Source organism: Bos indicus, chromosome 9 (assembly GCF_029378745.1).
Source record: "Bos indicus isolate NIAB-ARS_2022 breed Sahiwal x Tharparkar chromosome 9, NIAB-ARS_B.indTharparkar_mat_pri_1.0, whole genome shotgun sequence".
In the NCBI taxonomy this organism is placed as follows: domain Eukaryota; kingdom Metazoa; phylum Chordata; class Mammalia; order Artiodactyla; family Bovidae; genus Bos; species Bos indicus.
The window spans coordinates 73,147,777-73,208,724 of record NC_091768.1 but is presented as its reverse complement, the minus strand read 5'-3'; the positions used below and the strand labels follow the sequence as shown (position 1 = coordinate 73,208,724).

Genomic DNA, 60,948 nt, shown 5'->3' with positions numbered 1-60,948 from the left:
GAGGGCTCAAGTGAACAATGGTTTCTTCTGGGTTGGGCACTGTCAGAAAGTGGAGAGTAATACTGTAGTTGATCAACTTTCATCTAGGAAGTAGAAGAAAGGAACAAGGTAAAGCAGCAGCAGTCATCCACGTTAGCCACAAGGGGGCGTTAATCTACTCAGGCGTGTCTGCTGCTGCTTCGTCACTTCAGTCGTGTCCGACTCTGTGCGACCCCATAGACGGCAGCCCACCAGGCTCCCCTGTTCCTGGGATTCTCCAGGCAAGAACACTGGAGTGGGTTGCCATTTCCTTCTCCAATGCATGAAAGTGAAAAGTGAAAGTGAAGTCGCTCAGTCGTGTCTGACTCTTAGCGACCCGAGGGACTGCAGCCCACCAGCAGGTGTGTCTAGTGTTGGTTAACTCAATTCATCAGGAGCGCAGAATAAACTTGTCCGATGTCAGAGATTTAAGAATTAGCAGTGTCCAATAGGAGAACACCATGGCCCAGCTGTGAGTGCCAGGTCAGCTTTTAGCTTTCAGAAGATCCCACTTCTCTTATATTGAAACCACTTAAATTAATAGTGAAATAAATAAAATAAATATGGTAACACTATTTACAAAAGCCAAGACATGGAAACAACCTAAATGCCCATCGAGTGATGAATGAATAAAGATGTGGTATGCACACATGATGGAATATCACTCCACCATAGACAAGAGTGAAATAATGCCCTTTGCAGCAATAGGGATGGACCTAGAGATGAGTGAAGTATTAATAAGACAGCAAAAGACAAATATCATATCATATCACTCATGTGAAACCTAAAAAAGTGATACAAATGAATTATTTACAAACAGATCCACAAAACAAACTTTATGATTACCAAAGGGGAAGGGGGGGAGGGATGAATTGGAAATTAACAGATACACACTTCAGTTCAGTTGCTCAGTTGTGCCCAACTCTTTGTGACCCCATGGACTGCAGCACGCCAGGCCTCCCTGTCCATCACCAACTCCCGGAGTTCACTCAAACTCATGTCCATTGAGTCAGTGATGCCATCCAACCATCTCATCCTCTATTGTCCCCTTCTCCTGCCTTCAATCTTTCCCAGCATCAGGGTCTATTCCAATGAGTCAGCTCTTCACATCAGGTGGCCAAAGTACTGGAGCTTCAGCTTCAACATCAGTCCTTACAGTGAATATTCAGGACTGATCTCCTTTAGGATGGACTGGTTGGATCTCCTTGCAGTCCAAGGGACTCTCAAGAGTCTTCAACACCACATTTCAAAAGCATCAATTCTTCAGTGCTCAGCTTTCTTTATAGTCCAACTCTCACATCCATACATAACTAATGGAAAAACCATAGCCTTGACTAGCCAGACCTTTGTTGGCAAAGTAATGTCTCTGCTTTCTAATATGCTATCTAGGTTGGTCATAACTTTCCTTCCAAGGAGTAAGAGCCTTTTAATTTCATGGCTGCAGTCACCATTTGCAATGATTTTGGAGCCCCCCAAAATAAAGTCTGTCACTGGTTCCACTGTTTCTCCATCTATTTGCCATGAAGTGATGGGACCGGATGCCATGATCTTCATTTTCTGAATGTTGAGCTTTAAGCCAACTTTTTCACTCTCCTCTTTCACTTTCATCAAGAGGCTCTTTAGTTCTTCTTCACTTTCTGCCATAAGGGTGGTATCTGAGGTTATTGATATTTCTCCCGGCAATCTTGATTCCAGCTTGTGCTTCTTCCAGCCCAGCGTTTCTCATGATGTACTCTGCATAGAAGTTAAATAAACAGGGTGACAATATACAGCCTTGACGTACTCCTTTTCCTATTTGGAACCAGTCTGTTGTTCCATGTCCAGTTCTAACTGTTGCTTCCTGACCTGCATACAGATTTCTCAAGAGTCAGGTCAGGTGGTCTGGTATTCCCATCTCTTTCAGAATTTTCCAGAGATTGTTGTGATCAAAGGCTTTGGTATAGTCAATAAAGCAGAAATAGATGTTTTTCTGGAACTCTCTTGCTTTTTTGATGATCCAGTGGATGTTGGCAATTTGATCATAATGGGCTTCCCACGTGGCGCTAGTGGTAAAGAACCTGCCTGCCAGTGCAGGAGATGCAAGAGATTCGAGAGACACAGGTTCCATCCCTGGATTGGGAAGATCCCCTGGAGGAGAGCATGGCAACCCATTCCAGTGTTCTTGCCTGGAGAATCCCATATACAAGAGGGGTGGTCCATGGTCCATAGGGTTGCAAAGAGTCAGAAACAACTGAAGCTACTTAGCAGCAAATATAAAATAGATAAGCAGCAAGGTCATGCTGTGTAGCCCAGAGAACTCTATTCAGTATCTTATAATAATCTATAAGGGAAAAGAATCTTAAAGAGTATACATCTGAAACTAACACAATGTTGTAAAACAACTATACTTCAACATAAAAGGAAACTGTTTGGGGGCTTCCCTGGTACTACAATGAATAAGAATCTGCCTGCCAATGCAGGGGACATGGGCTTGATCCCTGGTCGCGGAAGATTCCACATGCCGTGGGGGAACTAAGGTTGAGAGCTGCAACTACTGTAGCACGTGTGCCTAGAGCCTGTGCTCCATGATAGGAGAAGCCACTGATGCCAGAAGCCAATGCACTGCAACTAGAGAAAGCCTGCATGCAGCAACCAAGACCCAGCAACCACAAATCAAATAAATAAATACGAAAAATGTCATATTAAAAAAATAAAGAAGCTGTTCTCCAGGCAGCTTGGCAACATAGCTCCTCTTAGTCTTTCACATTCCCTGCTTAACAGTGATATGTAGCATCTTTTCACACCCTCATTAGCCTACTCTGTTCCCTTTGCTGTGAATTGCTTTTTCCTTTCCTTTGCTTGGGGCTTCTCTGGTGGCTCAGAAGGTAAAGGATCTGCCTGAAATGCAGGAGACCTGGGTTTGATCCCTGGGGCAGGAAGATCCCCTGGAGAAGGAAATGGCAACCCACTCAGCGTTCTTGCCTGGAGAATCCGAGGGATGGGAAGCCTGGTGGGCTGCTGTCTATGGGTCGCACAGAGTTGGACACAACTGAAGCGACTTAGCAGCACTAGCAGCAGCAGCAGAGAGACTAACACTTCCACACTGTCCTTTGCTTATCTTTTCTGTGAGGTTGTTCCTTTCTCTTACCTATTTGCAGAAATTCTTACATCATGGACATGGATCCTGGTTGTTTATACACATCATGCATGGTTTTGGCTGATGTCATCATCTTCATAGCGCCTCTGGGAAGATGTTGCTGCAGCAACCACCCTGGTTTCAGGATGGACAGTGTAGTGACAAGACAGTCAGGGTAGAAGATGGTGGGTGGTGGAAAGACAGAGTCTGCCCTCAACCACCTCTGATGGTGAAGGCAGTGACGGATGCACTGAGGAAAAAGCAGGCAACTTGGAGACGAGATGACTGTTTAGCCTTACCAACTATGCCATTTGGACTTCACTTCTTTGAAGCTGGCTTTTCTACAAAAGAGGGGAAATTTGCTTTCTATAGGTTTTTGTGTGGAACAAATGAGTAAATTCGTGTAAACAGCCTGCCTCAGGGCCTGGCACTATCCGTCTGGCACCCAATAACATGATATAGACAGATGCTTTTTGGCCATTTTGAAGGATCATCAACCCATAGCTGATGCTACTTTAATATATTTTTATTATCCATTTGTCATAATGTCCTGGTCAGCTGTGACGTATTTGGGAACTCTTCATTCAAAGCTTGGAGACTGAAATACTCTCAGACTGTAAGGTCGCCGCCCACTTTCAGTGATTGGCAGATGAGGCCCTGGGGCCGGAAGTGAGGAGGAGACTAAGTCAGGAGTCCTGGAGTCGGGGGCGGTAACTTCATCCAGCAAAGCCAAGGGGAAGGGCAGGTGAATCCTTTACTATGGCTGGAAGAGGAGGTCTTTTGATGCTGGAAAACTTCATAGGTGGAAAATTTTTACCTTGTAGCTCATACCTAGATTCCTATGATCCCTCCACAGGGGAAGTGTACTGCCATGTGCCAAACAGTGGGAAAGAAGAGGTGAGTACATTCAGCTGGAGGAGACTGAAATCTACTTAGCCTGGCAGTGACTTATGGTACTTAATTTTCGAGGAGCAAAGAGGATGGCTAAATGTTAGCCGAAGGAAGATTTTTAGTTCTAAGAAGGTTTATTTTGTAGTTGGGTGTATATGATGTATGGAACAAATCTCAGGTGATCATATGCAGAAATGACTAATAAGCTAGATAACCTCACAGGGAGCCACAACTCTCAGATATTCCTCAGTGGCTGCTAGTAAAAAGTAGTATTTGTAAGAATTATCATATTACTAAGTGTTCCCTTTCTTGATCAAGTTTGCCTGAATTTGCCACTGTATTCATGGATTTCCAGAAAACCTGTTACTTCACTAAAGTAAACAAAAATTTTAAACCCAGGGATTACTTATCCTCTAATAATTCTTCATGTCTTAAAATTATCTAATAAAGTAAAAACCGATCATTTGAACGATGAAATGCAAAATCAAATTCCTACATATTTTTGGATTTAAATTTAACATTACTTTTTCTTACTCAAAGGAAACGCACACACATTAAAACTTTTTTTCAGTGATGTAGAGTTAATATTATTCAAGAGTTTTGTAAGATATTTAAGATATATTTGATTAGTATCTTATTGCACTGAGAAAATAAGTATATTTGAGGTGATAAATGTGGCTGATGAATGTATACTCATCTAAAGCCTAATAGATTTTAATTTACTTTGTAAAGCACAAAGAACTAGATTATTTAAAAGATAAATGTAGTCTTTATATATATATTAGCAAATAAGTAGTATATGCAAGGCATTTTTTTAAAAAGGGTTAAGATATTTTTTTCTCTAAGTTAATAATATTGTAAATCTGTTTTGTATTAAAAAAAAAAAACCTTTAGACTTCTGGATTAAAGTTTGCAAATATTGACTAGTTTGTTGGTTAAACTGTAACCCACAGTTTTATCTGTTTCAAATGACCAGGGATTACATGCGGAAAATCCAGCTTTGTGTTTTCCAGTTCTCCCTGTCTGAGTCCTTTCTGAAATAAAGTTAAAAATGACAAGTACATCAAATTCAGGTGAAATCTTTTCTGCAGCTAATGACTCAGCCTTTTCAGATGAGAGAGAGGGATCAGTACACCTGCCGGTAGAGGAATGTATATTTTGGATTTCCCAGTAATCTAGCTTGCAAACATTGCATCTGATCCCACAAATCTCATGTTTTTCTGGCTTGAAGAATATGGTTGTCATGCAGGTTACAAGCCCAGTGTCCCCCAAAAGTCACTCACAAAAAGTGCTGCGATGCTGCCGATGGGGCTTGTGGTCTTTCAGCATCTGCCTTGTGCTGGGCATTCACTAAGCCATGGAGCAAAAATCATCCCAAATCAGCATTGTAACACCTGTAAATGAGACTCTATCATCATCCTTATTTTACGGGTGACAGCGTGCTTATATCAGTGATCACACGTACACACACGCAGGCACACACTTTCATAGCTTTTGCACTGTAGTGTTGCAGTCATAAGCACAGATTGGGGTTCGACTGCCTGGCTTCAAAGATCGGCAGCACCACTTACTATGTATGGTCTGAACTTAGAGCTGAACCTCCCTGTGCCTCAGTCTCTTTATCTATAAAATGGGGATAATAATAACATCTTCAGTGTTGTTCTGAAGATTAAACAGACTGACATATGTAGAGCCCTTTGTGTCTAGCATCGGTAAAAGCTTTCCAAGTAGCTTTTGCTGTTATTATTGTATATAGTGGATTAATACGTGCTCTATATTAAATAGACATAGGACGTGTGACCGAAGACAACTTAGAAAATATGACTGGACTTGAATTTTCTGCTTTTTAAAAAGATCAGAGTTTTACATGGACAATTGGAGGAAGACCAGATTTGACACTGACTTTCCTCTTGTTGGCTGGCAGTAAGGTGTCCCTGAGGCTACAGCTCCTGGTGGAGATTTGAGATTTGGTTTTTGAGGTGAAACTACCCAATTCCCAGAAATTTATAATTAAGATGAGAATCATTTTTTATACCTTTAGCTTATCTGAAAGTGACCTTGTTTACGTAAAGAAAACAGGAAGGCGTGTAGATCAGATTTGGAGTGAGAGGGCAACTGAATTGTCACATCATGTGATGCAAGAACGGCTTCCCTGGTGGCTCAGTGGTAAAGAAGGGGCCTTCCAATGCAAGAGATGTGGGTTTGGTCTCTGGGTCGGGAAGATACCCTGGAGAAGGAAATGGCAAGAAAGATGCTTGGCTGGAAGACTGTGGGAAAAGATTCTGAGACTGAGATTGGGTCCCATGGTGGAAGAAAATGTGTGATTAAAAGTGCTATGCAGGTGAGAGAGGAGAGGAGTGAGACGCAGCCTCTGGATTTGCCGTCTCTGGAAAGGGCATGGCTTAGATATTGTTTAACACATTATTGACCAGGGATTTTTACAGAACCTAATGCCTATGGCTGTGGGCTTCCCAGGCGACTCAGTGGTTAAGAATTCACCTGGCAATGCAGAAAAGGCAAGAGACACAGGTTCAAACCCTGAGTCAGGAAGATCCCCTGGAGTAGGACATGGCAACCCACTCCAGTATTCTTGCTGGAACACCCCATGGACAGAGGAGCCTGGTGGGATACAGTCCACAGGGTTGCAAAGAGTCGGACACGACTGAGCACATACAGTGCCTGTGGTTGGTGATTTGTTAGGTGAGTGAATGTTGGATCACAGGGATATTTGTCTTTTTCTTGGCCTGATATTTACATCGTCTGAATCAGAACTATATTCTGAAGAACTGTCATCTTCTGAGACAGTCAGACAAAGTAGCTGTATAAAATTCACTAAAAAACTTTTCTTCACTCAGAATTTCATGATGCATCATTTTTGAAAATTTTACAGAAATCAACTTGCGTTTATAACATACACAGGATTGGAACAAAAACCCAGGGAAGCAAAATGTGAATGATAACAACAGTCACAAGTTGTATAATGATCCCTCAATCAGTTTTAAGAGAGGAGAAAGGCAGCAGGGGTTTAGTTGCTTAGTTGTGTCCAACTCGTGTGACCCCATGGACTATGGCCTGCCAGGCACCTCTGTCCATGGAATTCTCCAGGCAAGAATACTGGAGTGGGTTGCCATTTCCTTCTCTAGGGAATCTTCCAGACCCAGGGATCGAACTCAGATCTTTTGCATCACAAATGGTCTCCTGCATTGCAGGTGGACTTTTTACTGACTGAGCCACCAGGGAAGCCCTGAAGGGGCAGAAGATGCCCTGATAATTCATTTCGCCTGCATGAACTGGCCTTGCTCATATCTTCCCATTCATTGTTTGCTTTGGATTTAACTCTAAAACCTGGTCCCCAAGCCATCTGTTCAAATTCTTCTCCAACAGAGGACCCTTCCACTGGGTGGAGCCAGGCAGAGGCAGGGACTGTGGTTATGCCATAGCAGGCCAGCTGTGGTCTTGGAAACTACAAAGACCTGGGTTTACATCCTGATTCTGCCACTTATTAGCTGTGTGACCTCTGGCAAGTTACTTGAGCTCTCTGTGCTTCAGTTTGTTCATCTGTAAAATGGGCTTAACAATACTCATGTTACAGAACTTTAAAGGGGGTTTAATGAAATAATTTGTGCAAAGCATTTAGCACCTTCCTTTATGTATAAAAAATAGTCAATACATAACTAATATGACAAGTCATTCCAAGTCAGAATGACAGTCTGGGATGTGATTTCAAACTTTTAGACTTATCAAGTATGTCAAAACTTCTTTAAGAGTTTAGGGACTCAGTACACCCTTAAGATTCCTCTCTCATATGATATTCAAAAACTTCGGTATTTTGAAATTACTGAAAACGTATACTAGCTATTGAAATAGCTTCTTTCGATTATTACCACATTCTGGATAACTTGATTGAAATGGAGAATTTGGGGTTTTTTTTGTGGTGCCCTGCTTTGCTGGTTAAGTAAACAATGCTTCATGGGCACTCAGCACTGAAGAGTGTCAAATATTTGGAAGTAGGCAGAAAAAAAGTGAGATAAATACAGACCTGGATTCTGGACGTATCTACCCTCGAGTGGTTGTTCAGTTGCTCAGACATGTTTGACTCTTTGTGACCCATGAACTGCACCATGCCAGGCTTCCCTGTCCTTCACTATCTCCTGGAGCTTTCTCAAACTCATGTCCATTGAGTTGGTAATGCCATCCAACCATCTCCTTCTCTGTCATCCCCTTCTCCTCCTGCCCTCAATCTTTCCCAGTATCAGGATCTTTTCCAATGAATCAGCTCTTCGCATCAGGTGGCCAAAGTATTGGAGCTTAAACATCAATCCTTCCAATGAATATTCAGGGTTGATTTCCTTTTGACTGGTTTGATCTCCTTGTTGTCCAGGGGGCTCTTAAGAGTCTTCTCCAGCACCACAATTTGAAAGCATCAATTCTTTGGCACTCAGCCTTCTTTAGGATCCAACTCTCACATCTGTACGTGACTACTAGAAGCTATTAGCTTCTGTTCCACAAGAGCAACAGGGTAAGGTGACCCTTTTCTGTTTGCTCCTGCAAGGTCGAAGCCGCGGTGGAGGCTGCCAGAGCAGCTTTTCCGGGCTGGTCCTCCCGGAGCCCCCAGGAGCGCTCACAGGTGCTGCAGCGGCTGGCGGACTTGCTGGAACAGTCCCTGGAGGAGCTGGCCCAGGCTGAGTCCAAGGACCAAGGTGAGAGGGGTCTGTGTCAGCCTCTTCCCTCTTTCTCCTGCCCCCTCTCTAGTGGAGCCAAGTTTAGTGCCCTGTCCTGTATGGAAATGCGCTTACTCAGATGCTGGCCATTCACACCCTCCTTCCAAGTTGTCAATTGATCTCTTGCCTCTTAATCATATGAATAGAACTCAGGACTCTTCCATCACGTGACCCCTTGTGGGCCCATCAGGCCCGCCCACCCAGTGCTTCTCTTGGCAGCGATAAAGCTTGGAAAGCCCGACCAGCCAAGGCTTCAATTGCAAGCCTCTGAAGGCTGAGGCTTGCAATTGGCCCACTTCTGCCTCATTCTGATGGTCAGAGCAAGTCAAGGCTGAACCCAAGTTCAAGAGGCAGGGAAATAAACACACTGTTGGTAGAAGGAACTACAAAGATGTTATAGCAAAGGGCATGGATTTGGGGAAAGAGGTAGAACAAGAAGGCTGAGAGTGCAGCCCTCCACCAGTTCTAAGTAGAGAGTTTCAAACCAAAAAAAAAATTTTTTGTCTCTTTTTTTTTTACTGCATTATTCATTTGTTTTTTATTATATTTTTTTAAATGGAAATATAGTTGCACTTATAATGGATAACCAACAAGGATAATGGATAACCAACAAGGACCTACTGTGTAGCACAGGGAACTCTGCTCAATGTTATGTTGCAGCCTGGATGAGAGGGGAGTTTGGAGGAGAATGGGTACATGTGTATGTACGGTCTGAATTGCTCTGCTGTGCACCTGAAACTGTCACAGCATCATCACTCGGCTTTACTCCGATGTAAAATAAAAAGCTAAAAGCAAACAAAACAAACAAAAGTTGAAGTGTAGTTGATTTAAAATTTTGTGTTGGTTCCAGGTGTACAGCACAGTGATTCAGTTATATACGTCTATATACACATTCATATAAACGTGTGACTGCTCTTCAAACTGTCTTATGTGTGTGTGTGTGTGTGTTGGTTGCTCAGTCATGTCTGACTCTTTGCAACCCCATGGACTGTTGCCTGCCATGCTCCTCTGTCCATGAAATTCTTCACTCAAGAATACTGGAGTAGGTTGCCATGCCCTCTTCCCGAACCAGGGGATCTTCCTGAACCAGGGATGGAACCCATTGCAGGCAGACTCTACCTTCTGAGCCACCAGGGACGCCTATGTATGTGTGTGTGTGTGTGTGTGTGTGTGTGTATTAGTTGTTCAGCTGCTCAGTCATGTCTGACTCCTTGCGACCCCATGAACTGCAGCATGCCAGACTTCCCTGTCCTTCACCATCTCCCGGAGCTTGCTCAAAACTCATGTCCATTGAGTTGGTGATGCCATCCAACCATCTCCTTCTCTGTGATCCCCTTCTCCTCCTGTATTTAATCTTTCCCGGCATCAGGGTCCTTTCTAAAGAGTCGACTCTTTGCATCATGTGGCAAAAGTACTGGAGCTTCAGCCTCAGCATCCGTCCTTCCAGTGAATATTCAGGACTCATTTCCTTTTGGATTGACTGATTTGATCTCCTTGCAGTCCAAGGGACTCTCAAGAGTCTGTGTGTGTGTGTGTGTGTGTGTGTGTGTGTGTGTGGTGTGTGTGTGTGTGTATATATATATATATATATGTATATATTCTTTTTCAGATTCTTTCCCTTTATAGGTTATTACAAGATATTGAGTATAGTCCCCTGTGCTCTACAGTAGGTCTTTGTTGGTGATCTGTTTTATATATAGTAGTGTGTATATGTTATCCAACCTCCTAATTTATCTCTTTCCCCTCCTTTTCCCTTTGGTAACCCAAGTTTGTTTCCTAAAAGCAAAGATAATTTGAAGGGCACACAGTCAAGTAATGTAGAAAGATTTCCAATGTCAGTCACTGTTCCACTCCCAACACAATTTCCCAATTTTTAAAACTGCTTCCCAGAAGTCATCGTAATGGAGTAAACGTCTGCAAATCTCTGTAAAGATGGTTAGGATATACGTGTATGTATATATATGTATATGTCTGCTCCTGCTGCTGCTAAGTTGCTTCAGTTGTGTTCGACTCTGCAACCCTATAGACCATAGCCCACCAGACTCCTCCGTCCATGGGATTCTCCATGCATGAATACTGGAGTAGGTTGCTGTGCCCTCCTCCAGGGGATCTTCCCAGCCCAGGGATCGAACGTGCGTCTCTTAAAGTCTCCTGCATTGGCAAGCAGGTTCTTTACCACTAGTGCCATCTGAGAAGCCCTGTATGTATGTATGTACATATGTGTATATGCATATGTGTGCTGTAAAGGGGCCTAAAGTTAGAAAGCATCTTGACCCCAAACCTTTAAGTAGAAAATGCTTCCTGACATGGCAGAGTCTCCCAGCATCACTAAAGATAACTTAGGTACAGTTCAGGTAAGTGTGTGTCTAGGAAGTGCGGGGGGCCCGTGACGGTGAGCAAGGCCCACACAGCATCCTCTGCTGGTTCCCATCAGGGTTCTGCCACATGCTCATCTTAATGGCTCCACTGTGTGCTGAGGAGTTAATTAATATCATCACATGTTTTTTGGTGATGTGCAAACACAGCTGTCTTAACACCCATTATTCCATCCCCTCTGCAGCATGTCCAAAGCTTGGTGATTCTGAATTGAAAGAGCTGGTTCGGGTGAAGCGGTAGCATCTGGAATGATGATAGCTATGAATCGTTCATTCTAATAAGCAAAGATTATTTGACTCAATTCTAACCACTTCTACTTCATCTTATAATCTCACATCTAATTATTTCAAAGTCTTATTAAACCATGATCAACACTCTCTGTAATCAAGCAATGCGCATCCCAGGCTGGAAGGAGCAGAAGCTGCTTCAGAGGGAGCTGGGATTAGTGTGCGGTAGCGTCCCCTCGAAGTTCGAGGTGAAGTACGCTGACAGTGCCTTCTGCTGTTGACTTCTTACAGGGAAAACCATAACCCTGGCGAGAACCATGGACATTCCCCGGGCTGTGCACAACTTCCGGTTCTTCGCCTCCTCCATCCTGCACCACACGTCTGAATGCACACAGATGGACCACCTGGGCTGTCTGCACTACACAGTGCGGGCCCCCGTGGGCATCGGTAGGTGCCGTGCAATGACAGCTGGGCCACAGTGGCACGTAGAGATGCTTGGTCAGCCCTGTAGAAGTGATCTAAGGGAACAGACTTTAAACAAAGAAACTTCTGCTTTATCTGAAATTTAATTGACCTTAAAAATCTAAATCTAGTTTATTTTGTTTGTGTCAAATTCCCTACTTATCCCTACATTGTTCTTGAGGAATCACAGGGAAAGGAATGACACTGAGAATAAATTCACAAACCAGGATGTTTTGTTCCTTGTAATTAAGAAAAAAAAAAAAACTTTCAGGAAAGTAGTGTGGTTAAGATCACAGTGGGGTAAACGTCACTTTTGTGTGCTTCAGTATTGTTATCTGGAAATTGGGAGAATAGTTTAATTTTGTCTATATATGTTGTATGTGAATTATATAAATTAACAGATGTAGAGCACTTAGAACAGTGCCTGGTACTGTGATAAATAAGCCTTGACTGTCTTATCTATTGATACTTATTTCTGTGGTTCCTGCATTTCAGAAATATATGCAATGACTAAAGATGTCCACTAGATGTCATTGTTTCCTCTGAGAAAAAACCATTAACTGTTAATACTAGTTCCATTTTATGATAGGATAAAGGAAGATGTTAAAGAAAAGAAAATGGACATTTTGCCACTTTGATTATCTGAACCCTTCAGAAATAACATTTTCAAGGCAGTATAATAAAACTTTAGTCTCCAAGAAGTATACTAACACACTATGCTGCAAAAATATTCTCTTAACTCCCTGAAGAGCAGATTTTTCAGTGGGAAATTTAATAATATATAAAGCATATTTACTTTCATAGCTCAGGTTTGAGGGTAGAGTATAAAATAAAGTGACTCCATTTACTTATTCATAACATGGGTTTTATTTTTATGCGTTTTGTGGTCTGAAATCTGGATGGCTTCTTACATTAAGACACATTCTAAATGTTATAGATGTTACTTAGCCAGCAAACCTATCTGATTAGGATACAGGTGAGAACCTAGAGATAATTTATTTATTAAAAAATTCCCTGGGTTGGCTAAAATGGATTTCACATCTCAGAACCTATTTGCTCTTATTTATTACAAATGTGAACGATTTAAGATCTTATGTCTCAATCCACAGCTAATTAGAAAAACAGGTGGAAAAATTTAGAAGAAACAGTACCTAGACCATTTAAAGATAAAAAAGATTGTTGAGACAGTGCAAAGATCAGTCTACAAACCTCAAAACTGATCACATTCTGAGACTGTTTAGGGAGAGGTGACAGCATTTTAGCCCTGGTACTTATACTGTTCTTGTTCATAAATATAATTGAAAGTCATCAAGAAAAGAGTAAGCTGTATTGACTATAGTTTTAAAGGTATGGCTGCTTGTAATATATTTTAGACTTATTTCTCTGAAATTCTACAGAAATTCTGCAAAAGATTGGAGATTCTTTGTGGAATTTTTTGAAACATTGAATTTCCACAAACGATTGCGATTTTGGAAGAGCAATCTGACATTTGGTGTAGCACGAAGGAGTTTTCATTAGTAAAGCATGTCTGGCCCATCTGCTTTGAAGGGTATGTCATTGCTGGCAATGCTTCTGTTCTCCTCTGTTAGCTGCTCTGATCAGTCCCTGGAATCTGCCCCTCTATCTGCTGACCTGGAAGATCGCGCCAGCGATCGCTGCTGGCAACACAGTGATAGCTAAGCCCAGCGAGCTGACTTCCGTGACCGCGTGGATGATGTGCAGACTCCTGGAGAAAGCAGGTAATCAGTGTTAGGGTGTCAGAGGAGAGGCACATGACTGGCTTTGGAGATGTATGTTTTGTAGGCTTCAGCCACTGTAGGGTCACTGACATTTTTAAAATAATGAAAAAAAATTTTTATTGGAGTATAGTTGCTTTACAATGTTATGTTAGTTTCTACTGTACAGAAAAGTGAATCAGATGTGCATATACATACATGTCCTCTTTTTTAGAGTTTCTTCCCACTTAGGTCACCACAGAGCATTGAGTAGAGCTCCTTGTGCTGAGGTTTTCATTATTATCTGTTTTATACATAGTAGTGTATATACTGGAGAAGGAAATGGCAACACTTTCCAGTTTTTGTACCTGGAGAATCCCCATGGACCGAGGAGCCTGGCAGGCTTCAGTCCACGGGGTCACAAAGAGTCAGACGTGACTGAGTGTATATATGTCAATCCCAATCTCCTAATTTATCCCACCCTCCCTTTCCCCTCTTGGTGTCCATACATTTGTTCTCCATGTCTGGGGCCACTGACATCTGAAAAGTTATTTTGAATAGAAATCTGCTTGGCAGATCCCAGGGACATCTTTGGTTATTTGTCTTCTTTAACCTTTTCTGAGAAATACACTCTTCTGAGCAGATCCACGGGCTTTGCTCCCACTGCTTCCTTTAACCTTGCCCAGAACGCACTGCTGTCGGACAGTCCTCCCTGCGGGGCTCCATGGACAGCAGCCAGAGCAAAGGACAGCGGCACAGAGGCTGGCTACAAGAGCCTGACCAAATCCGACACCAGCCTTCCCCAGACAGTGTCTCCAATCATCAATTTAAATCCTGCATTGGCACCACGAGTGGATCTTGATGAAAAGAAAATATTACTAGATACCACTCTGATTTGCATAGGAACAGAATGCCTGAGACAAATAGCCCATTTTCAAGACAATTGAATAGACACCCCTTAGTTTTTCCTGCACGGGAACCCACTGCCGTGTGGATGATGATGCACTGTGGCTCCTTGTCTTTCTCTTGCTGATGGTTTAATGGCCACGTGTGTTCCTGGCTTCATTCCAGAGTGTTGAGCCGACACCGTGCCAGGGTTGGAAGGTCACAGGCAGGAGGCTTTAGCTTGTAACCCACAAGGAAGCCCCTCACTGTGAGGCCCTGAGCTCATGTCTCTGGGTTGGAATGACCCGCAGGTGGGCTGAGGGAACAGGCTGTCTTTCGGGCCCTGTCAGTCTCTGCTGTGCTCGCTTCCTTCCAGCCCCCAGAGAAGGTGCTTCCCCGCTCATTCACGACCAAAGAGGGGGCGGTTGCTGAAAGCCTGTCTCTCTCTCCTAAACACCTTTTCTCTCAAAGCAAAAACATACATGTTGGCTTCCAGCATAGCTGAGCCAGTTCCTTACTCCAGGGTATAGATGACAAGTTAAGTGGCGCTTGTTTAGGGAAGCACATGGGGCCTTGTGACCCTGGTTTATTTCCCTCGTATCCTATGGAGGAAAGAGGTTACCCAGGCTAGGTCTCGGGGTTGACGTCAATGGCTGCTCTGGACCTCTGGAAACATCCTTACCAAACTGGTAAGGATGAAGCGGACATCCTTACCTTCTTTGCATCCCAGAATGTGTCATCCTTTCCTTACAAAGGTGACCGTGTTCTATCCCTTTCTTTGCAAAACTGAGTCTCTAGTATCTGCAAAGGTCCAAGGGGTTTCTTCCCTGTCTCTTGCCTGCTGGTTCTTTGGTGTGAGACAAAAGGGGGGCCTCTGCTCTGCTTCATCCTGTGTTGGGAGGATGCATGAGAAGGTGGGGAGGGACCACAGGGCCACATCCTAGACACCTCCCTGTCCTAAAATCAGCTACGTCTTGATCTATGAGGATTGTTCTTGTCTAACCACCCTCCCCTTTCAAATAACCCAGAACCCAGTCTGCATGAGAGTTTAATGTTTCCATTTATTTGTGCAGCACTGCACCTTATTCCTATGGGTAAATAAACCTGTTATACCAAGATGGTCCTTCCCTCCCTCCCACTCTGGGCTGGTTTTGCCAAACTCTCCTCCTCTAACAAACACTGAGAGTGTGATGATCCAATCACACCTGATATGAGCCCTCAGTTTCTCCACTGGGATAGGGGTGTCAATCTCATCTACTTATTTCTGTTTAGAGCACTCTAAGAGAAACTTCCAACTGTGTAAGAAAGCTAAAACCACCTGCTAATACAGTCTGGATATTGCAAGATCTAGCTCCTCTAGTCCTGAGTGTTCAAACAGACTTGGAAGATGAACTTCCTTTGAAATAAAAAATCATTTAAGATGTTTTGAAGTACCCCATGAATACCTCTTTGCAAATCTTAGAATATTTGTTTTTGTCTTGGGTGCACCAAATGTTTGCCCTTATTCTTGAAGTGGCCACTGGTGGTAGATTTCTGGCCCTTCCTATTAATTTTTGTTCTGCTCTATTTAAGCTTAAAATTTTCCTTATCACCATCCAGCCATATCCTGGCACTGGCAGGCCTCCCTTCGCTTCGCTGTCTCTTAGCCACCTACACTGAGTTTTAGTGAATTGTTATTTGCCAATTAAACTGTCTTTCCTCTCTTATAACCAGAATCTCTTAAGGGTAAAGGGTGAATGTCTCTAGAAAAATTTCATTAATGTCTGGATCAAATGGCAAAATGGTTTTGAGAAATACAAGCCACTAGATACATAACTCAATTTATTAGCATTGGAGTTCAAGGAAATGTAATCAAAATGTAAATTCCGTTGAGTAGAAGGCACTCTGCCTGCTGAAATGAGCTCATTTTCCTGTAATGATAAATATGTGGTATTTCTGTTTTTTCTCACCCTTTTAAAAAAATGCTAAAATAAGCATTAGAAGTGATTTGAGCCATTTTTTTTTTGCCTTCAGGATTCACAAAGTCCAACAGTCCACATTCTCTGGCTCTCAACTCTCCATCTGAATACCGGGCAAATATCCACAAGCTCGCTAGTGATGGAGATGCAGGACTCATGAGAACGTGAATGACGGGAAACTTTGTCCTTGTTTTCCCCTATCATCAGCTGGCAGGACCTCTCCCTCAAACCTCCTCTTTGGCCCAACCCATGGCCCAGCTGCTCTCATATGGTGTCTGTGAGCCAGGATACACTTGAGCTGGATTTCAAAGAAGTATGCAGGCTGAATGCGGAGGTGGGGCCATTAGAGGGAGACTCTGCCAGATCCCTGTCTCTTTAGGGGCTCATCTGGATAGGGCCTCAAGGTGATATGGTGAAGGCTGTGCTCTGTGGGAAGGGGTTCTTGATGGTCATGGATCATCAGTGAGAACTTATCATGTATACCTTAAGAGCATGTTCTTGAAGAGATGATTTTAATCCAAGAGAGTATGTGTAAGTCGGAGCAAGGGAATGATGATAGGAGCGAGAGAGTAGTTACCTTACAAAAGAGCATTTCTGCATCTCCTGTTGTTCAAACCTGCAAACACAGGGAATATACTCAGCTACCTCCAGGCAAACCCTAAGAGTTTCCTGGACACAATCGAATGCACGTAGATTTTTTTTTCTCAACACTTAAATCTTCCGGAAATCAAGAACATTTTCTGAATTGGATACTGTACACATTCATGCATTCATTGACTTAATAGTTACTTACTAACCAACACCTAGTTTTGCCTTTTATTGGTTGTTATTTAACCCTGGGATTAAACCTGGGTCTCTTACGTCTCCTGCATTGGCAGGTGGGTTCTTTACAACCAGCACCGCTTGGGAAGCTCTTATTTAACCTCACTTTGCCTCAGTAGTCTCATGAGTGATGTGAGGATATTAATATGATGTACCATGCGGAGCTATTGGGAGATCTAAAGGGTGTAACCTACTTATAGTTACAGTTGATTCACAGTGAGCACCCAATAAATGTGAGCATTTACTGGTATTATCTCTTTACATTTTTATTTTTATTATTAGTAAAATTATTTTAATAACATATATAAGTAGCATTATATCTTCTTTTCTCATTGATCTGTTTTAAATGTGATGCATTAAAAATATTTTTCTAGGGATTTCCCTGGCGGTCTGGTGGTTAAGGCCCTGCATTTCAAATGTAGTGGGTGCCAAGTTCGATCCCTGTTTGGGGAGCTAAGATCCCATATACCGACAGCATGGCCAAAAAAAGATTGTTTTTAAATTGAGTATTTATTCTATCTGGCAAAGTAGGCCATGGCACAGGGGATACAACAGAGGGCAAAACGCAGACCCGTGTCTGCTCTTGGCTGGTGCCCCTTCTGGTGGTGGATGCGTAGTGAACAGGTAAATCCATAAAACACAGTGAATACGTGCAGGTATAGGGCAGTAAGTTTTTGTAACAGAAAAGCCTGGAGCACCTACGTGGGGGTGTTCTTGGACACTCAGTCTTAGAGGGTGATGGTGCATCCAGATCACGGGGAACAGGACCTTCATCTCAAAAGTCACCTTCCCCGGGGGACCCTCCGTCTCTCTCCTAGGGAGGTAGCTGCTCTCTTCTCTGGCTTCTGCAGTGTGGATGCTCCCTGAACTTAACCTTTGCTGTCCTCTCTCACAGGGCCTGACCTGCCTGAGGGTATCTCTGCATCCTCAGCCCCTGAGGCTTAGTCAATACTCTGGAATGAATTACATAGGACATTTAACCCTGCATTTCCTAGGGCAAAGCACCCAGAGAAATTCCACCTGGGGCATAATACAGGCAGAGATGATGCTGTTTTGCTATCGTCTCTGTTTTGCTATTGACTAGAGACAACCATTAACGTCCCTTCTCACCCCCATTCAAGCTACAGAAATGAACACAACATTGACAGCAATCATTTTGCCAAAAAAACCCCAAAACACACCCCCCAAACAAACAAACAAACACTGTGAAGGAGAATCTCTGTGTAACCTGAAGCCCTTGACACGCTGAGAAGAATGGCTGTAACCGGTACTGCTTCCCATCCAGGTGTTCCCCCAGGTGTGGTAAATATTGTGTTTGGAACGGGGCCCAGGGTAGGCGAGGCCCTGGTGTCCCACCCAGAGGTGCCCCTCATCTCCTTCACTGGGAGCCAGCCCACTGCCGAGCGCATCACGCAGCTGAGCGCCCCCCACTGCAAGAAGCTCTCGCTGGAGCTGGGGGGCAAGAATCCTGCCGTCATCTTTGAAGATGCCAACCTGGCCGAGTGCATTCCGACAACTGTCAGGTCCAGCTTTGCCAACCAGGTATGTCCTCTGTTTTTCTCCCCCTTTGTTTTTTCGCTTGTTTTTTAACTCAGCAGGCTTGTCAAACAGCATCTGTTGTATCACAATGAAAACCAGGGTGCGTAGGTCAATGCAGGGCTATTTCAGTGAGAGGAGAATGGTTACACTGTGTTACTCTTTTGACTATCTCTTCAATCTTATTGTCACTTGGTGGCATTGTGGCATCACAGCTCCTGTTTAGCAAGCTCTTCTTCTCCAGTTGTTCAGTTGCTCAGTCAGGTCCCACTCTTTGTGACCCCATGGACTTCCCTGTCCTTTACTCTCTCCTGGAGTTTGCTCAAACTCACGTCCATTGAGTAGGTGATGCCCTCCAACCCTCTCATCCTCTGTCACCCTCTTCTCCTCTTGCGCTCAGAACTTTTATGGGGGACCAGCCATGGGCCAAATGATTGCTTTCTAGCTTCTCCATTCCTCTGTTTATACTTTTCCCAGTCTTTTCTTGCTGTCCAAGAGTCCTATCTCTTGGAAAGCTTATTCTCTGCCCTCACCCAAAAGCACCTCAAATGCATTCACACACTTAGAAATAAATATTTGAATCAGTCTCAAGTGAGTTTCTTACCTTAAAATCATGGAGGAGCCTCAAGCAACTTTGTATTTCCTGATCATTGGAAGAATTGTGAAGATCCAATATCAATGTGATGAAAATATATGTTTATGTGTACAGGTGCAATCATATATACACAATGTTGACAAGTCCACAGTGTGGTTTGTAAACTATTACATGTTATGCTCAAATAATAGTAAGGATGGCTTTTCACTCAGAAACCTTTTAGTGCCTCTCCCGGGAGCACCCAGTGTCTCTGTTTGGATGTCCAGTATCATCTGAAACTTCACCTGAACAAAGCAGAACTTATGATTTCCCTCCTTTCCCTGCACCATCTCTGCTCTCCCTGCCTCGTGTTTTCCTTTCTGAAGAAAAGACTACCATCCACTGTGTGCTTGGGCCAAAAATCTGGGACTCATCCTTGTTCTAACCTGCTCTTTTCCTTCCACCTCACTTATCCACCAATAGGTCCTATTGGTTCTATCTTTAAGGTATATCCGGAATCTTCTTGGGAGCACCTTTGCCAGTTTCTTTACCCTTTTGGAGTCCCCTTGCCCCTTTAAGAATCTGTTGACCTCAGTGGATTCCTTTTACGTCTCTCATCTCTGTTCCACCTGGTCCAAGGTACCTCCCCTTACCGGGTGTCTGAAAAGCTCTCCTAACCCACTCTCATTCTCTCCAATTCTATTCTCCACACAGCTGCCAGAATGATCATTTAAAAATGTAAATCCTGACCACATCTTCTTGCTGCTTAAAGCTGTCCATGATCCTTTCATGATACTGGGGATAAAATGCAAGCTCCTTGTGAGCCTGTGAACCTATAAGATTCTGCATGATGTTGCCTCACTCCTCACCTCCTGCCTTTGTCTCTATGTTGCTCTGACCCCCATTCCTGCCTCCACTCCCCCACCCCCTTCAGCCCCATTCACCTTCCTCGCTTTCCTCACACACTCCAAGCTCATTTCTCACTTACTGCTGAGAATTCTGTACCTCTATCCATCTGGCTCCTTCACATCAGTCAAGGGTCAATTCAAACATTTCCTGTTCACTAGTGTCATGCAGGACTCCCTTTAATAAAAGGGAGTAAAAGTTCTCCCTCCCCACGAGTTTCTACTCTTATCCTCAGCTTAGTTTTCTTGTATTGTTTTGGTCATGGCCTGAAGTTGTGTTATTTACTGAGCATTATTGCGTTATTGCCTGTCTTCCCACAAGACAATGTATTCCAGACGGTGGGACTTTGTCTGGTTGACTGCTGTTCCCTATTGTCTAGACCAGTGCTGGATATGTGACAGGCACTCAGAGGTGCGGGGCGATCTGTCCATGCAGTGGAGCCCCCTGTCTTGTCCTTGTCTTCATGAGTCATTCTTGGCAGGGTGAAATCTGCCTCTGTACCAGCAGAATCTTTGTCCAGAGGAGCATCTATAGTGAATTTTTAAAGAGGTTTGTAGAGGCGGCCAGAATGTGGAAAGTTGGTATTCCTTCTGATCCATCGGCTGACATGGGCGCTCTGATCAGTAAAGCTCATCTGGAGAAAGTAAGTAAAACCCTCTGTGTAAGTTTCAGAAAGAATTCTTAAAAAAAATTTTTTTTTTTAAATTTTGTATTGGGGTGTAGTCACTTGACAATGTTGTGACAGTTTCAGGTGAACTGCAAAGTGACTCAGCCATACATATACATGTATCATTCTCCCCCAAATGCATTCCCATCCAGGCTGCCATATGACATTGAGCAGAGTTCCCTGTGCTATACAGAAGGGCCTTGTTAGTTTTCCATTTTAAATATACCCATGTTCCATGTACTATGCGGGGTTTCCCTGGTGGTTCAGATGGTAAGGAATCTGCCTGCAATGTCGGGGGGCCCAGGTTTGATCCCTGGATCAGGAAGATCTCCTGGAGGAGAAAATGGCAACCCATTACAGTATTCTTGCCTGAAAAATCCCATGGACAGAGAAGCCTGGCAGGCTATAGTCCCTGGGGTAGCCACAGAGGGTTGGCCATCTATACAGCAGGTCCTTGATGATTATCCATTTTAAATACAGCAGAGTGTACATGCCCATCCCAAACTCCCTAGCTATCCCTTTCCCTGGTCCTTCCCTTGGCAACCGTAAATTTGTCCTCTTAAATCTGTGAGTCCAGAAAGAATTCTTATGGAGAGAGAAACTCAGTGCCAAGGCATAGCACCATCTTTGAAATACTGTTAAATTACTACCCTATTCTTTTGTTAAAAATTATGATCTGTGGGAAATTGTCTCCAGGTCCCAAGTCTGAAAACGTTAAAGATAGATACACAAATGTAGTCAAGTTAAAGCAGCACCTACATGACGTAAATAAACTTGGGAAGTCAGCATGGAGTCTGGCTTCCATAGAGCCAGTCAGAGTGAGGAAAGCAAATTTCAAAGCATAAAGGTCAGCTGACGAGAGTGTTGTGGGCTGAGGGTGGCAGGGATTTCCACAGGTAAATGTTCCCAGTCAGTTCTCAGGCAGTGAGGTTCTGCCTCTGGGTGATAGCAAACAGGGTTTCTGGAAGTGCGCATCCAGTCTGAACAATGTGGACTTTAGCTGGTGGGGTGAATTGTGGGGTCTTCGTGGGAAAAGCTATTGAAGAAGATGTTCTCGGGTGCTTTGTGGAATTTGGGTCTTTAAGATCATTTTCATTTCCTGATAAAACTCCCACAATAAGTCATAGAATTTTGGAGTTAAAAGATCTCATTTTGAGCTATGGTAACTAAGACCAAGCAAGGGTAATGGTAGTACGCCCCCATGGGTTAACCAGTGAGGGACAGAGCCTTTACGTAGATTCAGCAGACTTGCTACATTTGAACTTTGACTTTCACTATACTGTGAAGCACAGATTCCCACAGGTAGGAACATGTAGCATCAGTCTTCCCAGTCTCTTCTTATTTCTTTTCTTTTCTCAGTAAAATAGGAAGCAAAGTGAGGAGGGGAGATGGTGTTGAAGGTTTCAAGGAGGAGGAAAAGTTCTGAGATAGTCTTCAAGGCGATCAGGAGAGAGAGAAATGGACTTGAAGTGACAGTATTGTCAGCGGGGCAGCTCCAAGGGCTCCCCCCGGAGCTGTGATCACTTGTGGTCACACTAACAAAGCATATGGTCATTGATTTAAAGTGAGGCGAGCCAGCATGGCTGTGTCTTCCTCCAGTCAGATTCACCTGCATAATTGCAGGCACATAGGGTCCCCCCTGGGGGACCCACAGCTGTAGATGTTCCCATCTTGTAAAGCAAGGCGTCACCTGGTGTAAGAGGCTCCCTGGTTCTCTCTCATCTGACTGTTCTGAATTCAGGGATCCATGCTGTAAACCCACGCATGCAAATAAGTGGCGAAAAATAACTTTTGCCTCTTTCCGAATGCTTCCTGTGGAGAAAAGTTACCTTTCCAGGAGCATCTTTCATTAAGCTCAGGCCAAGTGAAATTAAAAGACGCTTGCTCCTTGGAAAAGAAGTTATGACCACCTCAACAGCATATTAAAAAGCAGAGACATTACTTTGCCAACAAAAGTCCATCTAGTCAAAGCTTTGGTTTTTTCAGTAGTCATGTATGGATGTGAGAGTTGGACTATCAAGAAAGCTGAGCACTGAAGAATCGATGCTTTTGAACTGTGGTGTTGGAGAAGACTCTTGAGAGTCCCTTGGACTGCAAGGAGATCCAACCCGTTCATCCTAAAGGAAGTCAGTCCTGAATATTCATTGGAAGGACTGATGTTGAAGCTGAAATTCCAATACTTTGGCCATCTGCTGTGAAGAACTGACTCATTTGAAAAGACCCTGATTCTGGGAATGATTGAAGGTGGGAGGAGAAGGGGATGACAGAGGATGAGATGGCTGGATGGCATCACTGACTCAATGGACATGAGTTTGAGTAAGCTCTGGGAGTTGGTGATGGACAGGGAGGCCTGGCGTGCTGCAGTTCATGGGGTCGCAAAGGGTTGGACACAACTGAGTGACTGAACTGAACTAAACTGATGTGCTGTCTGTGTTTAGTCGCTCAGTCGTGTCTGACTCTTTGCACCTCCATGGACCACCAGGAGGTAGCCACCAGGTTCCTCTGTCCATGGGATTCTCCAGGCAGGTATACTCGAGTGGGTTGCCATGCCCTCCTCCAGGGGATCTTCCCAACCTGGAGATCGAACCCAGGTCTTCCACATTGCAGGTGGATTCTTTACTGTCTGAGCCACCAGGGAAGCTCAGGCCACGGGACCATCTAAGGTCCCCTGTGCAGTTCACCAACTCGCCGGAGACTCAAAGCTCTCTTCATCAATGCAGCAGAGAAACTTTTTCTGTCCTAGGCACTGTCATATCATTAAGTTCTCCAGTGAGGGGAGGTATGTCAGTGAAGCAAATCAAAGTATTTGACTTTCCTGTAGCAGTTGAATGATGTGTAGCCCCTCTATGTGTGTGCATGTGCACGCATGCATGCACACACACACAACTGTCTTTTGTGTGTGAGAGAAACCGACACCATTTACAGACTCCTATCGGTAGTTATGACTTTTCTTGGTCATATTCTGATTATTTCTCCCTTTTGCCCTATATCGTGAACTCGGACCAAATACAGACTTGCTGGGTTTCCCGTATTGTAGGTCCTGGGAGCGTTAATGCAATATTTGTGATGCTCAGCATATTCCTCCTGGCTCAAAGGGTCCCGTCCTCTCTTTAGCCCCCCACCCCCCTGCACCCTCCTGAACTCCACCACAGGCTCTCCTCTGCTCTCCAACAACAAGCAGCCTCAGGCTGTGTAAGCTACTCTACCCCATGTGGGCAACAGGACCTTTGTCTACTGAGCCCTAGTTCCATTCAGAGGAGAAGAGTAAACAAAGCCAGCTTCTGACCCTGTTGTTGTGCTGTTCAGTCACTCAGTCATGTGTCTGACTCTTTGCGACCTCATGGACTGCAGCACGCCAGGCTTCCCTGTCCTCCACCATCTCCTGGAGTTTGCTCAGACTCATGTCCATTGAGTCAGTGATGCCATCCAACCATCTCATCCCATTTCCCCCTTCTCCTCCTGCCCTCAGTCTTTCCCAGCTTCAGAGTCTTGACCCTGTGGTGCCCTTTAGATGATGCCTCATGATGACAAGACAGTCAAGAGGAGGCCACTTAAAGTCTGGTTGTGCTAAGCTCAAACACACTGCCCTTTTAAAACATCCATCTTGAAAAGAGGGTACCTCATGGGGTTGCAAAGAATCGGACATGACTGAGTGACTGCACACACACACACACCTCAAAAAGTTCTGAGGTTCTACTAGAAGATGTTGCAGTGTTAAAAAATTTTTTTCACAGTTAAGAACTTAAAAATAGTATTTATCATCAGCCATTTATTTTTGTATTTTAGGGAAGAACAGTACAGATGGTATTTCCATTATTCTAATGCACACAGAAGTGCAGGTAGCTGTGGGGTTCCCCTTGTTTTGTGGTTCCATGCGCAGATCTCTCAGCTTGGCTCGTAGTCACCCCAACACACACTGAAAGTCTCAGAACCATCCTGCTGAGGTTCAGAGGGTCCCTGGACACCTGCCATCCTCACTACTCTGCCCAGAGCATGTGTGCCTGGATGCCAGGAGTCGCAGCTTTACCTTCTGGGTCTCTCACCCCATGAGCCCCTGGAGGGGGGCTTTGCCAGCTTAAGTCTTGTGAGTGGACCCTGTGCGTCTCTGCCCATTGAGAGGGAGCCAGTGGAAACAGCTCGGGAAGCACATATGTGTCTTTTTCAGGCTGCGATTCTTCTCAGTTCAGTCTGCCAAACCTTAGTCTGGGATCAAGGAGGCAGCAGACACGCTCCACTGGTGGTCGTGTTTCCTCACCTTTCACCAGGAAGCTGTGGGGCTGCGTGTCAAGGAGAGGCTGGCTGCCATCTTGGCGTTCCGACCCTCCTCTTCTGCAGTGGGTCTCTGACATCTCCAAACCAACTTAGCCAGGGGGTCTTTGTGTCCATCCTACTTCTGTGGGATTGTCACAACAGATGGAGATGCGGTGACAGAAGAAGCCAACTGGAGCGTGTGACGGATGCTCTGTAACGGCAAAGGGCTCCTGGGTGCAGGCGTGGAGTCCCAGGTTCCTGGTGACGGCAGGGGAGGCACGGGAACGGCAGGTGATGTTATCCTCAGGGGATGCAGAAATGTCTCCCTTGTCTCTTTCACAGGGTTGCCTTTTTTTTTTTTTTTTTTACTCTCTGGAATCCTCACCTACATGACTGTCTGGAGAATCTGGCTCTAGGCCAGCCTACCAAAGATGCAAGTAACTGGAGAGAGAGAATGCTGGATGTTGACAGTGAGTCTGGAGGAAGCACAGAGGAAGTTCATGGGTTTATCCCCCAGTAAGGCCAAGCTTTGGGTCTAACTAAGGTCCACTCTTTTATTATTTTTTTTAAACCAAAAACATTTTGTATTGAGGTATAGCCAATTAGCAACGTTGTGACAGTTTCAGGTGAACAGTGAAGGGACTCAGTTATACATATACATCATTCTCCCCCAAATCCAGCTTCCTGTCCTCCTTTGTCAGTTAAGAAAACTGGCATACAGAGTAGGGGACATCCTTCAAGTCTCACAGCTTGCGAATGTCAGATTATGCATTATACTGTCATCATCACCATCAACATGAGCAGCAGCATCTGACCCTCAGAAGTTTTGCTATGTGTCAGGTGTCACGCTAAGGACTTTACATATATTATCTTATTTAGTCTTTGCAAGAACCTATGAAAGAGGTGGCACAGTCAATCCCATTTTTCTGACAAGGAAACCGAGGCCTAGAGCATTTGAATCCCTCAGCTGGTAAGGACCTGAGATCGGAGCTCTACTGGACTCCTAAGCCCGCTCTTCCAACCTCCAGGCTTTGACTTTTATGTCCAAAATTACCAAGTGCTGACGATTCTCTGCTCTCTCCTCTCAAGGAAAGGTCTTAGAGGAATAGTTCATTCCATTTTGTATCACCTTTATCAGTCACAAGGTTGTTAGGAGTGTAGATATCATTGTGTCATCTAGGGATATTTTCTCTAGAAAAGAAGTTCAGTTTCGTGTGAGTCACCTTATATGCTAAATTAGATGAATTCACAATTTGAAAACCGACACTTCCCTTCACATTTTATTATCCTAAAAGCTTCGAAGAGAGAATTGGGTAATTTTGCTTAGACACGATCATCTGAAGGCAGAGCGCTTCTTGCACTGTTTGAATGGCTGCTGAAAGTCCTGGCTCTGCATCCAGCCGGGCCTCTGGAGACTCACCTGCACACACCCTGTTCACACAGAACGCTGCCTCTTGGCATCTTTTAATTAATGTGAGTGTGCTGCTTCAATAGGGGCAAGAGAGCAGGAGAAAGAGAATTCTATCTTTATTGTTTATCAGCCATATGAACTATGTACCCTTTCGGAGATTCACTTATGTCATCAGCAAATAGAGAACAGTAATATGTAGCTAATAGAGTTTTGAGAGAATTATGTGAGAATGTGTTAAAAGCACTTATCCACATGCCTGGCTCTTAGACCTTAAATAAACAACTCTCCTTTTCTTACCTGTGAGGGCTGACTGGCCAGATGATGGTTACAGCATGTCTGCCTTCAGGCTTAGCAGCTGAGTGAAAATACAATCAACCTTAGATGTTATGGGGGGAATAACCTTATATATCTTTCCTGTGTGTGCATGCTCAGTTGTGTCCGACTCTTTGCCCCGCCATGGACTCTAGCCTGCCAGGCTCCTTCATCCATGGGATTCTCCAACAAGAATACTGGAGTGGGTTGCCATTTCCTACTCCAATATGTCTTTCCTAGGTGCTTGAAAAATATTGAATTTTCTCTGTGCTATGTGAAGACAAATGATAAGTTGTTACTATGTTTTTTCTCTGCCCAGGTCAGAAGTTACATCAAGAAAGCTCGCATGGAAGGGGCCCAAATTCTGTGTGGTGAGGGAGTGGATAAGTTGAACCTTCCCCCCAGGAATCAGGCAGGGTACTTCATGCTTCCCACGGTGATAACAGATGTTAAGGATGAGTCCTGCTGCATGAAGGAAGAGATATTTGGTCCAGTGACGTGTGTCGTCCCCTTTGATAGTGAAGAGGAAGTGATTCAAAGAGCCAACAATGTTAAATATGGACTGGCTGCTACCGTGTGGTCAGGCAACGTGGGGCGTGTCCACCGGGTGGCCAAGAAGTTACAGTCAGGCTTGGTCTGGACCAACTGCTGGCTTATTAGAGAGCTGAACCTACCTTTCGGGGGGATGAAGAGTTCTGGGGTGGGCAGAGAAGGAGCCAAAGACTCTTACGAATTCTTCACTGAAGTCAAAACCATCACTGTTAAACACTGACCTCGGCCAGTACAGAAGCTGATGCCTGGCTGCAGAGAATCTGTCGTCCAGTGTGGTGAAAAGAAATCCCTGAATAAATTTCAGCCAAGTCTTGACTCAGCAGAAGATTCTCTCTATAGCTTATCCTCTGTACTCAGTATTTTTACCGACTGGTGAAAAGATGCTTGCTCTTTTCAGTGAGGGGTCAAAGAAGAGATCTCTGAGTAGGAAGGCATGCAAAGGAAGCCACAGAAACATTGGGCTCCTCCTAGGCTGTGTTTTTATTGTATTTTTTCATCATTTTGATTCAATTCTTAAAAATTCACAGATAATTAGTTTCTTTTTTTCACTTGCAAGTATATGGTAAAAAAAAAAATCTACAAAGCCAAAGAGAAACACATCACCATAATCTCTAACTTTGGGGAGTCTGCAGAAATGGTCTCTCCATCCATCAACCACTGGCATGGCTCATTAGTAATCGACTGTACCTCATTATGCAAGGGTGCTTTGCATGTTGATGATGTAATTTATGTGGGATTTGTCAGAGTAACTGTATATGGTAGGTCCTACTAAATATATCTTTATGAGGACAAAGAAAAATGAAGTAATGACTACTTTTGGAAGAAACTCAGAACAAGGAGTTTGATATTTTCCTACTATGGAGTCTAATCAATTCCAATTCAAAGTGTATGTATCTCAGGAGACTTAAAATTTTCGAATATTGTATGGCTGAGTCTCTTTGCTGTCTACCTATAGCTATCACAGAATTGTTAACTATACTCTAGTATAAAATAAAAAGTTTAAAAACTTTACTAGTCTTAAAGGAAACAATAAATGTTAATTTTAGCAAGCAGTCACCTTCTTCATGAATTGTCCTTTATTCTTATCTTCATCCTCTTAGGAGCGTAGACTTTTTACCAAGTATTAGTGATATTCTTAGCTCTTTTTTCCTGAATCTCACAATGTTCAGAGGAGAAATCTGAGATTTACAGACATTAAGTAGCACATTTGGGGTCCCACAAATGATGTGGGGAAAGGAAGAACCTGAATCCAGGGCTCTCAGACGCCATACCCTATGATCTCTGGCCATTTCATGCTTGCCTTGGATATTTCAGAAAAATGAAGTCCTTAGAGCTTCCCTGGTGGCTCAGATGGTAAAGAATCTGCCTGTAATGCAGGAAATTTGGGTTTGATCCCTGGGTTGGGAGACCCCCAAAGAAGCAAATGGCAACCCACTCCAGTATTCGTGCCTGGGAAATTGCATGGACAGAGAAGCCTGGTGGGCTACAGTTCATGGGGTCACAAGGACTTGAACACAACTGAGCAACTAACACTTCACACTTCAGTGGTTTGTAGAACACATCATGTTGGGTATCCCCTCTGTGTCTCCCTCCTGCTTTGCCTCTCCCTCCTCTCTCCTGCCTTACTCCACTCAGCCATGCAACCCAATCTATGCAGCCAGCCCTTTCCCAAGTTCTGGTATGCTTCTTCCCACACTGACCAAGACTATCTATTCACCTCTCTCTCTTCCTGATGGGACGGGAGTTGCCACAGGTCACGGCAGACATTCCTCCCCTCTGAAGTCTCAGAGTCACAGTCCAGTGCCTGGCTGTGCACAGAGGGTGCCCAGAATGAGTCACAAGATAGAACGAGGTCTTCCTGGGGCCCTAGTGTATTGGTTGCATAATGTATGGGGGATTGGGGCAGGTGTACAGAATAATCTTTGTCATTTTGTGTAGGATTTAGCGTATGTTGGCTTGTTTACAAATGCTGAAAATTATAAGTCCCTTTGAGGTCATGTGATTATATCTACTACTGCGGACAGGAATCCCTCAGAAGAAATGGAGTGGCCGTAATGGTCAACAAAAGAGTCCGAAATGCAGTACTTGGATGCAATCTCAAAAACGACAGAATGATCTCTGTTCATTTCCAAGGCAAACCATTCAATATCACAGTAATCCAAGTCTATGCCCCAACCAGTAACGCTGAAAAAGCTGAAGTTGAACAGTTCTATGAAGACCTACAAGACATTTTAGAACTCACCCAAAAAAGATGTCCTTTTCATTATAGGGGACTGGAATGCAAAAGTAGGAAGTCAAGAAACACCAGGAGTAACAGGCAAATTTGGCCTTGGAATACAGAATGAAGCAGGGCAAAGACTGATAGAATTTTGCCAAGAAAATGCACTGGTCATAACAAACAAACACCCTCTTCCAACAACACAAGAGAAGACTCTATACATGGACATCACCAGATGGTCAACACCGAAATCAGATTGATTATATTCTTTGCAGCCAAAGATGGAGAAGCTCTATACAGTCAGCAAAAACAAGACCAGGAGCTGACTGTGGCTCAGACCATGAACTCCTTATTGCCAAATTCAGACTGAAATTGAAGAAAGTAGGGAAAACCACTAGACCATTCAGGTATGACCTAAGTCAAATCCCTTATGATTATATAGTGGAAGTGAGAAATAGATTTAAGGGCCTAGATCTGATAGATAGAGTGCCTGATGAACTATGGAATGAGGTTCATGACATTGTACAGGAGACAGGGATCAAGACCATTCCCATAGAAAAGAAATGCAAAAAAGCAAAATGGCTGTCTGGGGAGGCCTTACAAATAGCTGTGAAAAGAAGAGAAGCGAAAAGCAAAGGAGAAAAGGAAAGATATAAACATCTGAATGCAGAGTTCCAAAGAATAGCAAGAAGAGATAAGAAAGCCTTCCTCAGCGATCAATGCAAAGAAATAGAGGAAAACAACAGAATGGGAAAGACTAGGGATCTCTTCAAGAAAATCAAAGACACCAAAGGAACATTTCATGCAAAGATGAGCTCGATAAAGGACAGAAATGGTATGGACCTAACAGAAGCAGAAGATATTAAGAAGAGATGGCAAGAATACACAGAAGAACTATACAAAAAAGATCTTCATGACCCAGATAATCACGATGGTGTGATCATTCACCTAGAGCCAGACATCCTGGAATGTGAAGTCAAGTGGGCCTTAGAAAGCATCACTACAAACAAAGCTAGTGGAACCCAAATCCTGAAAGATGATGCTGTGAAAGTGCTGCACTCAATATGCCAGCAAATTTGGAAAACTCAGCAGTGGCCACAGGACTGGAAAAGGGCAGTTTTCATTCCAATCCCTAAGAAAGGCAATGCCAAAGAATGCTCAAACTACCGCACAATTGCACTCATCTCACATACTAGTAAAGTAATGCTCAAAATTCTCCAAGCCAGGCTTCAGCAATATGTGAACTGTGAACTTCCAGATGTTCAAGCTGGTTTTAGAAAAGGCAGAGGAACCAGAGATCAAATTGCCAACATCCGCTGGATCATAGAAAAAGCAAGAGAGTTGCAGAAAAACATCTATTTCTGCTTTATTGACTATGCCAAAGCCTTTGACTGTGTGGATCACAATCAACTGTGGAAAATTCTGAAAGAGATGGGAATACCAGACCACCTGATCTGCCTCTTGAGAAATTTGTATGCAGGTCAGGAAGCAACAGTTAGAACTGGACATGGAACAACAGACTGGTTCCAAATAGGAAAAGGAGTTCGTCAAGGCTGTATATTGTCACCCTGTTTATTTAACTTCTATGCAGAGTACATCATGAGAAACGCTGGACTGGAAGAAACACAAGCTGGAATCAAGATTGCCAGGAGAAATATCAATAACCTCAGATATGCAGATGACACCACCCTTATGGCAGAAAGTGAAGAGGAACTAAAAAGCTTCTTGATGAAAGTGAAAGTGGAGAGTGAAAAAATTGACTTAAAGCTCAACATTCAGAAAATGAAGATCATGGCATCCGGTCCCACCACTTCATGGGAAATAGATGGGGAAACAGTGGAAACAGTGTCAGACTTTATTTTTCTGGGCTCCAAAATCACTGCAGATGGTGACTGCAGCCATGAAGTTAAAAGACGCTTACTCCTTGGAAGGAAAGTCATGACCAACCTAGATAGCATGTTCAAAAGCAGAGACATTACTTTGCCAACAAAGGTTGGTCTAGTCAAGGCTATGGTTTTTCCTGTGGTCATGTATGGATGTGAGAGTTGGACTGTGAAGAAGGCTGAGCGCTGAAGAATTGATGCTTTTGAACTGTGGTGTTGGAGAAGACTCTTGAGAGTTCCTTGGACTGCAAGGAGATCCAGCCAGTCCATTCTGAAGGAGATCGGCCCTGGGATTTCTTTGGAAGGAATGATGCTAAAGCTGAAGCTCCAGTACTTTGGCCACCTCATGCGAAGAGTTGACTCATTGGAAAAGACTCTGATGCTGGGAGGGATTGGGGGCAGGAGGAGAAGGGGACGACAGAGGATGAGATGGCTGGATGGCATCACTGACTCGATGGACGTGAGTCTCAGTGAACTCTGGGAATTGGTGATGGACAGTGAGGCCTGGCATACTGGGATTCATGGGGTCGCAAAGAGTCGGACATGACTGAGCGGCTGATCTGATCTGATAGTGTCAGATTATACCTGGTTCTTAGCTTCTACCTTTTACCCCCATTCCTTTCCTCACTTTCCCTCTTCCCTGGCTAAGCTCCCTTGACCTTGATCACGTAAGTCTAGGACCAATTCTGAGTGTCGGCAGGAAGAAATTCAGTAGCTCCAATGTCTAAGAATCTACATCTTCACTCTTGTAGTTGATCTGGCCCAAGCTTCATCCTTATTTCTAATACCTAAGCCCTATCTTCAGTCCAAATTCTGACAACTGAAGCTCTTAGCTCCTGGTGCCTGAATACCCATCTCCCAACATGCTGGTTTTCTGTCCAGGAATCTGTCCTCTCTGGAATTTGGAGTCAGCCCTGTCCAGGATCTGGATCCTGCCTTGTGGAGGTGCCTGCTTCCTGCCGACAGACATCCTGGGGGCATTTCACTGTTTCTGTGTCTCTTGTGGTCTCTAGAAGCTCCTCTGGGTTCACATGTCAGTCTCATGGATGCAGATTTGACCAAAGGCCGTTCTCCCTCAACTAACCACTGCCTTGGTTCTCAGTCCTTCAAACCATTAGATACAATGTCTTAGCACCCCTGTTAGACCTTTCCTCATCAGTTCTGTCCCAAGTGGGTGAGTTTAGTTCTAAGATCTTATCCTTCTCCAGCCATCTCATACCCGCTAAAGGTACCATTTGTGTCTGTGCCCACCCCACTACAGAGTTCCACCTGAGGGGAGTGCTGCCTTTGTGTGTGTGTGTTGGGGGCGGGGGGGCGGGGTGAGTTTGCTCAGAACTGAAATAAAAAATCAAGGGAGATGTTGGCACAGAGCCTGAGATAACTCAGGCCCTTTGCTTGCAACTCAGAGGAGGCGGAAGGAAAGGCAACCCCACCTAGCAGTGAAATCCACCAAAGAATTTCACTTCCCACGGTGAAGTCCTCCTCACTTTTATAGTTATGAGGATACAAGCTGGACTGTCCACATACCCTAAAAAGAAGCCTGTTTCTGATCCCCTCACACACAGATGTGTAAAGTTAGTCCCCCATTCAGTGATGAGTTTCATGGGTAAATTGTCCTTCCAAACTGCAAAGAATAACTTTGCCAATTACCTATAATAATCAGCCAGAATGCTTTTTTATTAAAAAAATATTACTGACCAATCAGAGATCATCAAATATTTGGTAAAAGAGAAATATCAAGATGTGTGAAAAGTGACGCACCACAGGGGGAACACAAAAGGAAGACAACCAAAAAAAAAAAATTGAATTAGCATCTTCAGAGAGGTCTGAGACAACAGTGGATTCACACAAAAGAATAGGCTGCTATGAAAAAAGAGCAGGCAGAAAACAGGAAAGAAGCCACGACAAATTAAACATTCCCCAAATACATTTTAAAAATCAGTAGAATTGAATCACTGGTTTGACTGAAAACTAAATTAGTATCTGGAAGATGAAGTTGAGAAAATGGCTCAGAATGTACAGAATGACTGAAAAGGAAAATGTCCAAAAGCTGAAATGGCAGATAGAGCTAGAAACTTATTAATATGTAAATAATCCACACTCAGAGAACAAAAATGAGTAATGAAATAAATTAGAAAATATAATTTCCCTGAACTAAAAAAAAGATTTTCAGATGAAAAATATTCACCAAGTGCCAAGAATTAGTCTGTTGAAAATCTGAAATTCCTAATATAAAGCTTGTGGAGAGAATTACCAGGATACCTACCAAAAAAAAAAAAAAAGGCCACACAAAGTAAAAAATACAAAAAGAAAGCCCAAAAGACTGTCATCATACTTTACATTAATATTATTGATGCTAGAAGACAATGGAGCAAGACTTCAAAGTTCTCAGGGAAAATTGTTTGAGCCTCATTTAATAGCCAGCAAACTGTTACTTCAGAATTAAGGCAAAGCAAGTTATCCAACAATGGCACCCCACTCCAGTACTCTTGCCTGGAAAATCCCATGGACGGAGGAGCCTGGGAGGCTGCAGTCCATGGGGTCGCTAAGAGTCAGACACGACTGAGCGACTTCACTTTCACTTTTTCACTTTCATGCATTGGAGAAGGAAATGGCACCCCACTCCAGTGTTCTTGCCTGGAGAATCCCAGGGACGGGGGAGCCTGGTGGGCTGACGTCTATGGGTCACACAGAGTCGGACATGACTGAAGTGACTTAGCAGCAGCAGCAGCAGCAAGTTATCCAATGACTCAGAAATTTTCTCCTATGTCCTCCTCCTGAAATGACTTGGGAATGTAGAAAAATAAAACTGAAAGCAATGAGCAGAACTGTCTGAGGAATAAAATGGAAAGACATTTCAAGTTATCAGCTGTTAATCAGGCCTAGAAAGCAGTTGGCTCAAATTAGAACAGGGAAGACGGGAGATAGTGACTGGAGAACATTGATTAAAAATATGTTTAATAATCTGGACGATCTTAGACATGTAAAAAAGTACATGTAGGCTATTCCATCCATTAGAATAAGAGAAACAAAAAGCTATTTAGATAGCATGATAAGACAAGGCAAACTGAAATGTGACATGATTTGGAAAAATTGAAGGGGTAAGTGTAAAAAGAATCCATTTTTCCATCTTTTTTTTTTGGATGGAAATTTTTGGTAATATAAAAATCACATTTCTATCTTTATGGGCCTTACACACTACTTAATAGTAAAATTAATATTTATATATTTTGAATATATAAGACTAAAGGCAAAAGGAGAAGAGAGTGGCAGAGGATGAGATGGTTAGACAGCATCACTGACTCAGTGGACATGCTGCTGCTGCTGCTGCTAAGTCGCTTCAGTCGTGTCTGACTCTGTGCGACCCTGTAGACGGCAGCCCACCAGGCTCCCCCGTCCCTGGGATTCTCCAGGCAAGAACACTGGAGTGGGTTGCCATTTCCTCCTCCAGTGCATGAAAGTGTAAAGTGAAAAGTGAAAGTGAAGTCGCTCAGTCGTGTACAACTCTTAGCGACCCCATGGACTGCAGCCCACCAGGCTCCTCAGTCCATGGGATTTTCCAGGCAAGAATACTGGAGTGGGGTGCCATTGCCTTTTGAGTAAACTCCAGGAGATAGTGAAGACGGGGAAGAAAGACTGGCCTGCTACAGTCCATGGGGTTGCAGAGTTGGACATGACTTAGCTACTGAATAACAACGTTTTGAATATCTCAATATCTGTTACTGGTTTTCAATTTTTAAAGTCAAACTATTTTGGAAACTTAACTAAATTAAGCTTGGAAGGTGTCCTCCAGTGCCCCGAGTGTTGCCTGTCTGCCCAGCACGAGGTTCTAGAGAGGCCGACCTAGGAGAATCCTCTTCCCATCTCACCCATCCTTTCCCTCCTACAAACACGAGGAGGACAAGAGGCCCTTCTGGCCCTCTGTGGTGAATGTTGCCCTAAGCCAGAGCCCAGACTTTTAAAAGAATCTCCAAAGCTTGTGGTCCTTTCTTTTGGATTTGCTTAGCTCCTGGAAATTTGCTTAATCTTTTTCTTGGAGGTGTCTGCAGCTTCCTGTGACCCCCATTAACAGTGGGTGGATCCACCCCAGAATGTCTCACGATGAGCCCCTCGTAGCAGGCTTTGCGGATGACCCGTTTCAGGGTGTACTTTGAGGAAGACATTATGTTCATGTGTGTCTAAAGCAAGCCTCTGGAACGTGTCCCGGTGTTCACTCGTCTAACGGTCCCAAGCATCTACACTGTCGGTTTCTGTTGCCACGCTTGTCAGTGCCACCATCAGTACTGACTCACTCATGGGCCTTGTGCAAACCGCTGGCGTCAATACTCTGCGGCTTCTGCCAAACAAACGCTAGGTAGTCTTCTGGGAAGAGTCGTATTTCTGACTGCAGCTGGCCATTCATCAAGCGTCTGGAATTGGCCCCAATCTTGTCTGTTGGCCCCGGATATGCCATCTCCCTGTTCTGATTAAGCTTTCCCATCCCACACCTCATTGCCTCCTCATCCACATTCCTCGGCCCAATCTTTATTTCAGGAGATATCATTGTTCTCCAATCTCATATAATTACCATTCCAGTGTGACTCAACCGTATCCAACGAAGCACTGAAAAATACTCCTTGGAACAGTAAGGACTGGGGGAGTCATTGAATCATAACAAGGTAGAGTTGCCAGGGACCTTGAGCTCACCGTGTCCAGCTCCCCTCTCCTCCCACATGGACAACTGAGGCACGGGGGGATTACCTGACTTGCCAAAGATCTTAACAGCAAACAAAGCCTCTCAGTGGAATTGGACATACAGAGATACAAGTATGGGAGAGGGAGAGGTATTCTGAGGACAATGGAAATAATTGCAAGTTCTGATAAGTATTTTGTACTTCCTCCAATAAATAGTAAGCAGCTGGCCTCTGTCTCCACTGAGGATAAGATATGGGGATGGTGGGGCGGGGGGAGGTTCTTAATAACAGTTTGAGTTTTTATGTAAAAGAAGTACTTCATTTCAATGTTTCTTTTTCAGAAATAAGGAACGGTGGAGGAGGGGGGGACCCCTTTCTGGGCTCTAAGCAAGGGTGGTGCCCCTGTCAGGGGCAGATGAGCGGCAGGGATGAGGTGGGGGAGCCCTGGAGGATATTGCACAGTGTCTGACAGCAAGGGCAGCACCCTATGCCCCAGGTGCCCGCTGCCTGTGTGGCTGAGTGGGCCCTGAGTGCTCTCCCCGCAACCTCTCAAGGGGTCTGCTTATCTGATTACAAGGTCTGCCACTGGGAAATGAACAGCAGGGACGGGTGAGTCTCTAAACAGAAGAAATCTGATTTTCCTGCAACATCCCTGTGAAATCAAAGCATGTAAGAATCATCAAGACAGGTAAAAACTTGATGATCATCTTATTTATCTCTTGGGTGGGGGTGGAGTGGGGTTGGATTTTTAAACCATTTCTCTGATGTTTCAAGTTCAGCAAAATACATGCTTCTGGAGTTCACTTTTGCATTCAGTTCAGGTATCTTCGGGGAAATACACTCTCGCACTCAGTAGTAATAAATCACCAGGAAGCAGTTCTAAGGGGTTATTTATAACTCCTCGGGATCCCATGGCCCCTGGCCGGCACTTGGGCTGAGTTAGCGGTCTGCGGTCAGACTGCGGTTCCATCATCAGGATGGACATGCCCTGTTCCCGGTGGAAGCGACATAAAGCGCTGATGAAGCACTTGCCCTGAGCTGTGACCGCACTCGCTCCGCCCTCTGCCCTTCCTCTGATGGCCTAAATAAAGCCAGAGAGTTCACATCTCCTGGACAGTGGTTGCAGGGAATGTACTGCACCCTTTCCTCAGGATGTTCTTAGTGCATCCTAATCTTGAGTAAGACTAACTCCATGAACTTTAAGGTTAGAAACAATTAGACAAGAAAATCCCTTCCCTAGATTTCTTGTAACTGTCAGAATGAGATGAGTAGTGAAAACATTGCCCCATGCCAGACTTCTCACTCTTGTGAACCTTTGAACCGTATTGTTTATTAAAAAGAATATGACAGTCCCCTGGCGTGATAAGGTGAGCCATTACTATTTCTGCCTTTTGACTGTTCTTTATGCTTTGTTATCCATCACAAGTAGTCACATAACCCTAGAAACCTAAATAAATGCTGTGATTACTCCAGACAGCATACTGACCCTGTCATTCACCTCTCCTCCATTACAGGAAAATCCTGCTTCTGTCTTCGTCAATCCATTTTGGAAAAATGACTTAAATCTTGGCAACTATAGCTTTGTATATCCTATGTGGATTGCTTTAGAGGTCAAGCATATAGAAGGCAGCATTTAATTTTCAAGTTCTGTAGGATCCGAAGGTGGCCCAGTCCTGTTTCCTCCCTCCCCCTTTTTTTCATCATTTATGTATTTTGAAACATATGTAAGTGTCCTCTGTGTGTTTTCCAGGCAGTGCTCTGAAGATGAGTTTCAACATTGTTTCATTCTCTGCGGAGTGTAAACTCCTGGAAGGCAGAGATTGTATTTTATGTTAGATGAATGCCAGGATTTTTCTTTATTCCTGCAGATCCTAGATCAGTGCCTTTGACAGCATGGAAACTGAATACAACTTTACTGTACTTAGACTGAATTTAATAAAAATAAGGATCATTATATGACTATTATCAACTGTCTTTTGTTCTGGAGAAATAATGTATGGTTTACAGTGAGGCTGAGACTGAGTTGTAATAGTTAGGCTAATCTTGACTGATTTCTGCGTAGGCCCGTCCATCCCACAAACACAAGTACAGAAATCAGTTGTCCTGGCCCATCAGACAACGTAAAATCTAAAGCCAGGCTGCTTGTTTCTTGGCAGAGAGTTGTGGCCCAAGTGGTGGGTAATGGAGTCAGGCCCTCAGACCACTCAGAGGTGTGGCCTGGCCCAGGTCTTGTTCTGGTGCAGAGTATTCAGAGAGTTCATTAAATGTGAACTCTAGACCACCTCTCAGGAAGGGCGTAGGCTTCACTATGTGGCTGAAAGGCAATGGTTAAACCACCATTGCCTTAGGTCCCCTAGAACGACTCATCGAATTTCTGTAATACTCTCCAAAATGTGTGTCTGGGATCTGAAGGAGGAAGAAACACTTTGTAATTGAAGACATAAGAGAGAGTGTAGGTACTGATAAGTCAATCTAATGACAAAATGTTAAATTGGTAGCATGAGCTACAGTTTTGTGGGAATTTAAAATCAGATATGTATTGACTCAAGTGTTTTGGGTTAAACTCACTAAAGCAATAATTTGTACCTTATCAAATGAAGCCTTTTGGCGGGGTGATCTGGCCATTCAATGAAGAGGTGACATCATGGACCAGAAAAGTCCCTGGGGCCAGAGTTTGGACATGTCATTCACAACTTCTACTTTCATCTCCTGAAAACCCTAAAGCCATTATTTTCCTTCCTTCAACCCTTTCTTCCTATGATGGTTCCTTTATTGTGACAAATGCAAAATTCTGAATTCCATCCATGGATGAGAAATAAAAATTTTCACCTTATTTCTGTAGCATAGGAAAAAAAAAAAACACTTTTCCTCTATATTCTTAGGTTTATACCTGGGGCCTCTATATTAAACTGACAAAAGATTAACAAGAGCAAAGACATGACAATTTGAATTTTATGAGTATGAGGGCTCCAGAGAAAAGAAATGAAGCCCTCTGAACAGCAGTTATACTTGGGGGGAAGGGCTTATATGCCATCTTAACAAAGGTGATAAATGGTGGAGAAAGGACTGAGCGAAGAAGGAAAGAGAGTTAGGGCTTCTGGGAATGGCGAGTTGTGGGGAGGTAAATACGCGGGTGGAAGCTAACGGTGTGTGCGTGCTCAGTCGCCCAGTCGTGTCCAACTCTCTGAGACCTCATGGACCGTAGCCCCCCAGGCTCCTCTGTCCTTGACATTTTCCAGGCAAGAATACTGGAGCGGGTTGCCATTTCCTCCTCCAGAAGTGATCAGTAAATGAGGATTATTTCGTAAGGTTGTTCAGGCAGACTCATCTAGTCTCTGTCTCTGTGATAGAGGTTGTTCTCTTTCTGGTTTGGGAGAGGGTGGGATACACCTTCACACAGGAATTTATGCCCTGTTTTTTTTTTTTTTTTTGTAAATATTTTGTTTGCAGTTCAAAATAATCCCTATACCAAAGCAGTGTACTTTAGCGTGGCATATACCATGCTTAGTTGCTTAGTCACGTCCGACTCTTTGCGACTCCATGGACTGTAGCCTGCCGGGCTCCTCTGTCCATGGAACCAGGCAAGAACACTGGAGTGGGTTGCCGTTCCCTACTCCAGGGGATCTTCCTGACCCAGGGATTGAACACTGGTCTCCTGCGTTGCAGGCAGATACTTTATCATCTGAGCCACCAGGGAAGCCTGGCATATATTGATCACCTTTGTTTTACTTATTTATTTATTTGGCTGCACACAGGATCTTTGTGTCATGCAGGCTCAGTAGTTGTGGTGTGCAGGCTTTCTAGTTGTGGAGCAGCATGTAGGTTATTAGTTTCCTGACCAGGGATGGAACCCTGGTCCCCTGCATTGCAAGGCAGATTGTTAACCACTGGACCACCAGAGAAGTCCCTCCCCTTTATTTTGTATATTTCCCATCACTTAAAGAAAATATGCCCATTACAGCTAAGTGAAGAAATATTTGTATTTATGCTTGGATGAGAACATTCTGGAAGAAAAACATACCCAGTTGGAGGGCAAGTGATGTAGATACTGTGAGTAATTGAGGTTTTTAAACTGGGTTTTCAAGGCCCCGTGTCCTCAGAGAGTGGCATCTGAACAAAAAAATGCAAAGGCTAGTACAGATTCTGCACTTCTGGGTTCCAGGCTTGTTCGAGAACAGAAATGAAAAAAGTGGGTTCTAGTGGGTAGAATCATCATTTTAAGAAGATCTATGAAAAAAGGAGTTGAACTTACCCACAGGGATTGACCAAGTCGAAATTTTATTCGTAAAATAAAAGTGGTAAGGACGTCCAGGTCCTGAGTGTGAAATGGAAGTGGACACTATTTCATAGTTTTCTCAAGACTTTGTATCTGAAAGGAATCTTTTCAGTAATAACTTAGAACAGAGATTTCATCAAGGATTTAATGCTTAGTGTGTTATATTTTCAATATATAATGGGAATATTTTGAATGCCCTTGCTATTTGTAGGGTCATACAATGGAACTAAAAAAGAACAGGTTCAGAGTCTTTCATTTCACAGAGGTTTTAAGTGAGGGAGAATGAAAAAAGATGACTAAACAACAGAAACAGAATTAAGTAACACAAACTCATGTAAATAAATACAATACATAGCAAGGTAGATATTATCACAAGGCGGTATTCTCCCCAAGGGAAACCATCAAGAAGATCTGGAAAATCACAGGTTTTTGTTGAGGGGTGGGACACTGAAATGCTAGAAAAGGAAATGTATTTCCGAGCATGGAGACAGTTGAGTAAAGCATTGCTGTTAACCTTTTCCTTAGGATGATTCCATTTCTCAGGAATTGGTGAGTTTAGAGGATGCTTCTAAACAGATATCTCTCTTATCCCTTTTCTTAGCCTGAGGTAACTGTGAGTGAACTGTGTTCACTGTGAGTTTCTTTAAAAGAAGCCAGATCCTTGGAGGCAGGTTAACTGAAGCAATGCATCCTGGTCCTGGGAATCTCTGTTTAATTTGGGGACACTTGCTGTCTTCTGGGGAGCTGTTTGGTTCATGATGACTTTCATATCCTCATCTCCTTTCCTCTAGGAATTTCTGGTTTTCCATTAATCTTCACTTGGTCTGTTAGATATTTTTATGGTGTGGAGTTTTCCCATTTGGATATTTATTCTTGACCTGATGTTTTTCACTGAATGGAGATTTCCTGAATTAAATAATTGCATCCCTGAAAGTGCATGTTTCATAAGAAAAACTTCCTTTCTTTTAACAACTTGGTAAGTCCTTTGTAGCCTAAGTTCGTAGGCTGTTCCATTTCTCTAGCAGGGTTTACCTCAAAAATGTTAGGGTGGGATTTTAAGATGCAAATATTTCTGTACCCATCGCCCTCTGTTGGAGCTGTGAAATGCTGTAAATACTGCAACTGGCCAGATTTACGGACTCACCGTGCCTCAGTCCTACTTGGCCTTATTCAGTCCTTGAGTCCCACTTGGCTCTCTCTGCTACTTGATGGATGGAAAATGCTGACACTGAGATGGTGCCTGGGAGCCCTGTGGCTGGCTCGGAAGGGATTTGTTTATCTGGGTTTGGGATGTACTGAAACAATAGGCAGGTGGCTTTAAGGCAGGGGTCCCCAACCTCTGAGATCTAATGTGGCTTGAATCATCCCCAAACCACCTGCCCCTTCCTCCATCTGTGGAAAAATTGTCTTCCACAAAACTGGTCCCTGGTGCCAAAAAGCTTGGGGACCACTGCTTTAAGATCATGGGGAAATAGAATCCAGAGTTGACCTAGTTATCCCCAACCCCAAATCCTCTTCAGCAGGAATGATATTAGTGAATTGTGCTTTACAACTGTGGTAGGGGGCAGGGCAGGGATGGGGGCTCTGGGACCACATCCTGCTCACCTTCGTTTGCCTTCAGAGTTTAATTTTGTTGGGAGATAATTGTTTGGGAGTTCCCTGGTGGCCTAGTGGTTAGGATTCTGAGCTTTCACTGCCATGGTCTGGCTTCAGGTCCCGGGAAACTGAGATCCTGTGAGCTGCATGACCACCACCATCAACAACAAAATAATAATTCTTTGTATTCCCGGCCTGGTGGTGTCTGCTCACCAGAGATGAGGAAGTAGGGGTGGCTCCTGTTACAAACAGTATGAAGCCCTCTCTATAGAACCAGACAGAGGGCCTGCAGTGGGAACTGCATTCATGAGTGTGATGCCACTGGGAGCCCCTCATCCAGGACTGGGGATGTAGAACACCTCATTCTTTTCATTTTTTATTTTTGGTGTGTTTTACAGAGTAATTTTGTATGTGTGCCAGTCTCTGGATTTTTTTTTTTTAGATCTGCATCATCATGCAGTTTCCCCTCCATCCACCTCCCCCATCCTTGGGTATTTCTCAGATAGGATCGGAACAACCTGTGCTCAGAACTCGCATCACGGGCTCCCCTGTGATCTGTACATGCATATCTGTCACTGAGTATTGCTAAGTCAGATGAAATGTGAAGATTATGGGGACTCATATTAGGTTACAGATCCTTGAGACAGCATGTGAGGTGGCGTGACAACTAATGTTCCCTGGTGTGGTTTCTGAACTTGGCCTTTCTGCAGGCTGTGCAGTTTTCAAGGAAATGGCTGAGTGGTTTTGTTCTGGTTGCTGGCAGGGGATGGGGACGGATGAGGAGAAACTCACTGTACCTTCAAGTTGTGCTCAAAGGCAGGAACAGAAAAAAAAAAAAAAAAAAAAGGAAAGTCCAACCTGGCTGGTTGTCCTTGGCATTGACCTAGCCAATGAGCTGATGTCCACTGAATGCCTTCCCTGTGCAGTGACCGAAGGTGTCTGGGGAAATATGCACTCCTTTGGAGCTGGCTGTTTCTCTGCACAGGGCTGCTCTGTATCAGGAAGACAGGAAGAGATGATGCCTTTCATTTCTTTGCTGGCTTGAGGGTCCTGGAGTGGGAGAGTCCTGGGGTGGGAGAGTTGGGTGGGCATTGCAGCTCCAGGTAGCCTGTCCTCACAGGAATCCTGGTGGGCCTCAGGGAGGGGAAGTGAGTGAGATCTGGCCACTCGGTTTATGGCTCCTGGTCTCTTTCAGTCTGTGGACAGTGTGACTTTCATCAGGCTGAAGATGGCTTCATTATGAATGTTTCTTGACCAGCTGAGGAAATATACACTGAGAACAAAAGTGCTTCTCAAGTAACGAAAGGAAAATTCCTCTCTAATCATAAATTATTTTTTACATCTAAATTGGAGTTCACAAATCCTAGTTAACATGTGTGCATGCGTGTGTGTGTACTCAGGCATGTTTAGCTCTCTGTGACCCCACCCTTGAGGCTCCTCTGTTCATGGGATTTTCTTGGCACATAGCTAACTTTATTTACTATGTATAGGGGCTTGAGAAGAGCTTGGACCAGGTGGTAAGGAGAGGTGGTTTTGCTGTATAGTTCAGCCAGGATCAGGTATGGTTGAGGCATGGCCTGGTTAATTGTCAAAGTTTAGAAAGAGCTAGGACCCTGCACTGGCTGTCCCCAAAAGAGTGGGGCAGGCATTAAAGGTCCAGATGCTTCGCAGAGCTGGGGTAGGAAGTGATAGCACCATTGTGGCAATGGCCACTAGGGGGCGGCAGTGCAAACAGCTGGAAGTAGTAGGGTGCCTATCCTACCAGGGCAACTTAAACAGATTAATAAATAAAATGTGGTCTATACATACGATGGAATACTATCCAGCCTTAAAAAATGATGGAAGTTCTGATCATTGCTACTGTATGGATGAAACTGAAAACATGATGCAAAGTGAAATAAGCCAGATGCAAAAGGACAGACAGTGTATGATTTTACAGGAGGTACCTGCTCCTGCTGCTGCTGCTAAGTCGCTTCAGTCGTGTCCGACTCTGTGCGACCCCACAGACGGCAGCCCATCAGGCTCCCCCGTCCCTGGGATTCTCCAGGCAAGAACACTGGAGTGGATTGCCATTTCCTTCTCCAATGCATGGAAGTGGAAAGTGAAAGGGAAGTCGCTCAGTCGTGTCCGACTCTTAGCGACCCCACGGACTGCAGCCTACCAAGGCTTCTCCGTCCATGGGAGTTTCCAGGCAAGAGTATTGGAGTGGGGTGCCATTGCCTTCTCCTGGAATCATCAAATTCACAGAGATGGAAAGTAGAGCAGTGGTTACCAGGGATTGGGAGACGAGGCAATGGAGGATTATTGTTTAATGGGTACAGGGTTTCAGTTTGGGATGAGAAAAATGTTCTGGAGGTGGATGGTACTGTTGGTTGAACAATAGTGGAAATGTACTTAATATAACTTCACTGCACATTTAAAACTGGTTAAAATATGCTGTGTATATTTTACTACAATAAAAAACAAGTGTGGGATAGCTAAAGTCAACGTATCAAGAGAAGGATAGTAGAAGGTCATGGTCGTTGGAAGGAAAAGCCATCTGGGCACCTGGTGTAGTGAATCAGAAACCTGGACCCAAGCCCAGCTCTTGGTGAACAAGTCACCAAACCTCCTTGTCCTCTTCTTCTCATTTGTGTTTAGAAACCAGGACCCCATGTTCTACCTCAGAGGAAATGGCTTATCTTGTGAAAGTATGTAGTGAACTCATAAAATTCTACCACAAAGGCATTCTACCACAAATTCTACTGTGAAGGCATTACTACCTAAGGGGATGGAAAAGCCTATTGTAAATTCATATTTCACTGACCTGGATGATCTGGATTCACAGATATACTGCAAAATCACCATGTGCCCGAGTCATCCTACCATGCTGCTGCTCCGTTAGGTCTCCATGGGAGGCTCGGACACATTTACAACCTCAGTGAAGCTGCCTCTTTCCAGGTGAGTGTCTCTGAATGGCCTGCCACCAATAAAGTTCTTAATTAACATCCATAAAACCCAGTAAGGGGTGCCTGTTGGATACACATGACCTGTGTCTGGTACAGGGTTTGGGCAAATGAAAGAGTGATTGATCCCAGGTGATATTCTAAGGCTATGGCTCTAGACATCCATGCGCCTCTTTCTCTAACTGCTTATTTGCTGCTGCTGTATGTTGCTGTGCTGTGCTCAGTTGTGACTCTTTGTGACCTTATGTACTGTAGCCCACCAGGCCCCTCTGTCCATGGGATTTTCCATACTGGAGTGGGTAACCATTTCCTCCTCCAGGGGATCTTCCCAACCCAGGGATGGAACCCACATTTCCTGCATCTCTTTACTACTGAATCACCTGGGAAGCCCATGCAACGTAAAGTACAGAATTAAAGCAGGTTTCATTGCAAGATTCTTCTGGTTCTGTCATCTGCATAGGTTGAAACTTTCAGAGAGGGCCCATTATTAGAGTTACTGGTTGATCAGCCTTAAAAGTGATTGGAAGGAATACTAGCAGCTTTATCACTTTGGGGTAGAATTTTCTGGTCACTCATCAGGGGTGGCACTTGGCTTTTTTAACTCTTGGCTTTATGCAAGGAGCCCAGTTCTAGCCACCTGTTGAATAAGGGCTTGGGGCTAAAACTCTAGAGCAACAGTTCTGAGACACATAAATCCTCCCAAAGCATCTAAGGATTACCTGAGTCAAACATCTTTCCATAGCTATGTCCTTAGAGGTCTTGTTCTCAAGATTTTATTTCTTTCTTTTGAATCTGGTTGTATTATACAGCATATACATATGTTATATAGCAAATTATATATATATATATGTATGTGTGTGTATATATATATATATATGAAGGGAATGGACACAATTTAGTTACTAAGCAAAAACAACAATAGATGTATTTTTTTAATCCAGTATTTCTACCTATGCTATGTGTTGATAAGGGTAGTTCCTGTATATGTCCAGTTTACCATCTCAATTAAGAATGGAGCTTGGAATCCATATTAGTAACTTCTGAAGATTTTGATGCTTGGCCATCCAGGCAACCAGGGAACCAAGATGGTGCTCTTTCTGGAGCTTGGTGTGTCCTCCTAGGGCTGGTGGTCCCTGATCCCTTGGTGGCTCTGTCCATGATCACTTGGAGTCACTAGAGCCTTTTAGGAGGGAAGAACAGGTCTCACTTATTACCATAAAGCTAGTCTTTTGAAGACACTGACATTATTGAGTTATACTGATTGAAAGCAACTTCATTTCTATGCATCCAGTAATAGACCAGGGTTGGAGTAGAGAATGGGCTTCCCAGATGGTGTAGTGGTAAAGGATCTACCTGGCAATGCAGGGGATACAAGAGACATGGGTTTGATCCCTGGGTTGGGAAGATCCCCTGGAGGAGGGCATGGCAACCCACTCCAGTATTCTTGTCTGGAAAATTCTACGGACAGAGGAGCCTGGCGGGCTATAGGAGTCCGTCAACTTGCGAAGAGTCAGACACGATTGAGCGCCTGAGCATGATGTTGGAGTAGAAGACTGGGAGAAGAGGCATGGCAAAGGGGGGAAAGAAAGGGAAAGAGGGGCAGAGAAGGAAGAATAAGAATGAGACAAAGGAAAATGATGGAGGGGAAATTTAGGTCACCCCAAACGGAGAAAAGAGTAAGAGAGGAAATGAGATGGGATCAGGGAGGGACATATTGCCTTCCTGTCTCCTGTTCTCTGGAAGCTTCACTGTTAGCTCTATAGCTGGCGGCTTCCAGCCACAGCCGAGTCTGGGTCTGTGATTGCATCTGCAGGTGGCAGCTGGCAGGTGAGAGCCTCTCAGCCTGGTCCTCTTGAGACCCCACCCTTCATCTCTCTGATTCACTCCAAGTCCAGCTCTGGAAGCCTGGCTTGGTGTGACCTGAGGGAAGCCCCTTTCCAGTGAGTACATCAGCCAGAGGAGTCATCAGTTGCTATTTTTTACCATTTCTAGACAATGGCTTTATCTATCTATAAATGTGTTCTATTACCACAGTTGTTTTTCCTTTTTGAGCTGGGGACATCTTGGGGAAATTTTTTTTTTTTTTACCAGCCCTGTTACTGTGTCCCAGAGAAGATCAGTGAAAATCTCACATGTGTGAAAGAGCTCTTGAATGTTCTGGAAGATCTGAAAACGCAGTCTATCTGACTGACCAGCATTCAAATGATCTGCCATTCGAGTTTTGCTCCAATGCACAAAATTAATGTGAGGCGTCTGAATTGTGAGATTGATGAATTCCAATTAGTTCTCTCTTTTAAATAGCAGTGTTTGGTGTGTGGTGCTATTTAGAAACTTCTAGCACCCCCATTCTATTTATAAACTGCCTTTATAAAGCATAGGTTTTAAAGGCTGAAAGAGACCTTAGAAATGCTGTAATGAAAAGAACGCTTTCCAGCTTCAGCTTGGAAACCTGATTGTTGGTGACCTTGAATAAACCACTGAACTTCTCTGTGTTTGATTTTCCTCCTCTGTAAAAAAAAAAAAACCTGCTTTTGCAGACTGTGAAAATTCTCAGTTTCTCACTCTCCTTTATCTGTTGGCCCACTGTGGTTTCTCACTGTGAAACGGGGCTCTGAGAGATAGGCATCCCGGCCAGGGCCGCCCCCGTGGTCAGGGACAGGTCCCCCCGCTCCCCACCTCCCACTCTTCTTGCAATGAGTCCCACACAGTCTGGGCCACTGGGCTGCCTGTGTCATGCGGAGGCAGACAGAGCCCACGCAGACCTACATCAGCTCTAGAGTTATCAGCTCAAAGTAGTGATCCTTGTTGGGTGGGAAATAAAGCTAGTTCCCAGAACTCACCAGATCAGTTCTGGGTATAAATCTGCCAAGAAATTTGTGTCTCTACCCCAAAGCAAAGTCTGTCAATTTAATCGAACAAAAGCTTTCCAGTTTGAACATGGACACTTTTCAAATGAATTTGACAGTTCCCATTATTATCTCTACTTCTAGACTCCTTGCGATCAGTTTAGCTTCTCCTTCTGAACACAGACTGGGCATATCTAAATAGGTGGACCATGGGGCTATGACTTAAACCATGTCAGACACCGAACTCATTGCTCACACCCTGCCCCTCTCCTTGTATATCTTCTATATTCATTACTACAGTTCAGGGTACTGTGAGGAAATCTGGGTTCACTTCTTGGAGGATATTAAGCCAAAAGACAGCCAAGCCAGAGATCAATTAGGAGAAGGAAGGCAAGAAGAACACTGGAGATCTTTCCCAAAGTGATGTCCTCCCAAACAGCAAAATTGGGGGAAGTTTTGAGCTAAGAGTAGATGCCCATTCATGAAGGGGAGTGTCTGGTGTATGCTTATTTATGATGAGGAATGAGCAGAGGGGATTCCAGCATAGAGTTGGGGCAAAGGCCGACAGGGTACACAGCTGTAGTTGACTGATGTCACTGAGGGTCAGGAATGGTCAGCACCATCATCCCTTGGGTTCCAGTTGATCTTTAACATTGAAACAGAACTGGGGGTCTTTAAAGACTTTGATTAACATAGCAAAAATCTTTGCTATTGTTAATTCTCTTGCCTGAAAACAATGGTTTGTTCTTGCATTCTTTCATTCTATTAGGATGGTTAATTATTCAGACCTGTTAAAGGACAAGTGTTACAGTGAGGCTTACATCACCAAGAGGCTTACACCAAAAAATGGCTTCTCTTAAGCCCAGAAAGCCCTGCCTGATTCTCTTTCTGGGACCCCCTACTCCATCTGCTTATAGCACTAGCTTCTATCCAGTAGTAGCCTCTAGCCTCTATAGCTGGTCCAAGCCAGGCATATCTAGGTCACTTTTGATCTCTCTGTTGCCTTCTTCTTCTTTTTTTTTTTTAAATAGTGCAATTTGGTAATGCATTTGATGTCCTTTGGGACTTCCCTGGTGACTCACAGTAAAGAATGCAGGAGACCCAGGTTCGATCCCTGGGTTGGGAAGATCCTGTGGAGAAGGAAATGGCAACCCACTCCAGTATTCTTGCCTGGAAAGTCCGTTGGACAGAGGAGCCTGGTGGGCTATATAGTCCATGGGGTTGCAAAGAGTCAGAGAGTGACTAACACTTTGATGTCCTTTTAATTTTTAAAATTTATTTGGCCACACCCTATAGCATGTGGGATCTTAGTACTCTGAGCAGGGTTCAAGCTTGTGCCCCCCGTGTCAGAAGCATGTAGTCTTAACCACTGAACCACCAGGGACGTCCCTCTTCTCCTTCTTGACCCACACATCAATTGGCCTCTGTGTTAGTGTTCCAAGCCTGCTCTTACAAAGTACCACAAACGAGGTGGCTTAAAGCAACAGAGATTTATTAGAAGTCTAAAATCAAGGTGTCATCAGGGCCATGCTCTCTGTGAAGGTCTAGGGGAGACTCTATTCGCACCTTTCTCTTAGTTTCCGGTCATCTCGGCATCCTTGACTGGCAGATGAATCACTCCATTCTCTGCCTCTGTCACGATGTGTTCTCTTGTGGGGGAGGGCAAACTTCGCCTCTTTCCCTTCTTTGTTCTTTTGCTGGCAGTAAAAATGACATAAGGCAGATTAATAGGAAAAAAATCAAATTTATTATGTATGCATGAGGAATTTGCATAATGGTGAAGAATTTTGATGACAGCAAGGTAAGGCAAAGTATATTTTCTGGACTAAGGAGAAAGGGGTCTGAGTGTTACTGAGTCCAAGCTTGCTCTGCTCGCCACACAACAGGCCGATTAATCTGAGAGATGAGGTGTTGAGGCAAGGAATAGACTTTAATCGGGGAGCCAGCAGACTGAGAAGATGGCAGAATAGTGCCTCAAAATAACCATCTTATTGGGGTCTGGATGCCAGATTCTTTTATGGATTAGAGAGAAAGTAGCAAATAGGAACTAAAGTCAAAAGGCAGAATAGAGGTGGAGATGCAGTGGGGAAGTAAAGTGAAAGGGTCTGCAGTCTTGCAAAACATCTCCAAGGGAATGTCCAGCCTTCAGAAGGGGTGTGTTAATCTCTTCTATTCACAGGTGACCGGGACAAACTCTCTCTCCATGAGCTGAACAAAGGCACTTCAGTTTACAGTCAGCAGAGGGCAGGGTCCTCCAGGCAGCCATGGAGTATAATTATAATAAAGAAAGCAAGTTAAAGAAACAGTTTCCAACATGGAGTCAGAATTGCTTCCTCCCTGCAACAGAAGTATGGCTACCCACTCCAGTATTCTTGCTTGGAAAATTTCATGGACAGGGAGCCTGGCAGGCTACAGATCGTAAAGAGTGGGACATGACTGAGGAACTAACAGTGAAAGACTCTGCTGTTTTGGGGCTCCAAAATCACTGCAGATGGTGACTGCAGCCATGAAATTAAAAGACGTTTGCTCCTTGGAAGAAAAGCTATGACCAACCTAGACACCATATTAAAAAGTAGAGATTTACCAACAAAGATCCATCTAGTCAAAGCTATGGTTTTTCCTGTAGTCATGTATGGATGTGAGAGTTGGACTATAAAGAAAGCTGAGTGCCAAAGAATTGATGCTTTTGAACTATGCTGTTGGAGAAGACTCTTGAGTCTCCTTTGGACTACAAGAAGATAGTCAATCCTAAAGGAAATCAGTGCTGAATATTCATTGGAAGGACTGATACTGAGGCTGAAACTCCAATACTTTGGCCACCTGATGCTAAGAACTGACTCTGGGAAGAGTCACAAGAACTGACTTTGGAAAAGACCCTGATCTGGGAAAGATTGAAGACAGGAGGAGAAGGGGACAACAGAGGATGAGATGGTTGGATGGCATCACTGACTCAATGGACATGAGTTTGAGTAAGCTCTGGGAGCTGATGATGGACAGGGAAGCCTGGCGTGCTGCAGTCCATGGGGACGCAAGGAGTCAGACACGACTGAGCTACTGAACTGAACTGAACTGAGCAACTAACACTTTCACTTTCACAAAGTTATTCACAGGAAGATAGAAAGAGTTAATGTAAACGAATGTTGTGGGCCCTTCAAAGACAATGAGGCAAGGAGAGGACTTGGATCAAATGGGCTTCACTAGGTTCCTCCCTGTCCCCCACACCTGACATTAATACTTTACTGTAGTTGTCTATGGGGACTTCCCTGATGGCTCAGTGGGTAAAGAATCTGTCTGCAATGTAAGAGACTCAGGAGATGTGGGATCAATCTCTGAGTAGGGAAGATCCCCTGGAGGAGGAAATGGCAACCCTATTTCAGTATTCTTGCCTGGAGAATCCCATGGACAGGGGAGCCTGGTGGACTACAATCCACAGGGTCTCAAAGCTCCTACTGGCACAGGCCTCCTGTCTTACATTCTTCAAGGCAGTTAGGATTCCTCCAAAGGAGGAGAAACTCCGAAGGTTTTTCCTGAGTCTTCTGGATCGCTATCATTTTCAGCTTGAAATGTGCATGCTTAGAGCAGCATACCGGGGCGGCCAGCCCTGAACCCATTACTTCCCTGCGCTTGTGTCTTTTCTCCTCTTTTCATAAGAACTCCAGTCGTATTGGATTAAGATCCTTCACTAACTGGATATGATCTTATTCATATCCTGGATGACTCCCCGTGTCCTTCCATGAGCCTGCCTTCCGTTTCTGGAGAATGGATGTGGGGCTGAGGGTCAGGGCTCTTTTCGGCCAAACTTTTAGAAGGATGAAGGGAGTCGGAGCAGCTCCTTAGCAGCTTTGTTTACAATGTGTGTCTTTGGAACTTTAGCCATTCAAGACTAAGGCAGAGAATTCATGCAGCATTCTGTTACATATACATCACAAATGTGCGGGGGGACAGGGAAACATGTCTCCAAGGGCAGGTTCACACTGTTCCTCTGGGAAGTGAAACATTTTGGCTTCTTTTGGCTTCTTTCCTATCCCCCATGCACATGCATGGACCACTTTTTACACAGCTTTATACTGCTTAACTTTTGAAAACAACCTTTTCTACTTTTATATATACAAAAATTTAACCATGAATAACTCTCCTCTGGGAAGCTCCCTTTTACTAAACTGGGGAAAGCAAATGTATCAAAACAGCTAAAGACTTCCTTTCAAACCTCCTCCCCACCCAACTTAAAAATTATTTCCTGAATGTGTGTTCTATGGCTACCTTTGGAATAGAATATATTGTCTTACTTTCTTTGTTTTGAAATTCCAAAGACCTTGTACCTATTCCCAAATAGGACATGCTAAAGGCAGGAAGGCAGGAAGACAGAAAGGAAGGAAGGAAAGAAGAAAAGAAGGAGGGAGGGAGGGGGGTGGGAAGGAAGGGAAGGTAGGAGGGAGGAAGGGAAGGAAGAAAAGAAGGAAAGCAGGATAGGAATTACTAATTAATGACAATGGGACCCTCAGGACTGAGCAGAAGGGAGCTGGGCTCTCATTCTCTGCTTTAACTTTACACTAAAGAGTTTATTGTTATTTAAATTTATTTTGCAAAGAGTCTGTTGCAAGCCAGATTCTTAGCTCAATAAGGAAGCACCGGTCTGATTAAAGACTCTAAGACCTCTGAGCTTGTCTGTCTCCTCAGAGGTAGCACAGAGAACTCTTTGAGGTTTTATTATGAAATTATGATAAGGGCTATCTGTATCCAAACCATCTATTATACTTCAAGAGCTGGTCAAGAGTTTGAGAGTGGCAGAGAGTGATCCAGAACTGCAGACTTCTGGCCTGGAATCCAGTCCTGGACTCTGTTTTGCTGGCTGGTCTTGGGTTCATACTCTCCTTTGAGCCTGAGCTCCAGGAAGCTGCTGTTCTAAGGCTTTCTTCTCAAAGAATTTAACTGAACTGTGAATTTAAAAACAAAGAGCTAATGAGCACAGAACAACCTAGCAACATACATGTCTAATAAAAATAGAAAAATTATGCAACTGCACGAGTATTCACAGATTTGCAAATTAAACAAGGAATACAACTTGCCACGTATAAGCCTAAAGGATATTAAAAAAAAAAAAGAACAAAATCCGATGACTAAGGGATCAAGCCTTCTCATATACTACTGCTATGGTTTAATTGGGACAACATTTTTAGAGTATAATTTTTCAATCTGTATACACGTGTGCATAAGTTTGAATCAGCCGTAATACTTTTAGGAGTTTATTTCAGAAAATGCTTTAAATATGCACAATGATTTAGCTACATGCTGCTTCCTACAGCCTTATTTAAAAGAATGAAAACCTGCATGTAAGCTATCAGTTTAGTTCAGTTCAGTTCAGTCGCTCATTCGTGTCGAACTATTTGTGACCCCATGGACTGCAGCATGCCAGGCCTCCCTGTCCATCAACAACTCCCGGAGCTTGCTCAAACTCATATCCATCGATCGGTGATGCCATACAACCATCTCATCCTCTGTCATCCCCTTCTCCTCCCGCCTTCAATATTTCCCAGCATCAGGGTCTTTTCCAATGAGTCAGTTCTTCGCATCAGGTGGCCAAAGTACTGGAGTTTCAGTCTCAGCATCAGTCCTTCCAATGTATATTCAGGACTGATTTCCTTTAGGGTTGACTGGTTTGATCTCCTTGCAGTCCAAGGGACTTTCAAGGGTCTTCTCCAACATCACAGTTCAAAAGCATCAATATTTTGGCGCTCAGCTTTCTTTATAGTGCAACTCTCACATCCATACATGACTGCTGGAAAAACCATAGCTTTGACTAGATGGACCTTTGTTGGCAAAGTAATGTCTTTGCTTTTTAATATGGTGTCTAGGTTGGTCATAGCTTTTCTTTCAAAGAGCAAGTTAATTTCATAGCTGCAGTCACCATCTCCAGTGATTTTGGAGCCCCAAAAGGTAAAGTCAGTCACTGTTGCCATTGTTTCCCCATCTATTTGCCATGAAGTGATGGGACCGGATGCCATGATCTTCATTTTTTGAATGTTGAACCATAGTTTATAAAATGCAACTCAACCATTAAAATGAATGTTGTGATTACAGCCCTTCCAGTGCTGCTCTGTATGGCCCAGGGAGTCTAATGCTACGGTCTTATGAAGGATGAGGGTAGGGGGTTCCTAGCCTGTCACATCCTTTTCCAACCAGAAAAGCACAGTGGAGTGAATACTAAATGTGAGAACTACTGCTAGAACAAAAGATGAATTTTAATACAGCAAAAGATGTTTGTGGTATAATATGAAAACAAAAAGGCAATGAAGCAGCGTGAACACTGTTAAAGAGAAAACCACATTAATACTTGCCCTTATTGCAGCTTCCATCTTCTCCAGAAGTGTCATCTTAATCAACCAATCTGGAATGTTCTGGTCAGCACTAATGAGGTGATCCGTCATGCAAGTCTTCTCCATTAACCTCCCCACCTCCACTCTGAGGAAGAAGAGGCAACTGGCAGGCAATTAGCATGCTGCAGTCTATGGGGTTGCAGAGAGTCAATTTACCTGTGTATCCATACAGTGGAATAGAATTTAACAGGAAAAAAAAAAAGAGTAAAATATGTGTACTGTGACATAGATGAACAGCAAAAACATTATGCTCAATGAAAAAAAAAAAGCCAGATACAAAAGATGACATGTTATGTGATTCTATTTATATGAAATATCCAGAAAAGGCAAAGCTCTAAGAATGAAAAGTAGATTAGTGGTGGGCAGGGTGGAGGGGAGAGGACACGGTGGGCAAAGCAGATTAACAGTAAATGTGTTACAAGGATGGAAAAGTTCTAAAATACTCCCTGGGTGTACTCCCTTTCTCACCACAGACCTTCCCGTGAGCACACCAACTGGATTCTGTCCCAGATTTGCTAGTTAATGGTGTGGCTCCTGAGAAATAAGAGACACAGTCCTGACTAATTTTGACTGAAAGAAAGTGCAACAGCCACAAACAGATAGCCCCCAAAAGACACAAAAGACAGCCCCCAAAAGAATAAAAACAGATCTTTCCTCTGTCCAATGTGATTACTTCTGAGCAGAACTCTTACTTGCTATTTGTTAATGAATTAGTAAGTTAAAACCCTTGCCATTTTCTTCTCCCTGCAAAAAAGTCCTGGCCCACAAATAATCCTTTCTTTTTCTAATAGCTCCCTGTCCTACCCTTTTCTCTCTACAAATGTTCCAGTTTGTACAGCTTCTCAGAGAGCTCTTCCAATTGCTCAATGGGATACTGCCTCATTCATGAATTGTTGAATTAAGCCAATTTCATTTTCAATTTTACTTGGTTGCATTTTGTTTTTAACAATACCGTAAATCTACATTTTTGGTGGCCTGATGGTTTGGGGGTTTTCCTCTCCAGTTTTCCCTTGCTAAAGCATTTCTTTTTTTTTTTTTTTTTTGGATTTTTCTGCTCCATTCTTTTTTTTTTTTATTTTATTTTTAAACTTTACAATATTGTATTAGTTTTGCCCAACATCGAATTGAATCCGCCACAGGTATACCCATGCTCCCCATCCTGAACCCTCCTCCCTCCTCCCTCCCTAAAGCATTTCTCTCTCCCAAGAGAGGCAGGGCACATACAAAGCATAACAGAAGAGAGTTCTTATAATGGAACTCAAAGTGGGAAAAGAGAGGAAATGAGAGTGATAGAGACAGAGGGAAAGAGAGAGAATGAGGGGGCAGGGCTTTCAAGCACACTATTCTATTTCATATAAATAGATTCACATAACATATTGTCTGTTGTATCTGGCTTTTTTTTTTAATTGAGCATAATGGTTTTGCTGTTCATCCATGCCACAGTACATATATTTTACTCTTTTTTTTTTTTTTCTGTTAATTTCTATTCCACTGTATGGATACACAGGTAAATCGACTCTCTGCAACCCCATAGACTCCAGCATGCTGGCTTCCCTGTTCTTCACTATCTTCCAGAGTTTGCTCAAACTCAGTTCCATTGAGTGGTGGTGGTTTAGTCGCTAAGTTGTGTCCAACGCTTGCGATTCCATGGACTGGAATTGCGATTCCAGGCTCCTCTGCCTATGGAATTCTCCAGGCAAGAATACTGGAGTAGGTTACCATTTAATTCTCCAGGGGATCTTCCCAACCCAGGAAATGAACCCAAGTTTCCTGCATTGCAGGAAGATTCTTTATTGACTGAGCTACGAGGGAAGCCCACTGAGCAGATGATGCTATCTAATCATCTAATCCTCTGCCGCCCCTTTCTCTTTTGCCTTCAGTGTTTTCCAGTATCAGCATCTTTTCCAGTGAATCAGCTCTTCACATCAGGTGGCCAAAGTATTGGAGCTTCAGCTTCAGCAACATATTAAACAATTAATCAATCAGTTAACCCATTTATTATTTATGGATTGTCTACATCGTGGAACCATGTCTAATGGATTCGTTTCTCAATTCTTGTTAATCCAGATGTTTCTGACGCCTTAACACCGTTATTGCCTCCCTCAGGCTTTGGGTCAGGATCTCTTTCTTTCCTCTAAAGTACCTTCTTTTTGGTGAGGATGGGGTGTGTATATATATATATATTTTTTTTTAACTTTAATCTTTCCTGTTTTGTGGGCCTCTCTTGGTTTAATATTCAGAGTTATTTTAAGTTATTATATATGCCTTGATTCAGAGAAGTATTGCAGAGTCAGATTCCTCTTCGGTTTTTGTGTATACATTTGTGATCTTGAAAACCCTTCTTTTTTACTTATGTGTCTTTTGTACATTCAGGACATCTTTTCACATCTTAGTGTCATTTCGTCCTGTGTCTGATTGCCAGGTGAGTCATCTTAAAACCCAGTTCTTATCATTTTATTTTCCTTCCCAGAAATCTTCAATGCTTTTCAATGGCTTACAGGAACAAGCTCAAACTCCTTATTCTTGCATTTATGAAATCATTTAATCATGTCTCAACTTCCCTTTCCTGCCTTATCTCACTCTATTCTCCTAAAAAGTCTTACTCAGGTTAAGTGGATCTTCCTGTTGTTTATTAGCACATTGCATTTCATTTTCTTTAAAAATAAAGAATTTTGACATGTTTTCTGCCTCTATTTTTTATGTTTGCTCCATTTTCCCCCATCATCCTTGAATGTTATCTGAATTCTAGCAATTTTTCCAGATGTAACTCCAGAAATCTTTTTTCCATAAAACCTTCTCTGGTCCCCTGCCTGCAGCCCTGGTTCTCAAAGCAATCAGGTCCTTTTCACTCTGGGGCCTACGTTGTTTGCTGATTAGCCTGATTTTTTATTCTTTATAGTTGCCATTTATGTTTGTATGTTTTCATGCCAATTCTCCACAATGAGACATCAGGAATGCATATTACACTGTGCAAGTCTGTGTGGTCAGTTGCTTCAGTCATGTCTGACTCTTTGCTACCCCATGGACTCCTCTGTTCACAGGATTCTCAGGCAAGAATACTGGAGTGTGTTGCCATGCCCTCCTCCAGGGGATCTTCCCATCCCAGGGATTAAACCTGTGACTCCTGCATTGCAGGTGCATTCCTCACACACTGAGCCCCCTGGGAAGCCTGTCTTACACTGTATATACCCCTCAGTATTGAAAATGCCTTGTGTGAAATTGCACTCATCAGACACAGGTTTTTCTCCATGTGGTAGAATTCTAGAGCTGGATGGAGATTTGGAGATCTGACAAGCTGGTCGATCAATTAATGGAGTCTGAACTAAAGAACACTTTAAACTTTTGAACCTAGCTATATACTCAAAATAATCAATTTTGATTAAGTGGCTTTATTAGTATATATTATTGAGGTTGATTTATAAAGAAAGATGTATAGCATGCATGAACAGTTTGAAACACAAGTATATCTAAGTGAAGTGAAGTGAAGTGAAGTGAAGTGAAAGTCGCTCAGTTGTGTCCGACTCTGCGATCCCATGGACTGTAGCCCGCCAGGCTCCTCTGTCCATGGGATTTCCCAGGCAAGAAGTGGGTTGCCATTTCCTCCTCCAGGGAAGTATATCTAAGACATGGCTAAAATTAACCTGTGGAGAAATCTTTCCACAGTCTGATGGTCTTGTCAAAGTTTAAAGTTTCAGCTTCTGATTAAGACAAATGCTCCGGATTCTGTATTCAGTGAAACCTCAGACTCCACGATTCTTCATGATTTGTGTTACCACATGCAGCACCATAATATCCAAGCAGGTGGCGCCGTTTCTCTGCAGAAATTTTTTTTGATGCGTTCATCAGCCTCCCTCTCACCCACATTGCTATTGCAGAGGCCAGACCACACAATTTGAAAATCTTACCTTAGTGGAGGGGCTTTCCTGGTGGCTCAGCAGTAGAGAATCTGCCTGCCAATGCAGGTGACATAGGTTTGATCCCTGGGTTGGGAAGATCTTCTGGAGAAGGAAATGGCAACCCACTCCAATACTCTTGCCTGGGAAATCCCATGGACAGGAGTTTTGCGGGCTACAGTCTGTTGGTTTGCAGAGAGTCAGACATGACTCGGTGACCAAACAACAACCACCTTAGGGGAAATAGGAATTGCTTCCATTTCTTATATAATCCCTGATAAACAAGGATATCAAAAAGTCAGATTTTAAAAAATGATTTTCATTTGAACATTTCTGACCTTGAAAGACTAGTTTTCTCATTATTATCCTCAAACACTTCAGGTCTTTCGGATCTTGTAACCAGTTGAGGAGACCGAGAGGACTTGAGAAGACCGTCTAGGATCTTACGGCCCAGATCCTTGGGCCAGATCCTCACTCAGAAGTAAAGGCGGAGCCAGGAGGCAAACCCAGACCTCCCATCAGTCGCCTTCGCGGTCCCGCCCTGTCCGGGCCGTGGGTGTGCATCAGCTGTGCCTGGCCACCAAGTGAAACGTGACAACGCCAATATCCACTTCATGCCCAGGAGTTACCAGGGGTGTCCCCAAATAGGAGTGTGCGTGTCTCTGTGTGTGTGTGTGTGTGTGAGTGTGTGTGTGTGTGTGTGTGAGAGAGAGAGAGCAGGAAAAGGATTCTGTGCAATAATTTTATTACTCTCTTTGCAGCACCTTACTTGGGGTAAGCCCTCCTTTTTTTTGAATGAATGAAGGATGGAAGGAAATGAAGAAAGAAAGGAAGGAAAGCTTCAGGAGAGGGAAGGGAGGAAAGGAAGAAAAGAACAGAAAGAAGCAAGGTAAAGGGAACAGAAAAGGAGAAGGTGGGGCCTGGAAGGGGAGCTCAGAGACTTGTAGCATTGCTAACCACCCACTGCGTCTGATAGATGTGGAGATGATTCACACTCGTTTAGAGCACTCTGAAGAAATAGGATGGAAAACATTTTCTGGCCAACTGGGTTATTTTATTAGCTCTTATTTCATTCTGCTTTGCTGCGGGCAATAAATTAAAAGGTGAATTCAGCGGTGTGTAGATCTCAAGGAGGATAAATCTCCACCGGCCGCTGTGTCACATCCAGCAGCCACAGCAGCCATTAGGCCGCTTCCTGAGTCCCGTCTGCAGACATCATGGAAACTGCCCATTCATGACAGCAGATGGGACAGGGAAGTTTTGGGGAACAAGTCCATATTCAGTCAGAAAAATTCCAGGAAACCCAAACACATGGTTTTATTAAATTCACGTCTCAAAGGAGAATTATCGCTCTACATGGAAGCAGAGCATAAGAGCTGTGGCCCAAGACAGGAAACAGTCTCTCTTACTTCTGACTCAAGCACGAAGTATTCACTTTTCTTTCTTGTGATTTATCTCATTCTAGAGGCAAAGCCTAAATGTCTCGGATTTTATTTCTGTGATTTTTTCCTTTAGACCTAGCCCCTCCTTAGGGATTTTAGGTTTTATGATATATATCTCACTTGACCTGGTCAGCCATCAAAACTCATCTATTCTGTGTTCCATTCTTAATCTTGCTAGTTGACTAAACAAATTAATCTGAAGTGATAATTCTTATCTTAGAGGACACATGTCATTTAAAAAAACATTTTTATTGAAATATAGGTGGTTTACAATATTATGTTAGTTTTGGGAACACACCAAAGTGATTTAAACTGGGACTTACCTGGTGGCTCAGATGGTAAAGCGTCTGCCTACAATGCGGGAGACCCGGGTTTGATCCCTGGGTCGGGAAGATCCCCTGGAGAAGGAAATGGCAACCCACTCCAGTACTCTTGCCTGGAAAATTCCATGGACAGAGGAGCCTGGTAGGCTACACTCCACGGGGTCTCAAAGAGTCAGACTCAACTGAGTGACTTCAATGTCAATGTCATATATAAACTGAATCAATTATGTATAATCAATTATAAGTGAATCAGTTAATATTATTTTTCAGATTCTTTTCCATTGTAGGTTATTACAAGATAATTGAATGTAGTTCCCTGTGCTATACAGTAGGTCTTTGTTATCTACTCTACATAAAATAATGTGTATATTTTAATACCAAACTCCTAATTTATCCCTCCTTCTTGTTTCCCCTATGGTAACCATAAGTTTGTTTTCTATGTTTTTTTGTCTGTTTTGTCACTAAGTTCATTTGTATCATTTTTTAAGTTTCCACATATAAGCGATAAGATATTTGTCTTTCTCCATTGGACTTACTTCACTTAATATGATAATGTGACTTGCCAGGTGCTATATTGTCATGGACTAAGTCACAAAGACCATGGGAAGGTGTGATTTGCCAGGCAATATGATGTCATGGAGACCAACCTAGGCAGCATATTAAAAAACAGAGACATTACTTTGCCAACAAAAGTCCATCTAGTCAAAGCTATGGTGTTTCCCGTGGTCATGTGTGGATGTGAGAGTTGGGCTATAAAGTTGAGCACTGAAGAACTGATGCTTTTGAACAGTGGTGTTGGAGAAGACTCTTGGGAGTCCCTTGGACTGTAAGGAGATCAAACCAGTCCATCCTAAAGGAAATCAGTCCTGACTATTCATTGGAAGGACTGATGCTGAAGCTGAAACCCCAGTAATTTGGCCACCTGATGCGAAGAACTGACTCACTGGAAAAGACCCTGATGCTGGGAAAGATTGAAGGCAAGAGGAGAAGGGGACGACAGAGGATGAGACGGTTGGATGGCATCACCAACTTGATGGACATGAATTTGAGCAGGCTCCGTAAGTTGGTGATGGACAGCGA

At 43.6% G+C, this 60,948-nt stretch overlaps 1 protein-coding gene across 4 annotated transcripts; it reads left to right on the top strand.

Moving 5' to 3' along the window:
- Positions 1 to 3,828: 3,828 nt before the first annotated feature.
- Positions 3,829 to 28,451, top strand: ALDH8A1 (aldehyde dehydrogenase 8 family member A1). 4 transcript variants are annotated; one of them, XM_070796206.1, is made up of 7 exons: positions 3,830 to 4,030; positions 8,577 to 8,733; positions 11,640 to 11,795; positions 13,400 to 13,549; positions 18,476 to 18,732; positions 20,688 to 20,849; positions 27,167 to 28,451. In XM_070796206.1, exons 1-7 carry the CDS (start codon positions 3,893 to 3,895, stop codon positions 27,617 to 27,619), a joined length of 1,473 nt encoding a protein of 490 aa, XP_070652307.1. In that variant the 5' UTR covers positions 3,830 to 3,892; the 3' UTR covers positions 27,620 to 28,451. The 4 variants fall into 4 exon arrangements, with proteins under 4 accessions (XP_070652308.1, XP_070652307.1, XP_019823029.1 ...); XM_019967469.2 differs by having other exon boundaries at positions 3,831 to 4,030; positions 8,577 to 8,724; XM_070796207.1 differs by lacking the exon at positions 20,688 to 20,849 and having other exon boundaries at positions 3,829 to 4,030.
- Positions 28,452 to 60,948: the final 32,497 nt, after the last annotated feature.

Coding starts and splice junctions, on each gene's coding strand:
- ALDH8A1 (XM_070796206.1), top strand. CDS start 3,893: ATGGCTGGAAGAGGAGGTCTTTTGATGCTGGAAAACTTCATAGGTGGA. Junction 11,796..13,399: donor GCGGGCCCCCGTGGGCATCG/GTAGGTGCCGTG, acceptor CTCCTCTGTTAG/CTGCTCTGATCAGTCCCTGG. Junction 20,850..27,166: donor GTAAAGCTCATCTGGAGAAA/GTAAGTAAAACC, acceptor TTCTCTGCCCAG/GTCAGAAGTTACATCAAGAA.